This window comes from Chiloscyllium punctatum, chromosome 22 (assembly GCF_047496795.1).
Source record: "Chiloscyllium punctatum isolate Juve2018m chromosome 22, sChiPun1.3, whole genome shotgun sequence".
In the NCBI taxonomy this organism is placed as follows: Eukaryota; Metazoa; Chordata; class Chondrichthyes; order Orectolobiformes; family Hemiscylliidae; genus Chiloscyllium; species Chiloscyllium punctatum.
In genome coordinates this window covers 8734886-8806974 of record NC_092760.1, presented here as the reverse complement: position 1 = coordinate 8806974, position 72089 = coordinate 8734886, and the positions used below count along the sequence as shown (strand labels likewise).

Sequence of the window (72089 nt, the reverse complement as noted above, 5' to 3'; positions counted from 1 at the left end):
AAGAATGCGGAATACAGGGTTAATGGTAGGGTTCTTAGTCAGGTGGAGGAACAGAGGGATCTTGGGGTCTATGTACATAGATCTTTGAAAGTTGTCACTCAGGTGGATAGACTTTGTAAGAAGGCCTATGGAGTATTATCGTTTATTAGCAGAGGGATTGAATTCAAGAGTCGTGAAGTGATGTTGCAGCTGGACAGGACTTTGGTTAGGCCACAGTTGGAATACTGTGTGCAGTTCTGGTCGCCTCACTTTAGGAAAGATGTGGAAGCTTTGGAGAGGGTACAGAGGAGATTTACCAGGATTTTGCCTGGAATGGAGAATAGGTCGTATGAGAAGAGGTTGAGAGTTCTCGGCCTTTTCTCGTTGGAACAGCGAAGGATGAGGGGTGACTTGATAGAGGTTTATAAGATGATCAGAGGAATAGATAGAGTAGACAGTCAGAAACTTTTTCCCCGGGTACAACAGAGTGTTACAAGGGGACATAAATTTAAGGTGAAGGGTGGAAGGTATAGGGGAGATGTCAGGGGTGGGTTCTTTACCCAGAGAGTGGTGGGGGCATGGAATGCGCTGCCCGTGGGAGTGGTAGAGTCAGAATCATTGGCGACCTTTAAGCGGCATTTGGATGGGTACATGGATGGGTGCTTAATCTAGGTTAGAAGTTCGGCACAACATCGTGGGCCGAAGGGCCTGTTCTGTGCTGTATTGTTCTATGTTCTATGTTCTATCTGTTTGAGAGAGGAATAACCACAGGAGACTTCGAAACCACCTTCAAACCTTTCCCAACAGACAGTTATCGATCTGAATGATCTTGCTGTGTAATCACTTCGCTAAATCTATTTGTCATCGCACTCAATATCGCTTGCAGGCCGTCAGTAACATTCATCCTACAAAGAAGGAGGTTTCATTAGCACATTATAAACTAAATTAAATGATCAGATTTATTATGATGCATGCAAAAAAATTCAACATAAATATTAAAAAGAAACCAAACACCTAACCGAACAAATGAAAAAAAAACAACTCCACCTCAAATAATCCAACATTCAGCTTTCACTGTCTGGATACAAAAATCCTCTCCCGAGCCGTCCCTATGCAGGCCTCTCTACAAGCTCCGTATATAAGCAATCAGTCCTTCTTCATGTATGTTTTTAAGTTAATATTTTTTCTTCAAAACTCACCCACCACTGACCGCAGGCTCACCAGTATATACTTCCCTGGCTTTTCCTTACCAACTTCTTAAATAATGGCACCATGTTAGGAAGGGACCTTTCCCCTTTCTCCTTCCTTTCTCCTCCTCTCCATCTCCATTTCTGGTGACAGGGTCAACATGGGCATCTACTTCATACTGACTGACTCCCACAATTACCTGGTCTGCACCTCCTCCAAAATGCCTTCCCTTATTCCCAAATCCTCTGCCTCCACCACATCTGCTCCCAGGAGGACCAATTCCACCATCGAACATCCCAGATGGCCTCCTTCTTCAAGGACTGCAGATTCCCCTCCTCCATGGTCGATGATACCCTCCAGTGCATCTCCTCCACTTCCCGCACCTCCGCCCTTGAAGCCCACCTCTCCAATCGCAACAAGAACACCCCGGTCCTCACCTCCAACTCCACCGCCCATCGGCTAAAGCAAGTCACCCACTGCCATTTCTGCCCCCTACAAACAGACCCCACTACCAGAGATATATTTCCCTCCCCACCCCTATCAGTGTTCTGCAGAGACCATTCCCTCTGCAAATCCATTGTTAGGGCCACACCACCCACCAAGCCACTCCCCACTCCTGGCACCTTCCCCTGCCATCGCAAGAGGTGCAAACCTGTCCCCACACCACCCCCTCACTTCCATCCAAGGCCCCAAAGGATCCTTGCACATCTGGCAGAGATTTACCTGTGTTTCCACACACACCATCTGCTCTGTCCGTTGCTCTCGGTGTGGTCTCCTCTACATTGGGGACACAGGACACCTATTTGCGGAATGTTGCAGAGAGCATTTTTAGATTAGATTACTGACAGTGTGGAAGCAGGCCCTTCGGCCCAACAAGTCCACACCAACCCTCCAAAGTGTAACCCACCCAGAGCCCATTTCTTCAAAGACTCTGTCTTCAGTTTCCTTCTGGGACACAGTCACTAAACACCCCCTCCACTCTGTGGCCGAACACTTTAACTCTCCCTCCCATTCTGCCAAGGACATTCAAGTCCTGGGCCTCCTCCACTGCCAAACTCTAACCACCTGATGCCTGGAGGAAGAATGCCTCATCATCTGCCTTGGGACCCTCCAACCACACGGGATCAATGTAGATTTCACCAGTTTCCTCATTTCCCTTCCCCCACCTGATCTCAGATCCAACCATCCAACTCAGCACAGTCCTCTTGAACTGCCCTACCTGTCCATCTCCTTTCCCACCTGTCTGCTTCACCCTCCTTTCTGACCTATCATCATCACCCCCACCTCCATCTACCTATTACATTCCCAGCTACCATCCCCCCAGGCCCAGCCCCCTCTCATTTATCTCTCAGCCCCCTTGGGCCCCCCCCCCCCATTTCCTGATGAAAAGCTTATGCTTGAAACATCGACTCTCCTGCTCCTCGGATGTTGCCTGACTGGCTGTGCTTTTCCAGCACTACAATTGTCGACTCTGATCTCCAGCATCTACAATCCACACTTTCTCCAAGAGCATGACTCTGCCCAGCAGCATGTCCAAATGTATACATCATCACCACCATTGACAAGTGGAAGGGGGAAGGAGAGCACTGTCTCTCTGTCACTGACCCAGGGGAGAGCAGACTGACACCACTGTACCTGTGTCACTGACCCAGGGGAGAGCAGACTGACCCCACTGTGTCTCTGTCACTGACCCAGGGGAGAGCAGACTGACCCCACTGTGTCTGTGTCACTGACCCAGGGGAGAGCAGACTGACCCCACTGTGTCTGTGTCACTGACCCAGGGGAGAGCAGACTGACCCCACTGTGTCTCTGTCACTGACCCGGGGGAGAGCAGACTGACCCCACTGTGTCTCTGTCACTGACCCAGGGGAGAGCAGACTGACCCCACAGTGTCTCTGTCACTGACCCAGGGGAGAGCAGACTGACCCCACTGTGTCTCTGTCACTGACCCGGGGGAGAGCAGACTGATCCCACTGTGTCTGTGTCACTGACCCAGGGGAGAGCAGACTGACCCCACTGTGTCTCTGTCACTGACCCAGGGGAGAGCAGACTGACCGCACTGTGTCTGTGTCACTGACCCAGGGGAGAGCAGACTGACCCCACAGTGTCTCTGTCACTGACCCAGGGGAGAGCAGACTGACCCCACTGTGTGTCTGTCACTGACCCAGGGGAGAGCAGACTGACCCCACAGTGTCTCTGTCACTGACCCAGGAGAGAGCAGACTGACCCCACTGTGTCTCTGTCACTGACCCAGGGGAGAGCAGACTGACCCCACTGTGTCTGTGTCACTGATCCAGGGGGGAGCAGACTGACCCCACTGTGTCTCTGTCACTGACCCAGGGGAGAGCAGATTGATCCGACTGTGTCTCTGTCACTGAACCAGGGGAGAGCAGACTGACCCCACTGTGTCTCTGTCACTGACCCAGGGGAGAGCAGACTGACCCCAGGGTGTGTCTGTCACTGGATTTGGTACGTGGGTGAATCTACTTGAAAAGGAGCAAAATTTGACCTTGTCTTGGGAAATAAGGGAGGGCTGGGGAGCACTTTGGGGTCAAAGATCATAACTCTTTGTTTTAAAATTGTGATGGAAAAGGATAGATTGGATCTAAAAGTTAATGTTCTCAATTGGATAAGGCCCATTTTGATGACATGAGGCAATATTTTTCAAAAGTTGGTTATGGCAGATGTTCACAGGTAAAGGGATGGTTGGAAAATGGGAAGTCTTTGAAAGTGAGATACTGAGAGTTCAGGGACAGTATGTTCCTGTTTGGATGAAGGGCAAGGATTGAAAGTGTAGGGAGTGCTGGGTGATCAGGAATAATAGGATGCTTCCCTATCTATCTAACCGTCTCCAGGACCTGCACTTCTCTAGGTTTCTGTGACATCACTCTGTCTCAAACACCACCCTATCATTGTAACCACTTCCAGACACTACAACCCCTTCCCTATCTCTGTAATCTACTCCACCACCTCCACCCCTCCCTCTCTCTGTATCCTCCAGCCCCTTCACCACAAACTATCTCTGTCATGTCCAGTGCACATGTAGGAGACACGTCAAGTGCAGAAAGATTGCTTGTCAGTGACAGACTCTTTGTTTCATGCGAATGTCTCAGGATCTGAGAGGAAGGGTCCATCACACCAACAGCCAGAGGACATTTCCCTGTGTCTTCCCACTGAAACTGGGCTGGAACAGAATTTCTGTAAATCCAATGAATTGGTTGCTTGACTCCAGGTCCATTTGCTGAAACAGGATCCTTTAAAACTGAGAGTAACTGGCAATGTGAGAGTTAATGATGAGAAAACAGATTCATTCAGAATCTGAGAGTAAATGTGCATCCTGTAAACAGTGAAGGGGGACATGACAGAGTACCTCACTTTCTTATCTCTGTCACCATTTTCTTTTGTTTTGTTTGTTTTTAGATGACAGTCAGTGAGGATCATTTACACCTCAATCTTTTGTTTCCTCTCTTCTCCCATTCTCCCACCTCACCCCCACCCATGGTTCCTTGCACCATTTTGGTCAATATTGTTACTCTGTCATTTCAGCCTCTCCTGCCCTCCAGCCCATCACAGCCTTTCCCTTCTGCTCTTCTTCCCACCTTCCAGCTGAGACACAAGTAACAATGCAGGTAGTTCCCTCTCACACACACTCACATTATCACTGACAGAGATACAGAGACACAGAGGGTCATCACTCCCACAGGCTCAGACAGAGACACTGTTCAGTCCCACTCTGATCCCACCCTCCAGTGACATCTTAATTCGAACACTCAAACAGAACAAGAACGAAAGAAATGATTTATATTTCTCTCCAAACTGGTCTGTAAATAAATCCCAGTTCCAATAATACATTATGGAGATTTATAATTTGAAAAGATGTATACTCCAGATACTGTGAACATTAAATAAACACAGAGACTGCTGGAAATACTCAGTCACTTTCTCTGATGAAAAGTCATTGGCCAGAAACGTTCATTCTGTTTCTCTCTCTCTACAAATGCTGTCTGACATATAAAGTATTTGCAGCATTTTCTGTTTTACATCATGTTCAGAAGGCACGCAAGTTATTCGATTCAAATGGATACTCCCATTAGAGGTCAGGTTCTTTATAATTGATATATCACATCGAAAATTATTTGTACACTGCAATTACAAACACAAATAGAGATAATCGTTAAATATATAAACAGAATCCATTAGACTTGTAAAGAATAACAGAGACCTGAATGCAGAGTGAACCTCACTCTCATTTACAAGACTCAGAAAAAGATTCTACACATCACACTTACAGATTGTAATGTCCAAAGACCCACTGTCAACTCCATACACTTTAACTTGTCGACCAGTCTATCCTTTTCCACAGCTATTTTAAAACTAATCAAATAGCAGTTAGTGCTCCCCCATTAATACCTCCATCACTTGTCCTGCCTTATTTCCTGAGAGAAGGTTGGGTATTGCCCCTTCTCATGGAGGGTCGCCTTCATATTAATTGAGAAAGTTTTCCTGAATATACCGAGTAAATTCTCCAACCCATTCCCAGTCTACATTTGGAAGGTTAAAATCCCCTTTTCTTGTAACCCTATCATTCTTACAGCCTTTAGCTCCCTTCATATTCTCTCCTCAATTTCCTGCTGAGTCTTGGAGGGGTGGGGGGGTGGGGGGGGGGGGGGTAGGGGGAGTGGAGTGGGGCGAGTGCATAATCCCAACAACATGATCACACCCTTCATTTTTCTCACTTCCATCCATACAACTTCACTGGATGATCCATCAGGAATATCCTCTCTGAGTACTGCCATGACGTTTTCCCTTATCAAAAACACCACTCCCCTCCTCTCTTGCCTCTCCTTCTCTCCTTCCTATAAACACACCTTCAGTGCAGGTTTGCATTTGAACACAGACCTTGTGGTTCAGAGGTAGGGGCACTGCCACTGCACCACAAAAGCCCCGCAAATCAGAATTAAACCACAGAGAACATTCATAACACCTGACATAATAAGAGACACCAATGTTCGAGTGTCTGTATAATGGCGACCACTGGACCAAAACATAACATCTTCGATCACAAGGTGCAGGGAACAACTCTCACCCAGATTTACAAAGTTTCAATAGGTTAAATCCCTTATCAGGAATACTAACATGGCAAGAATCATTTTGAATAATTTATTGATAATTCCGGATGTTTTCAGCGTTGAGGTAATCTGTGTTTTCATGCTGCAGTCAATCTCTCTCCATCAAACACTGATGTCCCACGTTTCCCAGCCCTTTAACCGATACCATGGAGGATCACCTGGGGATTGTGAGGTGCCACCACTCTTCACATTAGTGTTTCATTCAAATGTGAACAAACAGATCAGGACAACGCACATTAAGGGTTCACATAAATATACATGTATTTGTGAAATTAAGTTTTAAAGACTGGACAATTCTGATCACATTAATTAATGAAATGAGAACTTTCATTCCACAAGCAATATTGTTTTCCAATCAAACACTCCCATCTCTAAATCTCATTGTGCTCCAAAGGTATCCTTCTCTCGAGAATGCCCACTCAATAACTCGTTCCCTCAGTGAGCTGGATAGCTGGTTTACAATGGAGTGGCACACCAACTGCATTGGCCCTATTCCCACATTAGCTGATGTTACCATGAAGGACTCTTCTTCTTACCCTGGCCTGAGCTATGGAGACCCTGAGGTTACACTCAGCACCAGTTGCCCCTTTCCGATGAGGGAGTGGTGTGTGATCATGTCCTTGGAGAAAAAGAGATGATACCAGAGGGTGGTGTGAGTATGACTGGGCTTAATGTTAAAGCTGTGTTTGACTGAGTGTGACATCAAGGAGCCTGAGCAAATCTGGAGCCAATGGAAATTGAGGAAAACTCTCTGCTGGTTGGAGTTGGACCTGGCACAAAGGAAGAAGTTTGTGATTGTTGGTGGTCAGTCATCACAATGAAAGAACATTTCTGTTGGAGTTCCTCAGGAGAATGTCCTCGGCCCAACAGTCTTCAATAGTTTATAAATGTGCATCCCTCCATCTTAAGGATGTTAGTTAATGTTTGAACAATGTTCAACAGCATGTGTGACTACTCAGATACTGAAGCAGCCCTTGGCAAGTGCAGTAAAACCTGGATAATATCCAGGACTAGGAAGAAAAGTGACAAAGAACATTCGTGCCACATAAATGCCAGACAATGATCATCTCCAACAACAGAGAATCAAACCATCATCCTTTGATATTCAATGGGGTTACCGTTGCTGAATCCTCTCCTGTCAACACCTTGGGGTTACCATTGACCAGAAACTGAATTGTACCAGTGATATAAATACAGTGACAACAGAGCAGGTCAGAGTCTCGGAATACTGCAGTGAATGACTCACCTCCTGATCCCCCACAGACTGTCCACCATCTACAATACACCAGTCAGGATTGTGATGGAATACTCCCCACAGGCCTGGATGGGGGCAGCTCCAACAGTATTCCAGAAGCTTGGCACCAGCCGGGATAAAAGACCCCACTTGATTGCCACGACATCCACAAACATCCATGTTATTTTCCCCACTGACCCGCAGGAGCAGCAATGTGCACCAGTGACAAGGTGCCCTGCAGAAATTCACAGAAGCTCCTTAGACAGCACTTTCCAAACCCACAACACATTCTCAACAACCACTAGGGATGAGCAATAATTGCCGACCCAACCAGCGATGCCCAGGAATGGATTAGAATTCATTTAAAATGTTACCCAATCACAACCAACAGTGGGCACTGGGTTTTATGTTTTGTGAGTGTAAGCTGGTTGGGTCCAGGCTGTAACCTGTTTGTTATGAAGACCTGAAGAGAAATGCTGTCTGGAACAATCTGTCAGTCTTTCAGAGACATGGCCGACATACATAGCATCACACAGACACTGACATTCATATACCAGATTACTCACACGGGAGAGAGGTGGAAGCAATTTAATATGTATTTGTATCTGGACTGAAGAATATTTGGAAACACAATTAAAAATATTGTCATGAAAACAATTTGGTAAGGAAGCTATTTCCAAATTGAATATTTTCAAAGTGTTTGACCTTTATAATAGTTTGATCTGGGTGTGATAACCGGGCACGTTTGTGCACTTTGTCTTCAACAGATTTGAGTCTGAAAATTAAACCAAACAAATGGGTGGCCCTGTGATTATTGGGCAATTAAAGTGGACACGGTTAGTATTGAAGAACAATCATTAGACACAAAACAATTTCTCTTCACAGATGCTGCTGAGCTTTTCCAGCAAGTTTTGCTTTTGTTTCTGATTTAAAGCATCTGCAGGTTTTTTTGGATATGGTCAAAAGATTTATGACCTTGAATAATTAGACTTTGCTGTTGAAGGTCAGGACAATCTTGAAATCAGTGACATTCTGACTTGAGTCACACACAAAGATGTCGGCTGGGATTATGCCGGATATCAATGTAAATGCACAGTTCTGTTTGGACCCTGAAGTTGTGGAGCTGACATACACTGGATATGGTTGATGAGGGATTCAATGTAAGACCCCATGTGCTGCAGTATTCCATCACCTTTGGAACACCTTCATTAAGGATCTGGGGCAGAATTACAGAGGCTTTATTGGTCAGTACATTGAGTGTAGGAGTGTGGCTGTACATGACATTGGTTAGGCCACTTTGGGAATACTATATTCAATTCTGGTCTCCCTGCTATAGGAAAGATTTTGTTAAACTTGAAACGCTGCGGATGAAATGTATAAAAATGTCACTGGGGCTCCAGGGTTTGGGCTATTGGAGCCTGAGAAGTGACCTGTTGCTGAACAAAGAGACCTTGGAGTGCAGGTTCATAGCTCTCTGAAAGTGGAGTCGCAGGTAGATAGGATAGTGAGGAAAGCTTTCCTTTATTGGTCAGAGTATTGAGTACATGAGTTGGGAGGTCAATTTGCAGCTGTATAGGACATCGGGGAGGCCACTGTTGGAATACTGTGTGCAATTCTGGTCTCCTTCCTATCGGAAAGATGTTGTGAAACTTGAAAGGATTCAGAAAAAATCTACAAGGATATTGCCAGCTTTGGAAGATTGGAGCTACAGGGAAAGGCTGAACAGGCTGGGGCTGTTTTCCCTGGAGCATTGGAGGCTGAGGGGTGAGCTTCGAGAGATTTATAAAATCATGAAAGGCATGGAAGAGGTAAATAGACAAAGTATTTTCCCTGAGGTGGGGGAGTCCAGAACTAGAAGTTAAAGGTTTAGGGTGAGAGGGGAAAGATATAAAAGAGACCGAAGGGGCAACTTTTTCATGCAGAGCTGGAGTGAGCTGCCAGGGAAAATGGTGGAGGCTGGTGCAATTACAACATTGAGGAGGCATTTGGATAGGTGTATGAATAGGAAGGGTTTGGAGGGATATGGGCTGGGTGCTGGCAGGTGGGACTAGATTGGGTTGGGATGTCTGCTACACATCTTTATGACTCTCTGACTCGATGACCTCAGAGAGGTTTGCTCAATCATGAACAGCGTGGATAGGGTGAATAGCCAAGGTCTTTTCTATGGGGAAGAGGAGTTCATACTGGTGCACACAGGGTTAAGGTGAGATGGGAAAATTTAAGGTGGACCTAAAGGGCAACTTTTCTCAAATAGAAGTCAGTGCGTGCATGGAATGAGCTGCAAGAGGAAGTGGTGGAAGCTGGTACAATGACAGCATTTGAAAGGCATCCGGATGATTATATGAATTGGAAGGGTTCAGAGGGATTGGGGCCATGTGCTGGCAAATGGGACTAGATCTGTTCAGGGTGAATGGGTTTAACGGAGTGGTCTGTGTCCATGCTATGACAATTTAACTCTCAGTCATCAGCATAGAGAAAACGGTGAGACATGGTTGTTGGTAGATCATTTGTCTGAATGTTGAAAAGTGTTTAGATCAACCCTGTGTCCAACCCTTGGACAGTCTGCCCCATGCACTTCCTACCTTTCATAGAGTCATAGCGTCATAGAGATGTACAGCATGGAAAATGACCATTGGTTCAACCCTTCCATGTTGGCCAGATACCCAAAATTATTCTAATCCCATTCGCCAGCACTTGCCCCACATCCCTCTGAACTCTTCCTATTAATATACCCATCCAAATGCCGTTTATATGTTGTAAATGTACCAGTCTCCACCACTTCCTCTGACACCACTTCCTCTGATTCCATACACACATCAATCTCTGCAAGAAAAAAACTGCCCTAAACTCCTTTTTAAGTCTTTCCCTTCTCACCTTATACCCACAACTTCTAGTCTTGGAAATAGATATTTCCCCTATCCATGCCCCTCATGATTTTATAAATCTCTGCAAGGTCACCCCTCAACCTCCGACACTCCAGGGAAAATAGCCCCAGCCTATTCAGCCTCTTCCTACAGCTCAAAACCTTCAATCCAACAACATCATTGTAAAGCTTTTCTGAAGCCTTCCAAGTTTTATAACCTTCATCCTACAGCAGGAATTGAATGCAGGATTTCACTAGTGACCTAACCAATGTCCTTGACAGCGACAACATGATCTCCCAACTCCTATATTCAATGCACTGATTATAAAATCAAGCAACCCCAGCATTGCAAAGTAGAGAGAGTGGGAACCGGCAGTGTGAGGGAGAGAGAGAGTGGGAGCAGGCAGTGTGAGGGAGAGAGAGTGGGAGCGGGCAGTGTGAGGGAGAGAGAGAGGGGAGCAGGCAGTGTGAGGGAGAGAGAGTGGGAGCAGGTAGTGTGAGGGAGAGAGAGAGTGGGAGCAGGCAGTGTGAGGTAGAGAGAGTGGGAGCGGGCATTGTGAGGGAGAGAGAGTGGGTGCGGGCATTGGGAGGGAGAGAGAGTGGGAGCAGGCAGTGTGAGGGAGAGGCAGAGTGCGAGCTGGCAGTGTGAGGGAGAGACAGAGTGGGAGCGGGCAGTGTGATGGAGAGAGAATGGGAGCGAGCAGTGAGTGGGAGAGAGAGAGTGGGAGTGGGCAGCTTGAGGTAGAGAGAGTGGGAGCGGGCAGTGTGTGTGAGAGAGAGAGAGAGAGTGGGAGCTGGCAGTGTGAGGGAGAGAGAGTGGGAGTGGGCAGTGTGAGGGAGAGAGAGAGTGGGAGCCGGCAGTGTGAGGGAGAGAGAGAGTCGGAGCGGGCAGTGTGAGGGAGAGAGAGAGTCGGAGCGGGCAGTGTGAGGGAGAGAGAGAGTTGGGGGGGCAGTGTGAAGGAGAGAGAGTGGGAGCCAGCAGTGTGAGGGAGAGAGAGTGGGAGCGGGCAGTGTGAGGGGGAGAGAGAGTGGGAGCGGGCAGTGTGAGGGAGAGAGAGTGGGAGTGGGTAGTGTGAGGGAGAGATAGAGTGGGAGAAGGCAGTGTGAGGGAGAGAGAGTGGGAGTTGGCAGTGTGTGAGAGAGAGAGTGTGGGAGCAGGCAGTGTGATGGAGAGAGAGTGGGAGCGAGCAGTGTGTGGGAGAGAGAGAGTGGGAATGGCCAGCTTGAGGGAAAGAGAGTGGGATCGGGCAGTGTGAGGGAGAGAGAGAGTGGGATCGGGCAGTGTGAGGGAGAGAGAGAGTCGGAGCGGGCAGTGTGAGGGAGAGAGAGAGTTGGGGGGGGGGCAGTGTGAAGGAGAGAGAGAGTGGGAGCGGACAGTGTGAGGGAGAGAGAGAATGTGAGATGGCAGTGTGAAGGAGAGAGAGAGTGGGAGCCGGTAGTGTGAGGGAAAGAGAGTGGGAGCGGACAGTGTGTGTGAGAGAGAGAGAGAGAGTGGGAGCTGGCAGTGTGAGGGAGAGAGAGTGGGAGTGGGCAGTGTGAGGGAGAGAGAGAGTGGGAGCCGGCAGTGTGAGGGAGAGAGAGAGTCGGAGCGGGCAGTGTGAGGGAGAGAGAGAGTCGGAGCGGGCAGTGTGAGGGAGAGAGAGAGTTGGGGGGGCAGTGTGAAGGAGAGAGAGTGGGAGCCGGCAGTGTGAGGGAGAGAGAGTGGGAGCGGGCAGTGTGAGGGGGAGAGAGAGTGGGAGCGGGCAGTGTGAGGGAGAGAGAGTGGGAGCGGGCAGTGTGAGGGAGAGATAGAGTGGGAGAAGGCAGTGTGATGGAGAGAGAGAGTGGGAGCCGGCAGTGTGAGGGAGAGAGAGTGGGAGTTGGCAGTGTGTGTGAGAGAGAGTGTGGGAGCAGGCAGTGTGATGGAGAGAGAGTGGGAGCGAGCAGTGTGTGGGAGAGAGAGAGTGGGAATGGCCAGCTTGTGGGAAAGAGAGTGGGATCGGGCAGTGTGAGGGAGAGAGAGAGTGGGATCGGGCAGTGTGAGGGAGAGAGAGAGTTGGGGGGGGGGCAGTGTGAAGGAGAGAGAGAGTGGGAGCGGACAGTGTGAGGGAGAGAGAGAATGTGAGCTGGCAGTGTGAAGGAGAGAGAGAGTGGGAGCCGGTAGTGTGAGGGAAAGAGAGTGGGAGCGGACAGTGTGAGGGAGAGAGAGTGGGAGCTGGCAGTGTGAGGGGGAGATTGAGCAAGTTATCCAAGATTGTGGAACAGGCACATTCGGCCTGTCTGCTCCAGGCTGGCCATATTCCTTTCCCTCTCTCTCCTTGTAGTATGTATTTTCCTTCATTTATGGAGTTCTGTCGGGAGGCAGCAGTGGTGATGCATTGTGGGAAGTGTGCCAGCGGCCGTGGGTCCTGAGTGCTGTCGGATGGCCATCTGGGGTGTGACCATAAGACATAGAACCTAGGAGTGGAAGTAAGGCCATTCGGCCCATCGAGTCGTGGATGTGGCTGTGGGCCCGAGACTAACATGGTCAGAGCAAGCCCGAAGTAGCAATGAGGGAGATACATAAATGATGAAAAGAGGTGGACCCAGCACCAATCAACGTGTCACACCACTGGTCACAGGTCTCACAGGTTTCCATCACCACCCTCTGTCTCCTACCTTCTGTATCCAAATGGCTAGTATTCTACCTGCATTCCACGTGACCTCATGTTTCTAAACAATTGACCATGCAGAACTTTGTTTTACTCGGAGAAAGTGAGGACTGCAGATGCTGGAGATCAGGGCTGAAAAATGTCTTGCTGGAAAAGCGCAGCAGGTCAGGCAGCATCAAAGAAGCAGGAGAATCGGCGTTTCAGGCATAAGCCCTTTTTCAGGAATGAGAACTTTGTTTTATGCCTTACTGAAGTATATATAAATCACATTCACCACCCTGCCTTCATCAATCCTCTTCATTACATCCTTAAACATCTCAATGCAGTTAATGAGACATGATTTCCCACCATGTTGACAAACTCTAATCTGTCCTTGACTTTCCAAATTTATGTAAATCCCCAGGATCCCTCAGGATCTCCCCTCAACATATTGCCCACCGATGTCAGGCTCACCGATCTGTAGTTCCCTGGCTTCTCCTTCCTACATTTCTTAAACAATGACACCACGTTCACCAACCTCCAGTCTTCTGGCACCTTATCAGTGACTATTGATGATATAAATATCTCAGCAAGGGGCCCAACAATCCTTTCCCGAGCTTCTCACAGAGCTCTTGGGTACACATGGACAGGTCCTGGTATATATATAAACTTTTATGTGTTTAAAGATGTCCAGCACCTCTTCTTCTGTTATATGGGCATTTTGAAGATGTCCTTATTACAGATATTTACTTCCCCAAGTTCTCCAGCTTCCATATCCTTCTTCACAATAAACACTGATGCAAGATGCTCATTTAGTGTCTCCCACATCTGCTGCAGTTCCACAGGTGAGCTTGTTGATCCACAGGTGGGTTTGTTGATCCACAGGTGGGTTTGTTGATCCACAGGTGGGTTTGTGGATCCACAGGTGGGTTTGTTAATCCACAGGTGAGCTTGTTGATCCACAGGTGGGTTTGTTGATCCACAGGTGGGTATGTTGATCCACAGGTGGGTTTGTTGATCCACAGGTGGGTTTGTGGATCCACAGGTGGGTTTGTTGATCCACAGGTGGGTTTGTTGATCCACAGGTGGGTTTGTGGATCCACAGGTGGGTTTGTTGATCCACAGGTGGGTTTGTGGATCCACAGGTGGGTTTGTTGATCCACAGGTGGGTTTGTTGATCCACAGGTGGGTTTGTGGATCCACAGTTCGGTTTGTGGATCCACAGGTGGGTTTGTTGATCCACAGGTGGGTTTGTTGATCCACAGGTGAGCTTGTTGATCCACAGGTGGGTTTGTGGATCCACAGTTCGGTTTGTTGATCCACAGGTGGGTTTGTTGATCCACAGGTGGGTTTGTTGATCTACAGTTGGGTTTGTTGACCCACAGGTTGGTTTGTTGATCCACAGGTGGGTTTGTTTATCCACAGGTGGGTTTGTGGATCCACAGGTGGGTTTGTTGATCCACAGGTGGGCTTGTTGATCCACAGGTGGGTTTGTTGATTCACAGGTGGGTTTGTTGATCCACAGGTGGGTTTGTTGATCCATAGGTGGGTTTGTTGATCCACAGGTGGGTTTGTTGATCCATAGGTGGGTTTGTTGATCCACAGGTGGGTTTGTTGATCCACAGGTGGGCTTGTTGATCCACAGGTGGGTTTGTTGATCCACAGGTGGGCTTGTTGATCCACAGGTGGGCTTGTTGATCCACAGGTGGGTTTGTTGATCCACAGGTGGGCTTGTTGATCCACAGGTGGGTTTGTTGATCCACAGGTGGGTTTGTGGATCCACAGGTGGGCTTGTTGATCCACAGGTGAGCTTGTTGATCCACAGGTGGGTTTGTTGATCTACAGGTGGGTTTGTTGACCCACAGGTTGGTTTGTTGATCCACAGGTGGGCTTGTTGATCCACAGGTGGGTTTGTTGATCCACAGGTGGGATTGTGGATCCACAGGTGGGTTTGTTGATCCACAGGTGGGCTTGTTGATCCACAGGTGGGTTTGTTGATCCACAGGTGGGTTTGTGGATCCACAGGTGGGTTTGTTGATCCACAGGTGGGTTTGTTGATCCACAGGTGGGCTTGTTGATCCACAGGTGGGTTTGTTGATCCACAGGTGGGTTTGTTGATCCATAGGTGGGCGTGTTGATCTACAGGTGGGTTTGTTGATCCACAGGTGGGTTTGTTGATCCACAGGTGGGATTGTTGATCCACAGGTGGGTTTGTTGATCCACAGGTGGGTATGTTGATCCACAGGTGGGCTTGTTGATCCACAGGTGGGTTTGTTGATTCACAGGTGGGTTTGTTGATCCACAGGTGGGTTTGTTGATCCACAGGTGGGTATGTTGATCCACAGGTGGGCTTGTTGATCTTTCAGGGGGCCCTATTCTCTGTATAATTATCCTTTTGTAATTAATGTCTTTTTAAAATACTTTTGGATTCTCCTTAGCCCTATTTGCCAAAGCTTTCTCATGTCCCATTTTCACCTTCCTGATTTCCCTCTTATGTATACTTCTCCTGCCTTTATACTCTTCTTGAGATTCTCCCAATCCCTGCTGTCTATACCTGACATATGCTTCCTTCTTATTCTTGAACAAAACCTCATTTTCTCTAGTCATCTATCATTCCCTACACCTACCAGCCTTGCCCTTCACTCTAACAGGAACGTACTGTCTCTGGACTCTCATTATCTCATTTTTGAAGGCTTCCAATTTTCCAGCCGTTCTTTACCTGTGAATACCCACCTCCAATCAATTTTTGAAAGTTCTTGCCTAATATCATCAAAATTGGCCTTCTTCTAAATTTAGAACTTTAACTTTTAGGTCCGGTCTGTCTTTTTCCATCACTGTTTTAAATCTAATAGGATTAGGGTCACTGGCCTAGGGTTAGGGAATCCGTTTACTCACCCCTCTGCTTTTAATAAGTACATCGATAATTTCTGATTTGGTTAAATCATATAAGCCTGATATTCTTTCTCATACTCTCTACCCTAAAAGGACTCACACCCTCATCCCCCTCCTACTCCAACCCTCGGGGATTGACTTTTTAAGTTCCTGCCTAAATTCCTATTTTCTCTCCCCAGAACCTCGTCCTTTTCCCATCCTGTATCATGGGTTCCAATGTGTACAGCAACATCCTGCTGGTCCCTTTCCCCTTTGGGAATATTCTGCACCCTCTCTGAGATAGTTCTGAATTGTCTGGAGTGAGGGGATATTTGAATAATTATCCTGGACCCAGTTTGGAAGCTCTCTGGACAGATTTCAGATCCCATCATTGACTCACTCTTTATTGGAGGGACAGTGAGGTGCAGCAGCACTATATTTGAATTCAGGCCTTTCCAAAGCCGTTTTCAATGTATTTGGTCGGGCAGTGTGTTGGGAAGGTGACCCAGCTGGTTCCTGCAGTTATTGAATTGAGCAATAATCAGCTGGTTGGATGTGTGCTCTGGTTATTGAAGCAAACGAAAACTAAATTATCTTCAACTGTGAAAAACAATTTAGTTCCGTTTGATTTTAAAATTGAAAGAAATCAAGAGGTGTTAACTCTTTCTTGTATAATACTTAAAACTGCCCTGCAGTATATTCCTCACAGACTAATCGAGCAACAATCGAACATAGCCATACTCACAGAATCCCACTTTACAGACAATGTCCCAGACAACACAGTGACCATCTCAGGGCAGGTCCTGTCCCACTGGCAGGACAGAGCCAGCAGAGGGAACAGCTCCGTGGTATACAGTCAAGAGGGCTGTGCTCTGGAAGTGCTCAGCATTGATGCCAGACCCCATGAAGCCTCATGACATCAGGTTAAACATGGACACGGAAACATTCTGTGTGTCTTAAAAAGTATAGAGGTAAATAAGTCTCTGGGTCCTGATGGGATCAATCCCAGAATATTGAGGGAGACAAGAGAACAAATTGCTGCAGCATTGACAGACATCTCTGTATTCTCTCTGGCTACAGGTGAGGTCCCAGAGGACTGGAGACTAGCTGATGTTGTCCCATTATTTAAGAAGGGTAGCAGGGATAACCCTGGGAATTGCAGACCTGTGAGCCTTATGTCAGTGTTAGGGAAATGATTGGAAAAGATTCACACGGACAAGATCTATTTGCATTAAGAAGAAAATGGATTTATTAGTGACAGACAGCATGGTTTTGTCCGGGAGAGGTCGTGCCTTCCTAACTTGACCACGTTTTTTTAAGGAGATGATGAAGAAGATTGATGAGGGAAAACCAGTTGATGTTGTCTACATGGACTTCAGTAAAACCTTTGACAAGGTCCCTCATGGCAGACTGGTACAAAAGGTGAAGTCACATGGTATCGGGGGTGAGCTGGCAAGATGGATTTTCCTATTTAGAACTGACTCAGTCATAGGAGACAGAGGGGTGTGATGGAGGAAGCTTTTCAGAATGGAGGGCTGTGACTAGTGGTGTTCATAGGGATCAGAGCTGGGACCTCTACTGTTCATGGTCTTTATAAATAATTTGGAGGAAAACGTGATGAGTCTAATCAGTACGTTTATGGATGATACAAAGATTGGGACGATACAAAGATTGGTGGAGTTGCGGATAATGAGGAGGATTGTCAGACGATACAACAGAACATAGATCAGTTGGAGGCATGGGCAGAAAAATGGCAGATGGAGTTTAATCTCAACAAATGTGAGGTGATGCATTTTGAAAGGTCAAATACAGCTGGCAATTATATAGTGAATGGCAGAACCCTTCAGAGCATTAACATGCAGAGGGATCTGGGTGTACACATCAACAGATCACGAAAGGTGGCAGTGTCACAGTGTCATAGAGTCGTAGAGATATGCAGCATGGAAACAGACCCTTTCATCCAACTCGTCCATGCCATCCCAAAACAATCTAGTCCCACCTGCCAGCACCTGGCCCATATCCCTCCAAACCCTTCCTATTCATATACCCATCCAGATGCCTTTTCAATGTTGCAATTGTACTGGCCACCACCACTTCCCCTGGCAGCTCATTCCATTTATGTAAAATCCTCTGAATGAAAAAGTTGCCCCTAGGTCTCTTTTATATCTTTCCCCTCTCACCCTAAACCTATGCCCTCTAGTTCTGTACTCCCACACCCAGGGAAAAGACTTTGTTTATTTATCCTATCCATGCCCCTCATGATTTTATAAACCTTCATAAGATCACCCCTCAGCCTTCGACGCTCCAGGGAAAGAAGTCCCAGCCTATTCAACCTCTCCATATAGCTCAAATTCTCCAACCCTGGCAAAATCCCTTCAAATCTTTACTTAACCCTTTCAAGTTTCACAACATCTTTCCAATAGGAAGGAGACTGGAATTGCACACAAAATTCCAGCAGTGCCTTAACCAATGTCCTGTACTGCCACAACATGACCTCCCAACTCCTATACTTAATACTCTGACCAATAAAGGAAAGCATAACAAATGCCTTCTTCACTATCCTATCTACTTGAGATTATGCTTTCATAGAACTATGAACCTGCACTCCAAGGTCTCTTTGTTCAGCCACACTCCCTAAGACCTTACCATGAATCTGTATGTCCGGCTAAGATTTGTTTTCCCAAAATGCAGCACTTCATATTTATTTAAGTTAAACTCCATCTGCCATTCCTCAGGCCATTAGCCTATCTGATCAAGATCCCATTGTAATCTTCACTGTCCACTACACCTTCAATTTTGGTGTCTTCAGCAAACTTACTAACTATACCTCTTATGCTCACATCCAAATCATTTATATAAATGTTGAAAAGTAGTGAACCCAGCACCGATCCTTGTGGCACTCCACTGGTCACAGGCCTCCAGTCTGAAAAACAACCCTCCTCCACCATCCTCTGTCTTCTACCTGTGAGCCAGTTCTATATCCAAATGGCTAGTTCTCCCTGCGTTCCATGAGATCTAACCTTGCTCACCAATCTCTCATGGGGAACCTTGTCGAACACCTTACTGAAGTCCATATAGATCACATCTATCGCTCTGCCCTCATCAATCCTCTGTTACTTCTTCAAAAATGTCAATCAAGTTTGTAAGACATGATTTCCCATGCACAAAGACATATTGACTATCCTTAATCAGTCCTTGCCTTTCCAAATACATGTACATCCTGTCCCTCAGGATTCCCTCCAACAACTTGCCCACCACCGACATCAGGCTCACTGGTCTATAGTTCCCTGGCTTGTCCTCACTACCCTTCTTAAACAGTGGCACCACGTTAGCCAACCTCCAGTCTTCCAGCATCTCACCTGTGACTATCGCTGATACAAATATCTCAGTAAGAGGCCCAGCAATCACTTCCCACAGATTTCTTGGGTATACCTGATCAGGTCCCGGGGATTTATCAACTTTTATGCATTTCAAGACATCCAGCACTTCCTCCTCTGTAATTTTTCAAGATATCACCATTTATTTCCCTACATTCTATATCTTCCATGTCCTTTTCCATGGTAAATACCGATGCAAAATACTCGTTTAGTATCTGCCCCATCTCCTGCAGCTCCGCACAATGGCCACCTTGCTGATCATTGAGGGGCCCTATTCTCTCCCCAGTTACCCTTTTGTCCTTCATGTATTTGTAAAAACCCTTTGGATTCTCCTTAACTATATTTGTCAAAGCTATATCATGTTCCCTTTTTGCCCTCCTGATTTATCTCTTACGTATACTCTTTTAAGGATTCACTCGATCTAACCTGTCTATACCTGACATGTGCTTCCCCTTTTTCTGGTGGATAAGGGAGTAAAAAGGCCTATGGCATGCTTGCCTTCATTGGAATGGGCATTGAGTAGTCCAAAGATGTGTGGGTTAGGTGAATTGGCCAAGGTAGATTGCCCATAGCGTTCAGGGTTGTGTAAGGTAGGCGCATTATTCAGGGGAAATGTGGAATAATAGGGGAGAGGAATGGGTCTGCGTGGGATATCTTCAGAGGGTCGGTGTGGACTTGTTGGGCCAAATGGCCTGTTTCCACACTGTAGGGATTCTATGATTTCTATGATAGGCAAGTTATGCTTCAGCTTTGTAGAACTTTAGTTTGGCTGCACTTGGAATATTGTGTCTAGTTCTGATCACCACACTACTAGAAGGACGTTGATACTTTAGACAGGGTACAGAAAAGGTTTGCCAGGATGTTGCCTTAGTATGAGTGGTTTTAGCGATGAAGAAAGTTTGGATAGACTGGATTTGTTTACATTGGAATGTAGAAGTTTATAAGATTGTGAATGGCATTGGATGAAGTGGAAATATGAGGCTTTTTCACAGGTTGGGGGGGTCAATTATAAGGGGCACAGGCTCAAACCACAAGGAGGGAAGTTTAAAAGAGATGTGCAAGGCCCGTTTTTCACACAAAGGGTGGTGAGTGCCTGGAATGTACAGCCAGAGGAGGTGGTGGAAGCAGACACATTAGTAGCATTCAAGGAATACCTGGACAAATACACAAATAGGAAGGGAATAGAGGGATACGGATCCTGGAAATGAAGACGGTTTTAGTATGGAAGGGTAACATGTGTCAGCGCAGGCTTGGAGGGCCGAAGGGCCTATTCTTGTGCTGCATTGTTCTTTGTTCTTCTCTGTTCAGTGAGCTCTTCCTTCGTTTAAAACACTGTAACAGGGATGCTATGAAACAACTCCAGGTCACTGAGATACAGACCCACCTTGGAGGATACAGTCCCAGATGTGGCTTTCCCAGACTAGTGCACTTGGAAGTTTGAAAATTGAGTTTTACTTTTAAAAAGACACCTCCGCTGGATACTATTGAGACAGAAATATCAGTGCAATCACATTTTCAGAATTCCAGTGGCTTTCCAGTCAGATCACTACTTCGAATCCCTCGATTAGATTCCAGTCTGTTTATTCTAGAGGTTTATTCTAGATATAAACCTCTTGGAACGTGCCAAAAAGAAATCACTGGAGAACCACAGCAGGTCTGGCAGCATGTGTGGAGGGATAGGAGAGTTAATGTTTCTAATCCAGGTTAATTGGAGTTTTGAAACAAGGATCCCTTCCTCCCAGGAACTGAGACTTCTCTGAACTGCTTCCAATGCAAGTGTATCATTTTCATAAAGGAAACCAAAACTGAGCGCAATACTTGATGTGTGGTCTAAACAGTGACTGTGCAGTTGTAACAAGACCTCCCCTCCTTTTATACACTACTCCCTCCCTGAGGGGTAACATTTTCATGCAGAGGGGGGGGTGTGTGTATGGAATGGGTTGTCAGAGAAAGTGGTCCAGGCAGGTACAATTACAACATTTCGATGACATTTGGGGAGATCACCACACCGATTTAAAGGGATAAATAAATATTGAACTGTTTCCAGAACACTGAAAGTAAATGTAATCTTGAACAACTCCATTTCAGTCCTTGTCCAGAATTGCATGTATGACAATCTATTTTACTGAGTTTGCCAGTGCCAAGGATGTGTTTATGGGATGTTACACTATTGGAGCAGTTGCTGTTTATGAGATAAATAACCCACTATTCTGTTAAGTTTTCCAATAGTTATTCCAACTCTTCTTTCTTAAGTCTGTAATTTGATTTTGATTTTATTGTCACGTGTACTCAGTACAAAGGTGCAGGAATACAGTGAGAAGTGTATAATGTCACCACACAATGCACCATCTTAGGGACAAATACTTTGGCACAGAATCTTAAGAAGAAGCTATTAGATTAGATTAGATTAGATTACTTACCATATGGAAACAGGCCCTTCGGCCCAACAAGTCCACACCGACCCGCAGAAGCGTATACCACCCAGACCCATACTCCTACATTTACCCCTTCACCTAACACGACGGGCAATTTAGCATGGCCAATTCACCTAACCTGCACATTTTTGGATTGTGGGAGGAAACCGGAGCACCCGGAGGAAACCCACGCAGACACGGGGAGAATGTGCAAACTCCACACAGAGACTCGCCTTAGGAGGGAATTGAACCCAGGTCTCTGGCGCTGTGAGGCAGCAGTGCTAACCACTGTGCCACCGTGCCGCCCACAAGTATGAAGAAAGAACAATGTTAAAAATTCAACACTTTTCATTTTTAAAGTAAATACACTTTAACATAAAACACACGAAGTAAGTTTAAAAGTTACACGTTGCAGACATTCTTACTTTTAAGTGGAAAATAAAGGAATAAAGATGCAGGTTCAAACATTACAGTCTTTCTTAAGTGCTTAATCTCAGTTGGACCGCACTTCAAAGAATCACCTTGAGATCAGAGGTCCGTGCTCAGGCAACAGCTGGCCAAGAGATTGCACATGCTGGGCCGAGAGATCATCAGACTGGACAGAGAGATCACCACACTGAACCGAGAGATCACCACACTGGACCGAGAGATCACGACACCGGACTGAGAGATCATCAGCCTGGGCTGAGAGATCATCAGGCTGGGCCAAGAGATCACCAGACCGGGCTGGGAGATCACCACACCGGGCTGGGAGATCATCACACCGGGCTGGGAGATCACCACACCGGGCTGGGAGATCATCATACTGGACCGAGAGATCACCACACCAGGCTGGGAGATCATCACACTAGACCGAGAGATCACCACACCGGGCTGAGAGATCCCCATGCCTGGCTGAGAGATCATCACGCTGAGCCAAGATATCACCACACTGAGCTGAGAGATCCCCACGCCGGGCTGAGAGATCATCACGCTGAGCCAAGAGATCACCACACCGAGCTGAGCGATCACCACGCCGGGCTGAGAGATCATCACGCTGAGCCAAGAGATCACCACACCGAGCTGAGAGATCACCACACCGGCTGAGAGATCATCACACTGAGCCGAGAGATCACCACACCGGGCTGAGAGATCCCCATGCCGGGCTGAGAGATCATCACGCTGAGCCAAGAGATCACCACACCGATCTGAGAGATCACCACGCCGGGCTGATAGATCATCACGCTGAGCCAACAGATCACCACACCGAGCTGAGAGATCCCCATGCCAGGCTGAGAGATCATCACGCTGAGCCAAGAGATCACCACACCGAGCTGAGAGATCACCATGCAAGGCTGAGAGATCATCACGCTGAGCCAAGAGATCACAACACCGAGCTGAGAGATCACCACACCGAGCTGAGAGATCATCACGCTAAGCCGAGAGATCACCACACCGGGCTGAGAGATCCCCATGCCGGGCTGAGAGATCATCACGCTGAGCCAAGAGATCACCACACTGAGCTGAGAGATTACCACGCCGGGATGAGAGATCATCACGCTGAGCCAAGAGATCACCACACCGAGCTGAGAGATCACCACACCGGGCTGAGAGATCCCTTCACCGTGCTGAGAGATCATCACGCTGGCGTGAGAGATCCCCATGCCGGGCCGTGAGATCATCACGCTGAGCCGAGACATCACCACATCGGGCTGAGAGATCGCCATACCGGGCTGAGAGATCATCACGCTGAGCCAAGAGATCACCACACCGAACTGAGAGATCACCACGCCGGGCTAAGAGATCCCCACGCCGGGCTGAGAGATCATCACGCTGGCGTGAGAGATCCCCATGCCGGGCCGACAGATCATCACGCTGAGCCGAGACATCACCACACTGGGCTGAGAGATCCCCATGCCGGGCTGAGAAATCATCACGCTGAGCCTAGAGATCACCACACCGGGCTGAGAGATCACCACGCCGGGCTGAGAGATCATCACGCTGAGCCAAGAGATCACCACACCAAGCTGAGAGATCACCACACCGGGCTGAGAGATCATCACACTGAGCCGAGAGATCACCACACCGAGCTGAGAGATCCCCACACCGGGCTGAGAGATCATCACACTGAGCCGAGAGATCACCGCACCGAGCTGAGAGATCACCACACCGGGCTGAGAGATCCCCACACCGGGCTGAGAGATCACCACACTGAGCCGAGAGATCACCACACCGAGCTGAGAGATCCCCACACCGGGCTGAGAGATCATCACACTGAGCCGAGAGATCACCACACTGAGCTGAGAGATCACCACACCGGGCTGAGAGATCATCACACTGAGCCGAGAGATCACCACACCGAGCTGAGAGATCCCCACACCGGGCTGAGAGATCATCTCACTGAGCCGAGAGATCACCACACCGAGCTGAGAGATCACCACACCGGGCTGAGAGATCATCACGCTGAGCCAAGAGATCACAACACCGAGCTGAGAGATCGCCACACCGAGCTGAGAGATCATCACGCTAAGCCGAGAGATCACCACACCGGGCTGAGAGATCCCCATGCCGGGCTGAGAGATCATCACGGTGGGTTGAGAGATCGCCACACCGAGCTGAGAGATCCGCATGCCGGGCTGAGAGATCATCACGCTGAGACGAGAGATCACCACACTGGGCTGAGAGATCCACATGCCGAGCTGAGAGATCATCACGCTGAGCCAACAGATCACCACACCGAACTGAGAGATCACCACGCCGGGCTGAGAGATCACCACACCAGGCTGAGAGATCACCACACCGAGCTGAGAGAACATCACTCCGGCTGAGAGATCATCACGCTGAGTCGAGAGATCACCACACCGAGCTGAGAGATCACCACACCAGGCTGAGAGATAATCACGCTGGCGTGAGAGATCGCCACACCGGGCTGAGAGATCATCACGCTGAGCCGAGAGATCACCACACCGAGCTGAGAGATCCCCATGCCGGGCTGAGAGATCATCACGCTGAGCCAAGAGATCACCACACTGAGCTGAGAGATCACCACGCCGGGATGAGAGATCATCACGCTGAGCCAAGAGATCACCACACCGAGCTGAGAGATCCCCATGCCGGGCTGAGAGATCATCACGCTGAACCAAGAGATCACCACACTGAGCTGAGAGATCACCATGCCGGGATGAGAGATCATCACGCTGAGCCGAGAGATCACCACACCGAGCTGAGAGATCACCACACCGGGCTGAGAGATTCCTTCACCGTGCTGAGAGATCATCACGCTGGCGTGAGAGATCCCCATGCCGGGCCGAGAGATCATCACGCTGAGCCGAGACATCACCACATCGGGCTGAGAGATCGCCATACCGGGCTGAGAGATCATCACGCTGAGCCAAGAGATCACCACACCGAACTGAGAGATCACCACACCGGGCTAAGAGATCCCCACGCCAGGCTGAGAGATCATCACGCTGGCGTGAGAGATCCCCATGCCGGGCCGACAGATCATCACGCTGAGCCGAGACATCACCACACCGGGCTGAGAGATCCCCATGCCGGGCTGAGAAATCATCACGCTGAGCCAAGAGATCACCACACCGAGCTGAGAGATCACCACGCCGGGCTGAGAGATCATCACGCTGAGCCAAGAGATCACCACACCAAGCTGAGAGATCACCACACCGGGCTGAGAGATCATCACACTGAGCCGAGAGATCACCACACCGAGCTGAGAGATCCCCACACCGGGCTGAGAGATCATCACACTGAGCCGAGAGATCACCGCACCGAGCTGAGAGATCACCACACCGGGCTGAGAGATCCCCACACCGGGCGGAGAGATCATCACACTGAGCCAAGAGATCACCACACTGGGCTGAGAGATCCACATGCCGAGCTGAGAGATCATCACGCTGAGCCAAGAGATCACCACACCGAGCTGAGAGATCACCACGCCGGGCTGAGAGATCACCACACCAGGCTGAGAGATCACCACACCAGGCTGAGAGATCACCACACCGAGCTGAGAGATCACCACGCCGGCTGAGAGATCATCACGCTGAGCCGAGAGATCACCACACCGAGCTGAGAGATCACCACACCAGGCTGAGAGATCCCCACACCGGGCTGAGAAATCATCACGCTGGCGTGAGAGATCCCGATGCCGGGCCGAGAGATCATCACGCTGAGCCAAGAGATCACCACACCGAACTGAGAGATCACCACACCGGGCTGAGAGATCCCCACACCGGGCTGAGAGATCATCACGCTGGCGTGAGAGATCCCTATGCCGGGCCGAGAGATCATCACGCTGAGCCGAGACATCACCACACCGGGCTGAGAGATCCCCATGCCGGGCTGAGAAATCATCACGCTGAGCCAAGAGATCACCACGCCGGGCTGAGAGATCATCACGCTGAGCCCAGAGATCACAACACCGAGCTGAGAGATCGCCACACCGGGCTGAGAGATCATCACGCTGAGCCGAGAGATCACCACACCGAGCTGAGAGATGCCCATGCCGGGCTGAGAGATCATCACGGTGAGTTGAGAGGTCGCCACACCGAGCTGAGAGATCATCACGCTGAGCCAAGAGATCACCACACCGAGCTGAGAGATCACCACACCGAGCTGAGAGATCACCACACCAGGCTGAGAGATCACCACACCAAGCTGAGAGAACATCACTCCGGCTGAGAGATCATCACGCTGAGTCGAGAGATCACCACACCGAGCTGAGAGATCACCACACCAGGCTGAGAGATAATCACGCTGGCGTGAGAGATCACCACACCGGGCTGAGAGATCATCACGCTGAGCCGAGAGATCACCACACCGAGCTGAGAGATCCCCATGCCGGGCTGAGAGATCATCACGCTGAGCCAAGAGATCACCACACTGAGCTGAGAGATCACCACGCCGGGATGAGAGATCATCACGCTGAGCCAAGAGATCACCACACCGAGCTGAGAGATCCCCATGCCGGGCTGAGAGATCATCACGCTGAGCCAAGAGATCACCACACTGAGCTGAGAGATCACCACGCCGGGATGAGAGATCATCACGCTGAGCCGAGAGATCACCACACCGATCTGAGAGATCACCACACCGGGCTGAGAGATCCCTTCACCGTGCTGAGAGATCATCGCGCTGGCGTGAGAGATCCCCATGCCGGGCCGAGAGATCATCACGCTGAGCCGAGACATCACCACATCGGGCTGAGAGATCGCCATACCGGGCTGAGAGATCATCACGCTGAGCCAAGAGATCACCACACCGAACTGAGAGATCACCACACCGGGCTAAGAGATCCCCACGCCGGGCTGAGAGATCATCACGCTGGCGTGAGAGATCCCCATGCCGGGCCGACAGATCATCACGCTGAGCCGAGACATCACCACACCGGGCTGAGAGATCCCCATGCCGGGCTGAGAAATCATCACGCTGAGCCAAGAGATCACCACACCGAGCTGAGAGATCACCACGCCGGCCTGAGAGATCATCACGCTGAGCCAAGAGATCACCACACCAAGCTGAGAGATCACCACACCGGGCTGAGAGATCATCACACTGAGCCGAGAGATCACCACACCGAGCTGAGAGATCCCCACACCGGGCTGAGAGATCATCACACTGAGCCGAGAGATCACCGCACCGAGCTGAGAGATCACCACACCGGGCTGAGAGATCCCCACACCGGGCGGAGAGATCATCACACTGAGCCAAGAGATCACCACACTGGGCTGAGAGATCCACATGCCGAGCTGAGAGATCATCACGCTGAGCCAAGAGATCACACCACCGAGCTGAGAGATCACCACGCCGGGCTGAGAGATCACCACACCAGGCTGAGAGATCACCACACCAGGCTGAGAGATCACCACACCGAGCTGAGAGATCCACATGCTGGGCTGAGAGATCCCTTCACCGGGCTGAGAGATCATCACGCTGGCGTGAGAGATCCCCATGCCGGGCCGAGAGATCATCACGCTGAGCCGAGACATCACCACATCGGGCTGAGAGATCGGCACACCGGGCTGAGAGATCATCACGCTGAGCCAAGAGATCAGCACACCGAACTGAGAGATCACCACACCGGGCTGAGAGATCCCTTCACCGGGCTGAGAGATCATCACGCTGGCGTGAGAGATCCCCATGCTGGGCCGAGAGATCATCACGCTGAGCCGAGACATCACCACATCGGGCTGAGAGATTGCCACACCGGGCTGAGAGATCATCACGCTGAGCCAAGAGATCACCACACCGAACTGAGAGATCACCACACCGGGCTGAGAGATCCCCACACCGGGCTGAGAGATCATCACGCTGGCGTGAGAGATCCCTATGCCGGGCCGAGAGATCATCACGCTGAGCCGAGACATCACCACACCGGGCTGAGAGATCCCCATGCTGGGCTGAGAAATCATCACGCTGAGCCAAGAGATCACCACACCGAACTGAGAGATCACCACACCGGGCTAAGAGATCCCCACGCTGGGCTGAGAGATCATCACACTGGCGTGAGAGATCCCCATGCCGGGCTGACAGATCATCACGCTGAGCCGAGACATCACCACACCGGGCTGAGAGATCCCCATGCCGGGCTGAGAAATCATCACGCTGAGCCAAGAGATCACCACACCGAGCTGAGAGATCACCACGCCGGCCTGAGAGATCATCACGCTGAGCCAAGAGATCACCACACCAAGCTGAGAGATCACCACACCGGGCTGAGAGATCATCACACTGAGCCGAGAGATCACCACACCGAGCTGAGAGATCCCCACACCGGGCTGAGAGATCATCACACTGAGCCGAGAGATCACCGCACCGAGCTGAGAGATCACCACACCGGGCTGAGAGATCCCCACACCGGTCGGAGAGATCATCACACTGAGCCAAGAGATCAACACACTGGGCTGAGAGATCCACATGCCGAGCTGAGAGATCATCACGCTGAGCCAAGAGATCACACCACCGAGCTGAGAGATCACCACGCCGGGCTGAGAGATCACCACACCAGGCTGAGAGATCACCACACCAGGCTGAGAGATCACCACACCGAGCTGAGAGATCACCACTCCGGCTGAGAGATCATCACGCTGAGCCGAGAGATCACCACACCGAGCTGAGAGATCACCACACCAGGCTGAGAGATCCCCACACCGGGCTGAGAGATCATCACGCTGGCGTGAGAGATCGCCACACCGGGCTGAGAGATCATCACGCTGAGCCGAGAGATCACCACACCGAGCTGAGAGATCCCCATGCTGGGCTGAGAGATCCCTTCACCGGGCTGAGAGATCATCACGCTGGCGTGAGAGATCCCCATGCCGGGCTGAGAGATCATCACGCTGAGCCGAGACATCACCACATCGGGCTGAGAGATCGCCACACCGGGCTGAGAGATCATCACGCTGAGCCAAGAGATCACCACACCGAACTGAGAGATCACCACACCGGCCTGAGAGATCCCTTCACCGGGCTGAGAGATCATCACGCTGGCGTGAGAGATCCCCATGCTGGGCCGAGAGATCATCACGCTAGGCGAGACATCACCACATCGGGCTGAGAGATCGCCACACCGGGCTGAGAGATCATCACGCTGAGCCAAGAGATCACCACACCGAACTGAGAGATCACCACACCGGGCTGAGAGATCCCCACACCGGGCTGAGAGATCATCACGCTGGCATGAGAGATCCCTATGCCGGGCCGAGAGATCATCACGCTGAGCCGAGACATCACCACACCGGGCTGAGAGATCCCCATGCCGGGCTGAGAAATCATCACGCTGAGCCAAGAGATCACCACACCGAGCTGAGAGATCACCACGCCGGCCTGAGAGATCATCACGCTGAGCCAAGAGATCACCACACCAAGCTGAGAGATCACCACACCGGGCTGAGAGATCATCACACTGAGCCAAGAGATCACAACACCGAGCTGAGAGATCGCCACACCGGGCTGAGAGATCATCACGCTGAGCCGAGAGATCACCGCACCGAGCTGAGAGATGCCCATGCCGGGCTGAGAGATCATCACGGTGAGTTGAGAGGTCGCCACACCGAGCTGAGAGATCATCACGCTGAGCCAAGAGATCACCACACCGAGCTGAGAGATCACCACACCGAGCTGAGAGATCACCACACCGGCTGAGAGATCATCACGCTGAGCCGAGAGATCACCACACCGAGCTGAGAGATCACCACACCGGGCTGAGAGATCACCACACCGGCTGAGAGATCATCACGCTGAGCCGAGAGATCACCACACCGAGCTGAGAGATCACCACACCGGGCTGAGAGATCATCACGCTGAGCCGAGAGATCACCACACCGGGCTGAGAGATCACCACACCGACTGAGAGATCCCCACACCGGGCTGAGAGATCATCACGCTGGCGTGAGAGATCGCCACACCGGGCTGAGAGATCATCACGCTGAGCCGAGAGATCACCACACCGAGCTGAGAGATTCCCATGCCGGACTGAGAGATCATCACGCTGAGCCAAGAGATCACCACACCGAGCTGAGAGATCACCACACCGGGCTGAGAGATCATCACGCTGAGCCAAGAGATCACCACACCGGGCTGAGAGATCACCACACCGGGCTGAGAGATCATCACACTGAGCCGAGAGATCACCACACCGGCCTGAGAGATCCACATGCCGGGCGGAGAGATCATCACGCTGAGCCAAGAGATTCCCACACCGGGCTGAGATATCATCACACTGGTGTGAGACATCCCCATGCCGGGCTGAGAGATCATCACGCTGAGCCAAGAGATCACCACACCGGGCTGAGAGATCACCACACCGGGCTGAGAGATCCCCACACCGGGCTGAGAGATCCCCATGCCGGGCTGAGAGATCATCACGCAGAGCCAAGAGATCACCACACCGAGCTGAGTGATCGCCACACCGGGCTGAGAGATCTTCTTCGAGGAGGTGACCAAGCATGTGGAAGAGGGTAGAGCAGTGGATGTAGTGTACATGGATTTTAGTAAGGCATTTGATAAGGTTCCCCATGGTAGGCTTATGCGGAAAGTCAGGAGGCATGGGATAGAGGGAAATTTGGCCAATTGGATAGAAAACTGGCTAACCGGTCGAAGTCAGAGAGTGGTGGTAGACGGTAAATATTCAGCATGGAGTCCAGTTACAAGTGGAGTTCCGCAGGGATCAGTTCTGGGTCCTCTGCTGTTTGTAATTTTTATAAATGACTTAGATGAGGGAGTCGAAGGGTGGGTCAGTAAATTTGCAGATGATACAAAGATAGGTGGAGTCATGGACAGTAAGGAGGGCTGTTGTCGGCTGCAGAGGGATTTAGATATGATGCAGAGCTGGGCCGAGGAGTGGCAGATGGAGTTCAACCCTGCCAAGTGTGAGGTTGTCCATTTTGGAAGAACAAATAAGAATGCGGAATACAGGGTTAATGGTAGGGTTCTTGGTCAGGTGGAGGAACAGAGGGATCTTGGGGTCTATGTACATAGATCTTTGAAGGTTGCCACTCAGGTGGATAGAGTTTGTAAGAAGGCCTATGGAGTATTATCGTTCATTAGCAGAGGGATTGAATTCAAGAGTCGTGAAGTGATGTTGCAGCTGTACAGGACTTTGGTTAGGCCACATTTGGAGTACTGTGTGCAGTTCTGGTTGCCTCACTTTAGGAAAGATGTGGAAGCTTTGGAAAGGGTGCAGAGAAGATTTACCAGATGTTGCCTGGAATGGAGAGTAGGTCGTACGAGGATAGGTTGAGAGTTCTCGGCCTTTTCTCGTTGGAACGGCGAAGGATGAGGGGTGACTTGATAGAGGTTTATAAGATGATCAGAGGAATAGATAGAGTAGACAGTCAGAAACTTTTTCCCCGGGTACAACAGAGTGTTACAAGGCGACATAAATTTAAGGTGAAGGGTGGAAGGTATAGGGGAGATGTCAGGGGTGGGTTCTTTACCCAGAGAGTGGTGGGGGCATGGAATGCGCTGCCCGTGGGAGTGGTAGAGTCAGATTCATTGGCGACCTTTAAGCGGCATTTGGATAGGTACATGGATGGGTGCTTAATCTAGGATAGAAGTTCGGCACAACATCGTGGGCCGAAGGGCCTGTTCTGTGCTGTATTGTTCTATGTTCTATTTATGTTCTATCATCACGCTGAGCTGAGAGATCACCACACCGGGCTGAGAGATCCCCATTCCGGGCTGAGAGATCATCACGCTGAGCCAAGTGATCACCACACCGAGCTGAGAGATCCCCACGCCGGGCTGAGAGATCACCACACCAGGCTGAGAGATCACCACACCGGGCTGGGAGATCATCACGCTGAGCCAAGAGATCACCACACCGAGCTGAGAGATCACCACACCGGGCTGAGAGATCATCACACCGGGCTGAGAGATCATCACACTGGCGTGAGAGATCCCCATGCCGGGCTGAGAGATCATCACGCTGAGCCGAGAGATCACCACACCGGCCTGAGAGATCCACATGCCGGGCTGAGAGATCATCACGCTGAGCCAAGAGATCACCACACCGGGCTGAGAGATCACCACACTGGTGTGAGAGATCCCCATGCCGGGCTGAGGGATCATCACGCTGAGCCGAGAGATCACCACACCGGCCTGAGAGATCCACATGCCGGGCTGAGAGATCATCACGCTGAGCCAAGAGATCACCACACCGGGCTGAGAGATCACCACACCGGGCTGAGAGATCATCACGTTGAGCCAAGAGATCACCACACCGGGCTGAGAGATCACCACACCGGGCTGAGAGATCATCATGCTGAGCCAAGAGATCACCACACTGGGCTGAGAGATTATCACGCTGAGCCGAGAGATCACACCAGGCTGAGAGATCCCCATGCCGGGCTGAGAGATCACCACGCTGGGGTGAGAGATCGCCACACTAGGCTGGGAGATCACCATACCAGGCTGAGAGATCACCATCCCCCCAGCTGAGAGATCACCATACCCCCAGCTGATAGTTGACCGTGCCGGGCTGAGAGATCATCACGCTGGGCTGAGAGATTACCATGGTGTGCTGCGAGATCCCCACACCCGGCCGAGAGATCCCCACACCCGGCCAAGAGATCACCACAACCGGCTGAGAGATCATCACGTCAGGCAGAGAGATCAACACACCTGGCCAAGAGACTGCACATGCTCAGCCATTGAGAGAGTGGCACCTTGGGCCACTGAGAGATTGCTCAGCTGGGCCGAGAGACTGTCAGGCTGGGTTTGTGCACAGTCTGAGGCCAGGAGTCCCATGGCCAGGAAGAAAGAAGAGAGAAGAAAGATCTAAAATGGAAAAGCGAAGAAGGAAAAGAGAAAAATGAAAAGGAAAGGTATGTGCGTGTGGACCGGGCTGCCGGGGAAGGTGGTGGAGGCTGGTACAATTGCAACATTTCAGGGGCATCTGGATGGGTATTTGAGTGGGAGAGGCTTGGAGGGGTGTGGGCCAGATGCTGGTGAATGGGACTTGATTGATTTCATCTAATACAATTATTCTCTCATTTAGTTTGAAAATCCCCTTTTCAAATGAAGGAATATTCACAGGACTCCCATCTGCAGGATATGAGACAATGCTGAAGCAAACCAATATTCTGTTCCTCCTTCATTGAGCTTGAATAGTATGTACTACTTCGATATTTAAGTAATTCTCCTCTTTTGAACAAGGCTGAACTAATCCCACTAATTATCCCTCTAGTCTGCAACGGCACATTGCAATGCTGCAGTTGGGAAGTTGTAACACAGGGGTTGACATTCTTAAGAGACCATAAAGTGCATTAGGCCTGTATTCTATAGGCCAAGAATTCATGGGAAAGCTACATAAAAATAAATTTTCAGGGAGGTTGTGCAAAAGTTTATCAAGTGTAAAGTAGTGATGTAGGAGTCATTTTGGGAAAGCAAATATTAGCAGGAATTATACACTTAATGGTAAGGTCCAAGGGAGTGTTGCTGAACAAAGAGACCTTGGAGTGCAGGGTCTTATACCTTGAACGTAGAGTTGCAGGTAGAATATGATAGTGAAGAAGGCATTTGGTATGCATTCCTTTATTCATCATAGTATTGAACACAGGAGTTAGTTACAGCTGTACAGGACATTGGTTAGGCCACTTTTGGAATATTGTGTGCAATTCTGCTCTCATTCCTTTTAAAAGGATGTTGTGAGACTTGAAAGAGTTCAGAAAAGATTCACAAGAATGTTGCCAGGGTTGGAGGATTTGAGCTGTAGGGAGGGGTTGAACAGGCTGGGGCTGTTCTCCCTGGAGCGTCGGAGGCTGTGAGGTGACTGTATAGAGGTTTATAGAGTCATGAGGGGCATGGATAGGATAAATAGACAAATGGGGTGGGGAAGTCCAGAATTAGAGGGCATAGGTTTAGGGTAAGAAGGCAAAGGTATAAAAGAGACGTGAGGGGCAACTTTTTCACACAGAAGGTGGTTCATGTATGGAATGAGCTGCCAGAGGATGTGGTGGAGGCTGGTACAATTGCAACATTGAAAAAGCATCTGAATGGGTATAACAATAGGAAAGGTTTGGAGGAAGATGGGCCGGGTGCTGGCCGGTGGGGCTAGATTGGGTTGGGATATCTGGATGAGTTGGACCGAAGGGTCTGTTTCTGTGCTGTACATCTCTATGACCCGATGACTCTAAATGGACGGAGTGGACAAGCTCAATCTCAGGTGTCCTACTCCACCTCCATCTTGGAATTGCCGCTATTTTAAAATCACTATTTTAACTGCAGTGTAAGAATAAAGTGCGTTTTGCTTCAAGCTTATCAATGTGTCCAAATGAATTGCCTCTGGAACACAATGACTTACACTTGCCTTTAGAAAATACGAAATAACTATTCTTTCGCGAGTTATTCTTCTCCTTTTTACTTAAAGAACCTCTTTGGACGCATCCTAACCTTCTCAGCCAAGGCCATCCCATGCCCCCTTTTGGCTTTCCTGATTTCTTCTTCAGTAAAACCCTGCATTCCCTGTATATATCCAGGGATTCCCTTGGTCCCAGTTGCCGGTACCTCAGCCATACCTCATTCGTTTTCTGGTCAAAGCCTCTATATCTTTTGTCATTCAGGGTTCCCTATTCCTGTCAACCTTGCCTTTCACCTTCATAGGAACATATAGACCTTGAACTCCAGTGAGCTCACTTTTAAAGGCCTCCCACTTGCTGGAGGTCCCTTTACCTGCAAACAAACTACTCCAATCAACCCCTGCAAGCTCCTGTCTAATTTCATCAAAATTCACCTTGCTCCAATTTAGAACTTGAACCTGTGGACCAGTTCCTCTCCATAACTACTTTAAAATTAATAGGACTGGTCCCAAAGTGCACCCCCACTATCACCTCCATCACCCTATTTCCCATGAGTAGGTCGGGTTTTGTCCCTTCCTGAGTATGATCCTCTATATATTGCTTGAAGAAACTTTTATGAATGCTTTTAACAAATTCATTTGCTCGCTTGAACCTATTCCACTCTTTCATAAGTTTATGGCTGATAAGTCTATGTTTTGAGTTCCCATCTTCCCAGTGTAACTTTAGATTCTTGTTATGCAAGGGAATAAATCTACCTGTGACTTAAAAATATCCATTATCCTCACCTCTCCCACTTTCTCGGACAGACAATTCCAAAGTTACACACCCAAACAAAGAATTCTCTTCATCTCCGTCCAAAAAGTGTGACCCCTCACTAATTTTATAAACATGGTCCCTAATTCTGAACTCACCCACAAGAAGAAACATCCATTCCACATTCACTGTATCAAAATCACTAAGAGGATCTCTCCAGTTTGATCAGATCACTCTTAACTCGTCTAAACTCCAGCAGAAACAAACCCAGTCTGAGCACCTATCCCGATTGCACAAGCCACTCATTCAAAGTACTCATCGAGTAAACCTCCTCTGAACTGTCCTTAAAGCATTTACATCCTCTTTCAAAATAAGGGACTGTTGAAATGAATTATACGTTCAGAGTTAAATAGAATTATTATACCGTAGTAATAGAAAAACAGCGGGTTTCAATTAATGAACCTTGTACCAAGTGAACCTTATGCATCCTAGAGGTTAGTGTCAGTAAGAATCTGAAAACAGCAGTTAGTGCCATCAAGTCATTCCAAATAGGCCTTGGGGCCAAGAGAGGTTTAGAGGCAGGGAGGTGATGGTCACTGACAAGGGATGGGGCAAAACATTGACAGACTAAATGATCTCTGACTAAGTGAAGTCTAATGAATCTTGGGAAATTCAAAGAATTTGCATTAATGCATCTACAACCGAATTAACAACCTCTTTTAAGACTCTGGGATGAAGACAGAAGGTGATGAGACCTATTATCAGTTTGCTGAGTCCAGCCTCCTTAGTGACTGTAATTACATTGTGTTCATCCCTCCCTCCTACTTCCTGACTTACAGTTGGGTTGACACGGAGGAGCACATGCAGTATTCTCTAGGGAGATACTTGCTCACGCATGGGTGAATGCGATTGGTTGAAGTGTTTCAATCATGCATCTTCTTTCCATGTCTACTCAGTTTCACTGGATGTTGAGATTTGGAGGGATAGAGTGGGGGTGGGAGGGAAAGTCTGAGGGTGAGAGAGAGATTGTGACCTGGAGAAGAGAGAGATTGATGTCCAGTCTGATGGTGGTTGGGGCTGGTGGAGGTGGTGCGGAGAATGGTGGTGATGTTCAGATTCAGAGAGGAGGGGAGAGGGTGAGGGAGATTGGGATGATGATCCAGACAATCTGGGACTGTACATGTGCTCAGTTCTGAGTCAGCATGCAGACACAGTTGGCCTGAAGTTTAAATGTCAGCAAAACAGTGTCTTACCACGATTACTGAAATGCTTTTTGTATCTTCTATAGTGAAGATAGAAGCAAAGTACTAATTCATTTAATTCGCCATTTCCTTAACATCTATGGATGAAGGATTTATGCCAGAAACATCGATTCTCCTGCTCCTTGGATGCTGTCTGACCTGATGTGCTTTTCCAGCTCTGCACTTTTTGCCCCCTATCATCTCCCAATAACTCAATATTCTCACTCCCTAGAGGAGTGACACTCACATTGCGTACATGTTTTGTTTTTAAATACTCATGGAAACTCTTGCTTTGTTGTTTTTAAGATTTTGAGTTGGGTTCTGAGATTCCAATTTCGTCCTTCTAATTAACCTTTTTCTCTGCCATAATTTATTTTCTAATCAATCATCTGACCTGCCACCCATCTTTGCAATATCCTCAAGTTGGACGGTTTCTTCAACTTTTCAGTCAACCACAGAAAGCAAGTCCTCCCTTTAAAGTCTCTTGCTTCAGTCAGAATCTACTTCTTCTGAATATTCTGAGGTATCCTCTTAAATCTCTGCCATCACTGTCTCTACTGATCTCTCTCTGAGCCAGTTATGCCATTCACTTCAGCTGGCTTAGTTTACATGCCCGCAGAGTGGACCTTGTTTAAGTTTGAAATACTTACCTCAGAGTCAATCTTCTTCCATTCAAATTGGATGGAAAATTGAATCATATTGTGATGGCTGCTACGTAGGAGTGCCTTTACACTGAGATTGTTTCATAAATCCTGTCACATTACACAGTATCAATAAGATGATAATAACATAACCTTCTGTCTGGTTGCTCCAGAACACGCAGCTCTAAGATGCTTTCTCGAAGGTCATCAATAACCTCTCATCCACGTTACTGCTGCCAACCTGATTTACACAGTCTTTGTGTAGATTCAAGTCAGCAGTGATGATTGCCATCTCACTATCACAAGCAGCCAATATCTCTTCATGTCTACCATCAGGGGCCTGGACCATCTCTGACACCTCCCTCCCCTTCCTGGTCCTCTTCATCTCCATTAGTGACGACCGACTTGACACTGACATTTTTTACAAACACACCGACCCCCACAGCTACTGGGATTACACCTCTTCCCACCCTATCTCTTGCAAAAATGCCATCCCGTATTCCCAAATTTTTTCCGCCTCCTCCGTATCTGCTCCCAGGAGGACCGGTTCCACCATAGAACACACCAGATGGCCTCCTTCTTTAGAGACCGCAATTTCCCTTACCACATGGTTAAAGATGCCCTCCAACGCATCTTGTCCACATCCCGCACCTCCGCCCTCAGACCCCACCCCACCAACCGTAAGAAGGACAGAACGCCCCTGGTGCTCACCTTCCACCCTACAAACCTTCGCATAAACCAAATCATCTGCCGACATTTCCGCCACCTCCAAAAAGACCCCACCACCAGGGATATGTTTCCCTCCCCACCCCTTTCCGCCTTCCGCAAAGACCGTTCCCTCCGTGTCTACCTGGTCAGGTCAACACCCCCCTATGACCCACCCTCCCATTCTGACCCTTTCCCCTGCCACCGCAGGAACTGTAAAACCTGTGCCCACACCTCCTCCCTCACCTCTATCCAAGGCCCTAAAGGAGCCTTCCACATCCATCAAAGTTTCACCTGCACATCCACCAATATCATTTATTGTATCCGTTGCTCCCGATGTGGTCTCCTCTATATTGGGGAGACTGGGCGCCTCCTAGCAGAGCGCTTTAGGGAACATCTCCAAGACACCCACACCAATCAACCAAACTGCCCTGTGGCCCAACATTTCAACTCTCCCTCCCACTCTGCTGAGGACATGGAGGTCCTGCGCCTCCTTCACCGCCGATCCCTCACCACCAGACGCCTGGAGGAAGAACGCCTCATCTTCCTCCTCGGAACACTTCAACCCCAGGGCATCAATGTGGACTTCAACAGCTTCCTCATTTCCCCTTCCCCCACCTCATCCTAGTTTCAAACTTCCAGTTCAGCCCTGTCCCCTTGACTTGTCCAGACTTGTCCGAACTGCCTAGCTCCGTTTCCACCTATCCACTCCACCCTCCCCTCCCTGACCTATCACCTTCATCTCCTCCCCCACTCACCCATTGTACTCTATGCTACTCTCTCCCCACCCCCACCCTCCTCTAGCTTATCTCTCCACACTTCAGGCTCACTGCCTTTATTTCTGATGAAGGGCTCTTGCCCGAAACGTCGATTTCGCTGCTTGTTGGATGCTGCCTGAACTGCTGTGCTCTTCCAGCACCACTAATCCAGAATTTGGTTTCCAGCATCTGCAGTTATTGTTTTTAACATCAGGGGGCCTATCGATCAGCCCCTTGATTGGCTGCTATCCCCTAACTGTCCTCATGCTGTATTTATTTACATCAATGTGTGCTATGGATTTGTTTAAGTTGACACAAAAGCTGCCCACGTTCAGATACAGAGCTATTATTTTGATTTGTTTAAATACAAACATATTGGACAGGTTCATACGAACAGAAACCATTTATATTTGTATCATGGGAAAACGGTCTGTCTTTATGTTGCCCATCAAAAGAAGCCAAAGCCTTTTCAACAGGGCAAATGAGAGGGATTTAAATTGCATGCCCATTTCCAAAACACAAACTTTCATGTCTGGAAACTGAGCTGTCTGAGTTGATGTTACTCAGCAAATGAAGATTAAAATATCTGCTCCAAAATGGGGGTGGCAGAGCTGCTTATTGAAGCCAGTGGAGAGAAAGTAGAGTTAACATTTCAAGTCCAATTCTGCAAAAGGGTCAAAATGTTAACTCCACGGGTCTGGCAGCATCGGTAGAGAGATTGCAGAGAGAAATATCCAGCAATTTCTATTTGTGTTTCAGATTTCCAACATCCACAGTTCTTTCTTTTATATTATTGAAAATAGTGACTGTCCATTTGATTATCTCCTGTTTACAATATCTAATTTATCCAGACTGCGTCTTAATCCAAACTTTTAGCACCAAATACCAATGAGCATTCAATGGGCATTCAATACTGTCTCACATGCCACCTGACTTACTGTCTGTTTGGCCTGTTGCATTAGCCCTTGAGTAAGTCAGTTACGCAGCACAGGGACAAAGAGAGTCAGTATTTCACAAGTTTACAGGTGGACAACAGACTTATTAACTGTTTGTCTCTGTCTCGTAGTAATTAGCTATTTGAACATTTTATATTGGACAAATGCTGAGCATTCAGGTCCTTGATAATCAAATAAAATGGAAGGAACTGCAGATACTGTAAATCAGAAACAAAAACAGAAATTGTTGGAAAAGCTCAGCAGGTCTGGCAGCATTTGTGCAGAGAAATCAGAGTTAACGTTTTGAATCCAGTGACCAGAAACCAAACTTTGGTCTCAAGAATTCTGGTTGGAAATCCATCGAATGTGACAATTCTGTCCCCGACCCAGAGTTCCGATCTCTGAAACTCTCCAGAGCAACTTGATGGAATGTGACTGTGACAGATTCATCGCACATAATCATGGAATTCTGTCGCTCAGCTGGTACAGAGCTGCAATCTTCACAGAAGATCTTTGCCAAATCTATGTGTTTCCTGAGTCACATCCTTCCTTCACATTTCAGAGGATGGCTTTGATAAATAAATGAAGATTGGATAATGCAGATTGCTGAGCTGGTACAAGGATGAGCTGGTCATTCTGCCTTGAGTGTATCCGGATCGTTGGGAAAAGGGGCAGTATAATCAGGCCTGACTCTATTGTGTCAATGCATTTCAATGGGGGTAATTGTGTCTGTTTGGGGGCAAAAGCTGGATGGTTGAGGTTGAATTGCAGAGTCCAGTTGGTGGGAGTAATTAGAATGTGTGGGTGGTGATGTTTTCTGGTCAGTTCTGGTTTGGAGGATGGTTCTAACAGTCAAGGTGTTTGACAGGTCAGATGAGGGGAGGGTAGGGGGTGGGGCTGAAATCGGATGATCCATGATGTATGTTTGTAATTTCAGCTGACAGGGTTCGGAGGGTCTGGAGGTTTGTGCGGCTGGATCTGGAGGTTAGCTTACTCACTCGGTCACTGAGTATTCAGAAGGTAATGTGTGGGTTTGGATAGTAATCACATGGACAAAGGAACAGAATGATAGATGGGAAAGGGGACTCAGTGTGTGTGATGATGCTATCAGGAGTTTAGTTACCCAAGAGGTGGTTGAAGCCTAGATTTAGCAAACAGCTACCAGGAAACTAACGAGGAGTTTGCAATGTCTGTGACTGAAACTCAGTGCAGAAGGCAGAGGATTGCTTTGAAATGTCTAAATAAACCAAGGTAAGATATCACAGGCTGGGGAGCTGGTACATAGGTAGGCTGGGAGTTAAGCCTTGGGTGTTCTTGATGGTCAGGGAGAAGGGTCGGCAGAGGGTCATGGGAATTTGAAATGTGCAAGTCATATCATCAGGATTTCCATATGTATCTTACTTACATATCTAATCTTTAGTGATCCAGGGACCATGATAGTTCCAAAATATCCCATATCACTTCCATCTGTGTTTCAAATATCAGCACAGAGAAAATATTCACTGTTCTGTGTCCTCAGCAAGATTTTATTGCTCACTGAACAAAGTATTTATTGTTGAAATAAAACCAATTCTAGAAACAGGTGCATTGTTCATTGCAGTTTATTATGTTCAGAGGGAAGGGCAGACTAAACTCAATGATGAAACATTCTTGCAATCAATTTATTTTGTTTGTTTGCCTTGTTCTGAGCCAATGGAAATGCATTATTTTCAATTGTTGCTTGATTTGGCTTGGTAGCTGGGCTTTAATTGCAAAACCCTCATCTTAATTCCCAAAATTTACACAGGCTTTAACTGCTTAAACTGTAGCCATTTGAGTAGGATCTGGCCCTTGTACAAAACTTGAACATGAACATCAGTCCTGAGCTTCCAGAACAGAACTAGGGGGAGGTTCTGTCATTCAGAGGAGGCCTTAAATTGTCATGAAAACTGAACATTGAACTCAAAATGTTAACTCTGTCTGTCTGTCTGTCTCTCTTTCCACAGACGCTGCAAACTTGCAGCATTCTCTCAGCACTTACTCTTTTTCCTTGTTTTAAATTGTCTCCCACCTGCACTCTCAAATGTCTTTATTGTTTAATGTATCAGCCATGGATTACTTGTGAACAGTGTACCCTAAGACACAGATATGAACGGCTTTACCTTCAGATCTGACTAAAGGCAAAAACTGTGCATGTTGGAAATCAAAACAAACATCGAAAATGCTGGAGAAACTCAGCAGGTCTGACAGCATCTGTGGAATGAGAAACAGAGTTCTGAGGAACAGTCACACTAGACTCAGTGTTAACGGTGTTTCTCATGCCACAGATGTTACTAGAGCCTCTGAATTTCTCAGGCATGTTTTGAATTTGGTTCTTTCAGATCTCCAGTTCCATCTGCAGTTCTTTGTTTTCCTTTCTATTTGCAATATATTATAAAATATTTCAAAACACAAAATAAAGCCCCATTTCCTATGCAAAAACTGCAGTCATTCCAAAAACAAAAAAGACTCAGCAGGTCTGGCAGCATCTGTGGAGAGAAATCAGGAGTTAATGTTTTGGATCCAGTGATCCTTGCTCAGAACAAAATCTGTCAATGATTTTTCTTACAAACAAGCACAATATAACAAATAACCATTAATATTCCAGGAGGCACATTCCACCATTAAGTCAAGGTTCCAGAAAGACATACCTAGATAATTATTGAGTGCTTTCAAATAATTAGGACAAAACACATTTGTCATTAGTTCAAAATCCCATACATTTTACACACACACATATATTTTACATCGGGTCTTTTGCAGCATCTCCCAATTGAGGCGACCTGCAAATACATCCAAGCTGTCACTGATGCCTCTTTCTCCAGATTAGACTTGTTTATATCATTCACCCATAACAAGGAGAGCCAAGCAACCCGGGCAGTGGGATTCTCTGCCATCACTACCTTCCCCCAGCTGTAGGGTGCCATAGCCTGTACCCATGTTGCTTTCAGACTCCCCTATCACCAATCTGCAGAGCTGGAGAGTGGAAAGGTTTTGTCACTTCAACAATGTTTAACTTATATGGAACCATCGATGCCAGAGTTTGGAGGATTGTTTCAGACCGTCTTGGAGCTGCCGTGATGTTGATGTAGAAGACAAGTCCTGAGATCCTGCCTCCTTCCAAAGGCCTTGGGCCACAGAAGAAGAGTTGCAGGGAATTAAATGAAAAATTCTCTAAATTTGGTTCATAACATGTTTTTCTTTTCTTGTTATTCTTTCCTGGGATGTGGCTTTTTTGGTAAGGCTGCCATTTGTTTTCCGTCCATTATTACCTTTGAACTGAGTGTCTTACTTGACTATTTCAGATGTCAGTTAAGAGCCACCGTAATTGCCATGGATCTGGAATTTCACTAATAAACCTGTAATCTGAGAATCAACAGTGATTATATGGTCATCATAGACTAGTTTTTAAATCCAGATTTTATTGAATTCATATTTCACCATCAACTGTGGTAGTATTCGACACCATGATTTCCAAAACAGTGGGTTAGTGCTCAGGATGACCACATGACAATAATGCCATAAGAAACAGGAACAGGAGTAGGCCCTTAAGCTCTTGATCCTGCTCCACCATTCAATAGGATCGTGACTGATCCAACATTCCTCACTTTCACCTTCCTGTGCTTTCCCTGGAAGCCTTGATTCCCTGACTGATCAAGAATCTATCCATCTCAGCCTTAAATATACACAAGGACTCTGCCCCCACAAAGGGCCACTGTGACAAGGACTTCCAAAGACACAAAGAGAAGAAATTCTTCCTTGTTTCAGTCTTAAACTGACACCCCTTGATTCTGAGACCATGCTTTCTGGTCCTAGCCTCCCCCATGACGAGAAATCTCCTCCCAGCATTTTCCCTCTAAAACCCGTTAAGAATCCCATATTTTTCAGTTAGATCATTCTTCTAAGTTCCAGTGAGTAGAGTCCCAACCTGTTTAGCATTTGCTATTTAGACAATCCCTGCTCTCTGGGGATTAGCCTAGCAGACCTTCTCTCAACTGCTTCCAATGAAATTTCCCCAAACAAAGGGACCAAACCTGCCCACATTACTCGAGACTGATAGAAGTTTATTAAAGAATGATGGGTATGGATAGAGTTAATGCTAGTTGTGTTTTCCCAAGGGTGGGCATTTCAAGACGAGGGGGCACATTTTTAAAGTGAGAGGAAAGAGATTTTAAAAGATGAGGAACTTTCTTTATGCATGTGGAATGAACTTCCTGAGAAAAGGGAGGATGTGGGTACAATTATAAGGTTTAAAAGACATTTGGATAAGTACATGAGTGGGAAAGGGTTGGAGGGCTATGGGCCAGGAGCAGGCAGGTGGAACTAGTTTAATTTCGGATAATGTTTGGCAAAGCTTTGTTGGACCGGAGAGTCTGTTTCCGTGTTGTATGGCTCTGTGGTCTCACCAGTAAGTAATCCCTACTCTTACACTCCAATCTCCTTGAAATGAGGGTCTATGAATGTTATCAAGGTGCTAGTGCGTCCCTGAGGCAACGGCAAAATTAAAATACAACACTGCCCATGCTTCCACCAGGGCCATAGTTGAACAATCATAACTCAACCACTTCAAGATGAGTTGGAAGCTCCAGTGGGGCATTGCAGTATCGATCAGAAATGGGGCACTATGCCTTTCTCAAGTGCAGTCGACAAACAGGGTGTGGACTGTAGGCGGAGGAAATAGGGGATCAGCAGTAATCTTCTGAGAGTGAAGATGAAGATAAAGACAAGGACATTGAACAGGGTGAACATACATGAGCGCAGGCATACCTACATTATAGAGTAATGCACTGTCAAAGACAAGCAAACAGAAAGAATCGAATTGCAACACAAGTCTAGGATGAATAAACTGGGTTTAGACTTCCTCAGGTATAATTGTTTTTGGTTATATGGTAGCAACCATGGTTCGGGCAAAATATATGTGGACCAAGTTATTTTTGTAATTATCCAACCCATTCCTGTTGTTGAGTAAATGTTTTCTTAATCATATTAATGTATGCTTGGTGAAGGTAAAGTCCACATAGTCTGAGTAGACCATGGGTTGTTCTCATGACAGAGAGATGTGTACACTCAGTTTGTACTGTTTAGTATCTACACATCATAGACCCTTCAAACTGTTGAGGAGAGAGCAGCAGTCAGTGAGAAAGGGACACTAACATAGCTTGCTGCGAAACTTCGGTAGTTTTATAGCCTGCAGTCAAAATATGTAATTCAGTGTAATGTCAACTCTCACAATAATAAGTTAAGAGCATTCCTGAAGCATTTTATAAGAATGATCCCAGGAATGAAAGGTTTGTCACATGAGGAGTGGCTGAGGACTCTGGGTCTGGACTCAATGGAGTTCAGAAGATTGAGGGAGATCTGATTGAAACTTACAGAATACTGAGACCCCGTGGTAGACTGGATATGGAAAGGTGTTTCCACGAGTAGGAGAGACTAGAACCAGAGGACATAGCCTCAGAATGAAAAGGTGAGGCTTTAAAGCTGAGAGAAGCTATAAACCGGTAAGCCTGACATTGGTGGCGGGCAAGTTGTTAGAGGGAATCCTGACGGACAGGACTTACATGTATTTGGAAAGGCAAGGACTGATTAGGAATAGTCAACATGACTTTGTGTGTGGGAATTCATGTCTCACTAACTTGACTGAGTTTGTTCAGAGAAGTAACAAAGAGGATTGATGAGGGCAGAGCAGTAGACGCAATCTATGTGGACTTCAGTAAGGCGTTCGACAAGGATCCCCATGGTAGACTGGTTAGCAAGGTTAGATCTCATGGAGTACAAGCAGAACTAGCCATTTGGATACTGAACTGACTTTGAGGTAAAAGACAGAGGGCGGTGGCGGAGAGTTGCTTTTCAGACTCGAGGCCTGCGACAGTGGTGTGCCACAAGGATCGGTGCTGGATCCACTGCTTTTCATCATTTATATAATGATTTGGATGTGAACATAGGGGATACAGTTCGTAAGTTTGCAGATGACACCAAAACTAGAGGTGTAGTGGATGGCAAAGAAGGTTACCTCAAAGTATAACAGGACCTTGATGAGATGGGCCAATGGGCTGAGGAGTGGTGTGTGTATGGAATGAGCTGCCAGAGGAAGTGGTGGAGGCTGTTACAATTACAGCATTTAAAGGGCATCAGGATTGGTATTTGATGAGGAAAGGTGCAGAGGGATATGGGCCAAGTGCAGGCAATTGAGTCAAGATTAGGTTAGGAGAACTGGTCGGCATGGACAAGTTGGATCGATGGGACTGTTTCTGTGTTGTACATCTCTATAACCCCCTCCACCCAGTTCACTCCTCCCTATCTCTGTAACCTCATCCAGCCCTGACACCTTCCCTATTTCCAGAACCTCCTCCACCCCCTACACCCCACCCTATCCTGAAACCTCCTCCAGTCCCAATAACCCTGTCTTAGCTGTAACATCAATGCTCATTATCACTCCATGATGTCAGCCCTCCTGCGATTCCAGCCTCTTGACCATCCCCTGATTCCATCACTCCACCAGCCTTCAGCTGCTTGGGCCCTCCATGTTATCATCTCATAAGACTTTGAGCAATTTGCATTTCCCTTCTCTGATGAAGCCTGTCCATTTTTTCCAGGAAACAATGTTATACCTGTTGTGGATTTACTCGATTAATTCAGGAAGGGTCCCTCAACAGCACTTTGTAAACCCAACATCAATATCACCTTGAAGACAAGGCCAGCAATATGACGCAACACTACTCCTTCTGCAGTTACTCTCCACTTCACCCTTAATCCCAACTTTGAAAATAATCATCCTTCCTTCAGTTTTTCTGGGACAGAATCCTGGAACTCTCTCCCATGTGACTTTGCATTTGTAGTCAGGATTCTTAAAACACAAGGACAGTGGAGTTAAAGAGGAGAGTTCGTTATCATTTATGCCGGAGAGATTAGGGGGATGGGTAACAAGGCTGTCCCAGCCAGTGATGCCCACTTCATGTGAATCCACAAACAAGTATGTCATTGTGATGTTGCCATGGGAATGCACATTACATTCCTGTTCTGAGGGATACACAGGAACAGTAGGAAATGAGACTTGGTTGAATCAGTCAAAGAGCCAAGATGTTTCACATCAGTGTTCCAGCGAGATGTGGACAGTTACAAGGGGAGTCAGGGTGAAACAATACCTGCTGGAGTGTGATGACCTTCATTGTTCAGCTCTCTGAATATTGGAGTTGGGATGGTGTGCTGAGGTTGGACAGGAAGTTGGTAAGACCAGTTCTGGAAGACTGTGTCCTGTTCTGCTCAAGCTGCTGTAGGAAGGATATTATTAAAATGGAGACGGTTCAGAAAAGATTGACCAGGATGATGCCAGGAGTGCAGGGTTTGAGATATAAAAATAGACTGGAGAGGCTGGGGACATTTTACAAAGAACATTACAGCACAGGAACAGGCCCTTCAACCCTCCAAGCCTGCACTGACACATTTTGCCTTCCATATTAAAACTGTCTTCACTTACAGGATCCGTATTCCCCTGTTTCCTTCCTATTCATGCCTGCTGCTGGATGCTTCTTGAAAACTCCAATTGTGTCTGCTTCCATTGTCTATTCTGGCAGTGTGTTCCATGAACTCACCACCCTTTCCATGATAAACATGCCTCACATATCTCTTTTAAACACCCCCCTGACCCCTGCACCTTGAACCTGTGTCCCCAAGTAACTGATTCTTCCACCCTGAGAAAAGGCCTCATACTTTCCACCCTATCCATGCCATTCACAATCTTATAAACTTCTATAAGGTCACCCCTCAACCTCCTGCATTCCAGTGAACACAAACCCAGTCTATCCAATCTTTCTTCACAGGTAAAATCCCCCATTCCAGGCAATGTCCTGGTAAACATTTTTTGTCCCCTCTCTGAAGGATCCACATCAGAACTGTATGTGTTTTTCACTGCAGCATAGGAAATTGAGGGGTGACCTTGCTGAGGTTTATAAAATCATGACAGTGATTGATAAGGTGAATGACAAGGGTCTTTTCCCTAGTGTGGGGGCGTTCAGACTCAGGGCCATGTTTGTAAGGTCAGAGGAAAAAGATTTAAAAATTGAGGAGCGACTCTTTTTTCCCTAGAGTGGTTTGTGATGGAATGAACTTCCAGATGAAGTAATGTATGTGGGCACAGTTACAATGTTTAAAAGATGCCATCTCTTGATGCCAGTCGTTTTTTTTTCTCTATTCTGTGCTACTGAATGCCCAAATTTCTGTGACATGCATTTCTGGAGGACTAACATGGCAAGGGAGTACACGTTAAATAGGAGGACCCTGGCAAGCACAGAAGATTAGACGGATCCTGGTTTGTGTGTTCCAGCCATCCGTGAAGGCAGCAGGATAGGCAGGTAAGGGAATTAAGAAGGATCAAAGCCACTGAATACATGAGCAGGGAGGTGTCATGTTGGAGCTTTACAGGATTTTGGTGAGACCACAGCTGGAATACTGTGTGCAGTTCTGGTCACCGCATGATAGGAAGGATGTGATTGTACTGGAGGGGGTGCAAAGGAGAACCACCAGGATGTTGCATTAGATTGAGCATTGCTTAACCTGCAGGAGTGTGTGTGTGTGTGTGTGTGTGTGTGTGTGTGTGTGTGGCTATGGTAACCCACCTAGCCTGCACATCCCCAGACATTATGGGCAATTCAGCATGGCCAATCCACCAAACCTGAACATTTTTGAAATCAGAGCACCCGAAGGGTACCCAAGCAGACAACATGCAAAACTCCACACAGCCACCCAAGGCTGGAATCAAACTCTGGTTCCTGGCACTGTGCTCCAGCAATGCTAACCTCTGAGCCACTCTCGGCCAGGGGATTTTTTTTTGGATCCATATCAACTTGCTGTGCTCAGATTCACAGCTTTATTATGAACGGTCAAATCACCATAACTCCAATTTCGCATCAGAGAGAGAGAGATAGAGAGAGAGAGATGACGGGTGGTGAAGTTTGATTTAATTTGACTTACTATTGTCACTTTTTCTTCAAATAAATTCATGGGATGGTGGCACCATTGGCCAGGCCAGTGTTTATTGGCCATCCCGAATAGCCCAGAGGGCAGTTAAGAGTCACAGTACAAACAGGTCCTTCCCGTCTCCTGGTCCTCTCTTCATCCAAGGGTTACCCCTCCCACAGGTTCCTTCCTGAAAGAGCATCTCAGCCCAGGCTGGGTGTGGGTTATTGGACTTGGCTGGCTCTGTGTTCTCTCTGGTTGTAGGTTCTCCGATCCAGACTGTACACCATCGCGATCCTCTCGTTTACTCCATCCGGGCGACACCAGTCCAGGAACGGCCGGAGAGAAGCAGAGACCGGGGAAGGAAACGCCTGTAGCCAGGCAGGCAATCGGGAGCGAGGGGAGCCCGGACTCCGAGAGAGAAACAACGGAACATTGGCTGGGTGTCATCCAGAGGAGGGTGGGAGGAGTTACTGAGAGAGACAGAGAGAGGGAGAGGAGTTACCGAGAGAGGGAGAGAGGAGTTACTGAGGGACAGAGAGGGAGGAGTTACTGTGTGTGTGTGAGAGAGAGGAGTTACCGAGAGAGGGAGGAGGGGAGTTACTGAGGGACAGAGAAAGAGAGAGAGGAGTTAATGTGTGTGTGTGAGAGAGAGGAGTTACAGAGAGAGAGGAAAGAGATAGAGGAGTTACAGAGGGAGAGAGGAGATACAGAGGGAGCGAGAGGAGTTACTGAGGGAGAGGGATGAGTTAGTGGAGGAGAGGGATTACAAAGCGAGAGGAGTTATAGAGGGAAAGGGATTACAAAGGGCTAACGGAGAGAGGGAGAGGTGTTAAAGTGGGAGAGGAATTCCAGAGGGAGAGCAGTTCCAGGGAGAGAGGGAGTGAAAGTCGGAGTCATTCGTTGAATGTTGGGGAAAAGGAAAGACAAGAGTCTAACAAGGAGAGGGGACTGGCTGGTGCGACCTCTCCAGCAAATTGCAGTCACTCCTTCCCCACAGCCTTGTGGAGGCAGTGCTGCCCAGCACAGAGAGCATCCATTCTGCATTTGCCTATCGCCTGAAGGCTAGGGACACTGCCCTCTGGAAAGTGCCATGCCCAAGCTGAGCCAGCGTTATGCCCACTGGTCGTGCCTCAGATCAGCGCTGTGTGTGCTCAGTGTGGTCTTGTTGTGCCAATGGCTGCTGCTCCAGAGAGGAGGGGGCCGGCTGACCCTCAGGCTGGTGAAACCAGGCGCCAGTCCAATGCAGGAACCCCTCCTCCTGGTCGAGGAGAACTCCACCTGCTGGCAGATCATCCAGGGGGACAGGCAGGAGGTGGAAAGAGCCCTCCTCAACTCCATTACTGTCTCCCTCAAGCACCAAGCCATCACGGAGGGAGATTATCTGAACATGACCCGAAATTGCAGATCGTTTGTGAGGGCCCGCAAGTATATCACTGTCCCCCTGAGCCCTGAGGAGGAAGACTTCCCCTTGGCTTACTCCATGGTCATCCACCAGAGCATTGAGATGTTCGAGAGGCTTCTACGGAGCATTTACACCCCACAGAATGTCTACTGTATCCACGGGGACCGCAAATCCCCGAGTCAATTTCATGCGGCCGTTCGGGCCATCGCGTCGTGTATCCACAATGTCTTTGTCGCAGCCAAGCTGGAGTGGGTCACCTAATCTGGCTGGAGCAGAGTTCAGGCAGATCTCAACTGCATGAAGGAGCTGCTGGAGAGCTCTGTCCCCTGGAGGTACTTCATCAACGTGTGTGGCCAAGACTTCCCCCTGAAGACCAACCGGGAGATAGTCCGCAGCCTCAGAGCTCTGAACGGCTTCAACGTGATTGAGTCAGATCCTGCACCAGGGTTCAAAAAGGTAACCGCCTTCCTGTCTGCTGGGCCTCTCTCCATCCAAGTGTTTTCCATCCTCCCTCCCTCTCTCTCCCCCCTCCAGTTCTTCACTCCTGCCTGTTACAAAGGGGTTACGGAAGGGTAACCCCTTTGTAACCCCTCTCCCTCTATAACCCCTCTCCCTTTTGAAATCCCTCTCCTCCACTAACTTATCCCTCTCCGTCAGTAATTCCTCTCTCTCCCTCTGTAACAAAAGAGAGACAGGGTTGTTAGAACAGTTCAATTGCATGGAGGGAGGTTCAGAATGTACAAAGGAATATAGGAGGAGTTGGAGAGTTGAGCTGCAAACAGAATAGAAGGGCAATTGACGTTTCAGGTCGGAAACTTGCATCAGAACCCGGGGCGAGGAAGGGGCTGCAGAATGGGGGTGTGGGGCTGGGGAAAGGTAGGTGGGATGGCGATTGGTGGATGCAGGGAGAAGGTGGCTGTGATTGGACAGTGGGTAGGGTGGAGCAGATGGGTGGAAGCGAACATGGTCAGGTGAAAGGGATGGGGTAGAAAGAGGAGGCTGAGCCTGGGATAAGGAGGGATATAGACTGATTACAAGAGTATACAGGAATGTAGGTAGGTTAAGAGTGTAGGAGAAAGTGAGGACTACAGATACTGGAGATCAGAGTCAAGAGTGTGGCACTGGAAAAGCACAGCGGGTCAGGCAGCATCTGAAGAATCAATGTTTCGGACATAAGCCCTTCATCAGGAATGAGGTTTGTGGACCAGGGGGCCGAGAGATAAGTGGGATGGGTGTGGGGCTGGGGGTGGAAGGTAGCTGGGAATGTGATAGATGAAGGTATCGGTGGGGTGGGGGGTGGGGTGGGGTGGGGGGTGAGTGGTTGTGGAAGGTCAAGTGGACAGGTGGGAAGGAAGATGGACCAGTCAGGAGGGTGGTGCTAAGTTGGAGGCTTGGGACTGTGATAAGGTGGGGTGGGGAAATGATGAAACTAGTGAAATCAACATTGCAACCAGACGGATCAGGGTTCCAAGGTGGGATATCCAGGCATCAGGACCTGCATTCCCTTGGTGGGAGGGGGAGTTAGTGTTCCGCCACGGGGTGGTGGGGTTGGTTGGTGTTGGTGTCCCAGAGATGTTCTCTGAAACAATCCGCATGTAAGAGTTCTGTCTCCCCGATGTAGAGGACACCACATTGGGTGCAATGATGCAGTAGATGACATTGGTGGAGGTACAAGTATATTTGTCAGATGTGGAAGGATCCTTTGGAGCCTTGGACGGAGGTGAGGGGGGGGGAGGTGTGGGTGCAGGTTTTGCACTTTTCAGAGGCCAGGGAAGGTGGGTTGTTGAGGGGTGTGGATCTGACAAGGCAGTTGCAGAGGGAATAGTCTCTGAAATGCAGATGGACTGCAGAGGGAAATATGTCCCTAATGGTGCAGTCTGTTTGTAAGTGGCAGAAGTGGTGGAGGATAATGCAATGTATCCGGATGTTGGTGGGGTAGAAGGTGAGGACCAAGGGGTTCTGTCCCTATTGCGTTGGGAGGGGTGTGGTTCAAGGGTGAAGGTACAGAAAATGGAGCAGATGCACTGGAGGGCATTGTCAACCATGTGGGAGAGGAAATTGTAGTTTTTGGAGGTAGGACACCATATGGGATGTTCTGTGGTGGAATTGGTCCTCCTGGGAACAGATGCAGCAGAGGCAGAGAAATTGGGAATAAGGGATAGTGTTTTTACAGGGGTAGGGTGGGAGGAGGTGTATTCCAGGTAGCTGTGGGAGTTGATGTGTTCGTCGTAGATGTCAGCGGTTAGTCGGTTGCCAGAGATGGAGATGGAGAGGTCCAGGAAGGGGAAGGAGGTGGCTCAGTGGTAAGCACTGCTGCCTCACAGCACCAGGGTCCCAGGTTCGATTCCAGCCTTGGATGACTGTCTGTGTGGAGTTTGCACATTCTCCCCGTGTCTGCGTGGGTTTCCTCCGAGTGCTCCGGTTTCCTCCCACAGTCCAAAGATGTGCAGGTCAGGTGAATTGGCCATGCTAAATTGCCCATAGTGTTAGGTACAATAGTCAGAGGGAAATAGGTCTGGGTGGGTTACTCTTCGGAGGGTCAGTGTAGACTTGTTGGGCCGAAGGGCCTGTTTCTACACTGTAGGTAATCTAATCTAAAGGTGTCCGAGATTGTCCGGGTGAATTTGAGGTCAGGTTGGAAGGTGATGGTAGAATTAGAATTAATGAACTTTTCAACCACCTCATGCAAATACGAGGTAGTGCCAATCCAGTCATCAATGTAGTGGAGGAAAAGGTGGGGAATGGTGCTGATGGATGAAGAGGCAGGCATAGTTGGGGCCTATGTGGGTGCTGAAGAGATAAGAGTGAACAAAAAAGAATGTAAGTTTGGTTCAGAGCATGTAAAGGATTATTCTTAGGTTGATAGTGAAATAGTCTCACAAACTTGATTGAGTTTTTTGAAGTAATAAAGAGGATTGATGAGGGCAGAGCGGTAAATGTGATCTACATGGATTTCAGTGAGGTATTCAACAAGGTTCCCCATGGGAGACTGATTAGCAAGGTTGGATCTCATGGAATATAGGGAGAACTAGCCTTTTGGATACAGAACTGGCTCAAAAGGTAGAAGACAGAGGGTGGTGATGGAGGATTGTTTTTCAGACTGGAGACCTGTGACCAGTGGAGTGCCATAAGAATCGGTGCTGGGCCCTCTACTTTTTGTCATTTACATAAATGATTTGGATGCGAGCGTAAGAGGTACAGTTAGTAAGTTTGCAGTTGACACCAAAATTGAAGGTGTAGTGGACAGCAAAGAGGGTTACCTCAGATTACAACAGGATCTGGACCAGATGGGCCAATGGGCTGAGAAGTGGCAGATGGAGTTTAATTCAGATAAATGCGAGGTGCTGCATTTTGGGAAAGCAAATCTTAGCAGGACGTATACACTTAATGGTAAGGTCCTTGGGAGTGTTGCTGAACAGAGACCTTGGAGTGCAGGTTCATAGCTCCTTGAAAGCAGAGTCACAGGTAGATAGGTTAGTGAAGGCAATGTTTGGTATACGCTCCTTTATTGATCAGAATATGGAGTACAGGAGTTGGGAGGTCATGTTGCGGCTGTACAGGACATTGGTAAGGTCACTGTTGTAATATTGCGTGCAATTCTGGTCTCTTTCCTATTGGAAAGATGTTGTGAAACTTGAAAGGATTCCAAAATGATTTACAAGGATATTGCCAGGGTTGGAGGATTTGAGCTATAGGGAGAGGTGGAACAGGCTGAGGTGGTTTTCCCTGGAATGTTGGAGGCTGAGGGGTAACCTTATAGACGTTTACAAAATTATGAGGGGCATGGATAGGATAAATAGACAAAGTCTTTTCCCTGGGGTCGGGGAGTACAGAACTAGAGGGCATAGGTTTCGGGTGAGAGGGAAAAGATATAAAAGAGACCTGAGGGGCAACATTTTCATGGAGAGTGTGGTACGCGTTTGGAATGAGCTGCCAGAGGATGTGGTGGAGGCTGGTACAATTGCAACATTTAAGAGGCATTTGGATGGGTATATGAAGAGGAAGGGTTTGGAGGGATATGGGCCGGGTGCTGGCAGGTGGAACTGGATTGGGTCAGGATATCTGGTCAGACCGAAGGATCTGTTTCCATGCTGTACATCTCTATGACTGTTAGTGGGTACTGCAGATGCTGGAGATTACAGTCAAGGTTAGAACAGTGTTGGAAGAGCATAGCAGGTCAGGCAGCATCCGAGGAGCAGGAAACCCCGACGTCAAGAATAACTTCCCAGAGACCATTGTCCAGTCACCAACTCACCCTTTTGTTTACACATGGAGTCCTTGACACGGATGCAGCTTCCTCAGAGCCAGCTCAGAGTGAACAGAACATCTGATCGTCTTGTTTTTTTTTCAGAAGCAGCCTCAGGAGTAGCAGTCGAAGTCGTCCCCAGGTGTAGGTAGGCCCAGGCAGCAGCAGCAGGGGTGCAGGCAAGGTCCAGGCTTCAGTAGGAGGAGCAGGCCCAGACTGTAGCAGCAGTGGTGGTAGTAGCTGCCTGGGCAGCTGAGCACAGCTTCAAATTAACAGAAATAAGCAGAAAGAAACCCCAGAAAACAAATCACAACAAACTATGAAAAAAAATTAAAAATAAACTCCTCCTCAGTAGGAAGACACCAACAGCAGCACATAAGACACACTGAGGCTGTTTTGAAGTCAGTCTCCTCAAGAGGATTGAAGAGTCCTTCATATGCTGATCCAGCTCCCCTCGAGCCAGCTCTCAGTGAGCAGATCCCTTGACATGCCTGTTTATTTTTCTTCCACTTCCACCCGACAGCAGTCATACTTATTTTTCCCTCGTACCCATGTCAAGTGTGTAGGTGTTTTTCACTGCATCTGACAAGTGTGTGAATCTTAATTTATGTGGGAAATAGAACTCACTCACTTCAATAATTTCAGTCCAAGACAAGATCTGCAGCAGCAGTATCATCTGATATACTCTTGCAAGAGTGATGTCTACAAGGTAGGCACACAGTACAAAACCTTGATACAATTCATTTCCCTTTCCCTCCTCCCACTACTCTAAACCCAGTGCCCATTCCTCTTGTTTATCTCTTGCCTTATCTGGCCTTGTGCGTAACAGTACAGGTTTTGCTTGGCCATTTCACCACATCCCTCTGTAGTCTACTGTTAGCGTATATCTTCCTTCAGTGCCATCTGCTTCCTTGCTTGCTAAAGCAACATTTCCTCTCATTCTTCGTCCACACTGAGCCTTATGACCTCTTGATTGTGGTTTTTGTTTTTGCAGAAGCGGGAAACAGATGCTTATAACTGTTTGTACAAGTATATCCAGCTTAACCTACACTCCCCTTCCCCTTTCATGATTCAGCTTTGTGATTTTCGCAGACAACATTAATAATTGCTCCTCACAATTTATATTCCATCACCAGGAAGAAAGGAAACAGACAGTCCTGTTTATTTCTATTTTATTAAACAATTCACAGTTTATACAAACAATTACATTTATAGCTGTATACAGAGAAACAGCAATTTTACAAGGGAGGGGAATGACAAAGCCAAGCCCCAAACCCTGACATTCAACCGGTTTTCAGGGAAATGAAGACAAACCTCAAACCCCAGTTTCAATCATTACAAACAGTAACAATGACATTCATACATATAAGACAGTCCACTTGTGTAAGAAACAGTGCATACAATACAGACCCCCAAAAAACCAGCAAGTCTTCCCACCCCACCCACCCCAATCCCTCCCACCTTCCGGCCGCTCTAAGGCAGCCCGCCCCTATATACCTTCCGGCTCTCGATCTGCCATGACACACCTTTCGACCACCTCTAGGACAGCCTGCCCCGTTACCCGCCCGGGGCGGCAGTGCTGAGGACTGCTTTTGGCTCTCTGTCTGCCCCTACTTACCATTGGGCTCTCATCACCCCAATGCACCGTCCGGCCAGTGGACTACCCCGACACACCTTCCATCACCTCTAGGACAGCCCGTCCCCTTCCCTGGGACGACAGCGTGCAGGGTAGCCCACAAGCCTTCCGGATCTCAGCCTGTCCCTATGCGCCTTCTGGCTCTTGGCTGCTCTGAGACATCTTCCGACCACCTGTAGGACAGCCAATCCAGATTACCCCTTCTCAGGACGACTGCGCTCAGAATGGCCTCCCCATCTACTGGCTCTCGGGGCAACTGGCATCAGGGTGGCCTACCCACCCTCTGGTTCTCGGGGTGACAGCTTTCAGGACGACCCATGAACGTCCCAGCTCACAGTAAGGCCTGCCAGACCCAGGGACACACAAGACAGTGCAGGTGATAAGCCCAACAAGAAACACAATAGAGTTAATTGTGAAAAAACGGAGTCCTTTCTGGTACACAGAGACTAAATATAGAGTCTTCAAAAAAATAGAGTTCTCAGGAACAGAGTCCACTCCAGTTTACAACATGTGTTGTCAGAAATAGAGTCCACTGCTAAAAACAGAGTCTACAACCAAGGGCAGAGTCCACTCCCAAAGGCAGCAAATGCACAACCCACAGCACACAGGTGTTCAGTCTCCATGGAGTCCTGGCACATTCTTGGAGAGCCAGGCCCAATCACAGGAACACAGTACATTGTAAAGGTGGTTAACTCACAGGGGTTTTGGTCCACTCCTGAAGGGAAGGTCTTCTCCCAAACTCCAGGATACAGCAAGTGCTCACCTTCCAGCACGCACACATGTGTTCAATCTTCAGAAGCCCAGGCTCAGGGCTGGGCCTCCCCATAGGAACAGGTCCTCTGGTAAAATGTATGTCTTCCACAAGGGTTCAGTCCAAACAATGAGGACACATACAAAAAACAAAGAAAACTGGAGTACAAGGACTAAGCCCTACTACAAAATTAACATTATCCTTTTCTCAAAAGTGAAGAAAAGAGTAACACACAGACTATAACCAGTCAGTGAAACAACAGTCCCCTAATGAGAACTGAGTTACACCTGAAACACAGTCTGTGCATCAGGAGTTTAACAGTCAGTCCTCCCTAAAGGAATGCCAGTTAACAAACTGGCTAAATAATTCAGCCAGTTCAGGAATCTGGTTTCCCCCATACAAAAACCAAGCAGAAACCAACAGTAACACACTGACTGTGACCCAGCCAGCACAGAGTCAGTCCCCGAAATCAAGAAGACCTCTGAATCTCCTGTTTATAAATTTTATTAAACAGTTACAAAACAATTTACAAAAACAGTTAACATTTACAACTGTATACAAGAGATAGAAATTTTACAAGGGAGAGGAGCATTCCCCTATTTATTTTATTAAACAAGTACAAAAAAGAGGTTACAGCACAACAGTTAACATTTACAGCTGCATACATCAGCAAATTTACAAGGGAGAGGAGCAGCAAAGCTAGGCCCCAAACCTTACCGTTCAACCAGTTTACATGGAATTGAGGACAAACCACAAATCCCAGTTTCAAATATGAAAAGACAGCAACAATGACATTTATGCATAAGACAATCCTGTTACGTTAAAAAGTGCAGATAATACAGACCCAGCAAGCCCCCATCCCTCCCAACTTCCGACCACTCTCAGGCAGCCTGCCCCTACACACCTTCCGGCTCTCGGTCCACCCTGACACACCTTTCGACCACCTCTAGGACTGCCCGCCCCAGTACCCACCTGGGGTGACAGCGCTGAGGACGGCTACCCACCTTCTAGCTCTTGGTCTGCCCCTACGTACCATTGGGCTCTCACCCACCCCGATGGGCCATCTGGCCAGTGGGCTATCCTGGCACACCTTTCGGCCACCTCTAGGACAGCCCCCCCCCTTCCCTTGGACGACAGCGTGCAGGGCAGCCCACAAGCCTTCTGGATCTCAGCCCGCCCCTACGCGCTTTCTGGCTCTCGGCTGCTCTGACACAGCTTTCGACCACCTCTAGGACAGCCCGTCCCGATTACCCCTTTTCGGGACAATAGTGCTCAGAACGGTCTACCCACCATCTAGCTCTCGGGGAGACTGTCATCAGGGTGGCCTACCCACCCTCCGGCTTTCGGGACAGCCTACCAACCTTCAGGTTTGCAGGATGGCCTACCCACCCTCCGGCTCTCAGGGTGACAGCTTTCAGGACGGCCCACGAGCCTCCCAGCTCACAATAAGACCTGCCAGACCCAGGGACATGCAAGACAGTGCAGGTGATAAGTCCAACAAACCATATGATAGTTAATTACCAACAAACAGAGTCCTTTCTCGTCCAGGTCCATTAGCACAGACATTTTTCTTCAAAATGTAGAGTCCGTTTCCAGGCCAGAGGGGTGGAGAGAGTGCCATACAAGGCCTTGATGAGACCACATCAGAATTAGACTGTACATTTTTCTCTCATTTAAAACATAAAATAATTACATTGACAGCAAGTTTCACCTGCCTTTTTCCCGGGGATGAAGGGTTTATCTTATGAAGGAAGGTTGAACAAATTGGCTTTTACACATTTAAGTTTGGAAATCTGAGAGATCGTTTTGAAATGTATAAGTTTCTCTGAGGGGACATGATAATGTGGTTGATGGGACATTGCTTTCTCTTGTAGGTTTGACAAGATGTTCTGTAGAATAAGATATCGTCAGAGTCCTACAGCACCAAAACATACCCTTTCGTCCAACTCATCCATGCCAACCAGGTATCCTAATTGGAACTAGTCCCCTTATCCTGTATTTGGTCCATATCCCTCTAAACCTGTCCTATTTATGTCGTCTGTTAAATCTTGTGGTTGTACCCACTACAACAATTCTTTTTGGCAACTTGCTCCGTATTTGCACCACCCTCAGGTCTCACCTTAAACCTATGCCCTCTGGGTTTGGACTCCCCCATCCTGGGGCTATTCACTTTTATTGATTTCCCCCACAATTTTATAAACTTCTATATAGTCACCCTTCACCCTCCAATACTCCAGTGAGAAAAGTCCTAGCCTATCTAGCCTCTCCTTATAACTGCAGTCCTGGCAACATCTTTGTAAATCTATTCTGCATCCTTTGCAGTTTAACAACACCTTCTAACAGCAGGGCGATCACAAATTTATCCAATACTCCAAAAGTGGCCTCACCAATGCCTTGCAGAATTATTTTCCCCTGAGAGGGCTGTTGCACTGGGTAAATCTCTTCTGTACGAAGTTGTGAAGGCTGAGTTGATGAAGTTATGAAAGGGTGAGCAAGGTGACCTTTTTTTTAAAAAAAGATAAGGACCTGGGGCAAACGATAGAAATGTGGAATTGAAACTGCAACCAGAAGAGCAGTGATCTTCTTGAATGGTGGAGCAGACTTGAAGGGATGAATGGCTGACTTATGCTATGATATTGGTGGAGACAGGTTATGCCTTAGTTCAAATAAAGAGTAAGGAGTTTTCTGACCACTCAGCTAAGGGCTTTGGTGTCCCTCCTGATAACATGAACCTTGAAGTTAATCTTCTTCTGCGCCAGTCACAGAATTAAAGAATTCTTGCGGAAGGATGTCATTCAGTCCATCGTGTCTGTAATTATTCCACATTTAGTACCAATCTCCTGCATTTCCACATTCAGCTCTGGCAACATCTTGTAAATCTTTTCTGAACCTTTTCAAGTTTCACAACATCCTTCCTATAGCAGGGAGACCAGAATTGCATGCTGTATTCCAGAAATTGCCAAACCAATGTCCTGTTCAGCCACAGCATGACCTCCCAACTCCTACACACAACGCACTGACCAATAATGGCAAGTGTAGCAATCGACTTCTTCACTACCCTGTCTATCTGCGTCTCCTTTTTCAAGAAACTATGAATCTGCATTCCACGATCCCTTGTTTCATCATCACTCCCTAGACTTTACCATGAAGTGTATTATTCCTGCCCTGATTTGCCTTTCCAAAATGGAGCACCTCACATTTAATTGACATTAAACTCCATCTGGCACTCCTCGGCCTATTATCCCATCTGATCAAGATCCCGTTGTACTCTGAGGTTGACTTGAAATATTACTCTGGATGTAGGTTTGCTCGTTAAGCTGGAAGGTTCATTTTGAGATGTTTTGTCACCATACTAGGCAATATCTTCAGCGAACCTTCCAACTCAGCGAGCAAACCTACATCTAGAACCTCAACCTGAACTACAAACCTTCTCAAACCTTGCTAATATATTACTGTCATGTATAATCGAGTTACAGTAAAAAATGTTGTCTTATGTGCTTTACAGTCAGATATTGATCGGTTAAGTTGGCAAAAATGTTGGCAAATGGAGTGCAATGTGGGAAAATGTGAAGTTGTTCATTTGGAAGGGAAATCAAAAGAATAGAATATTATTTAAATGGAGAAAGCTTCAGAAAGCTGCAACACAAAGGGACTCAGGGGAACTAGTGAATGAAACGTGGAAAGCTTGCACACGAGGGCAGCAGGTAATTGGGAAGACTAATGGAATGTTGGACAAAAACAGAAATTTCTGGAGAGACTCAGCAGGTCGGGTAGCATTCATGGAGAGAAAACAGAGTCAATGTTTCGAGTCTGGTGACCTTTCTTTAGAACTGAAGTGGAATGTTTGCCCTTATTTGAAGGGGGGTTGGAGTATAAAAGTCAGGAAGTCTTACTGCAACTGTGCAACGTGCTTGTGAGAGCACATCTGGAAGACTGTGAGCACTTCTGGTCACCTTATTTCAGAAAACATGTTGTTTCATTGGAGGAAGTTAAGAGAATGTTCAGTGGGATGGCCCCATTATGGAGGGATTATCTTAAAAAACAAAAGGCTAAACAGGATTCTACTCACTGGAGTTTAGAAGAATGAGAGGTGACCCCATTGAAATGGACAGGATTAAGGGGCTTGACTGGGTAAATGTTGAAAGGATGGTTCTCCTCATGGGAGAGTCCAGGTCCGGGGGGGGAGGGTATTGTCTCAGAATAAAGGGGCACCAGTTTAAGATTGAGATGAGGTGGAATTTCCTCTCTGAGAAGGTTGTGAATCTTTGGAATTCCTAGCCACAGAGAGCTGTCCTTGTATATATTTAAGGCTCAGATTCTTGCTCAGTTGAGGAATTAAGCGTTACTGGGATACGGCAAGAACATGGACTTGAGGAATGTTGAATCAGCCATGATCCTAGTGAAGCTGGCTTGAGGGACCAAATGGCCGACTCCTATCCTGCCTTGTTAATGGTCTTACATTTACTGATGAAACTGTTCAAAGATGTTATCGCACAACTCTGGAGCAGAAGCGACTTGAACCTGGGTCTCCGAGGCTCACACTGCATGGATCCTAGTTTACTTTGTATCATGCATTTGACATTCATGCTGGTAGTTATGGCTGCAATTCGCACCAACCTGCCTTAGATCAAATTAATGAAGCGAAGTCAGTGCAGGTTTTCAAAAGGTAAGTCTCCAACCTCGCATCATGCATTGATGAAGTAGCTGAGAATTTGAATGCAGAGAATATTGTCTGAACTGGATTCAATGAAGTGTTTCACTAGGCACTAGATAAAAATGGCTGGACAACAAAATTGACAACACAAGCCCTGATTCATGGATCTTGTTTTGGACGAGAGGTTGGTAGGTTGGTAGGTGGGAATGATCCACACAGCTGGGACATAAACATCAAGACCCGGAGCAGGAGAAGATGATTTGGCCCTCAATGAGGCCCACCATACTATATGATCATGGCTAATACTCTATCTCAATGCCATACTACCGCTTTCTCCCCATGCCTTTGATGCTTTTGAAAACTAAATATTTGTTAATCGCATTCTTGGATATATTCAATGACTCAAACTCCACAGCTTTCTGTGGTACAGAATTCCATAACTTCACTATCCTGTAAGTTAAATGTTTCCGTATCTCAGCCTTAAATAGACGACTGCTTTTATTCAATATGTCAGTGATATCAATCTTGGAGTATGTGGCAGAATGCCCATATTCGGGGCAATGATAAACCTGGAGGATTGGCAAATGGTGAGGATGATGTGAATTGTCCAGAGTCACCACAATGAACAGACAGCATCCAGTCAGAGGTGAATACAGAAGAGTGTAAGGTGATATGTTTTGGGAGAAGGATGTGGAGAGGTAATAGAAATGTAATGGCACAATCGTAAAGAGTGCGCAGGATTAGAGGGATCTGGCGATAAACATTCATCAACATTAGAAGATGGGGGAGGCCATAAGAGGGTAGAAAAGCAGAAGGCTTCATAAATAGAGGCATTGATGCCAATAAATGGTTGAGTTATGCTGCATGTCGAATTGGTTTAGCCCCAGTTGGATTGTTGTGGTCATTTCCGGTGACTATAAAACGATGTGAGGGCCCTCAGGACAGGGAGGAGATTTCGCAGAATGGTGCCAGGGTTTAAGTTGGATGGCACAGTTGGAAAGGTCAACGATGCTCCCATTGGAACAAAGGAGATTGGGGTGAGGTTTATTCAATGGGTACAGGATGAGCACTCGGTAATGAAGACAAGGAAATATACTTCACTGTTCACCGATTGTCCAAGTGCAATGGAATTCAGATGTAAGTTTTTGGGTTAGAGGCATGGTGGGGAGATCTGAGGAATTGAAACGTAAATGAAGCCTAAACTACATTTGTATGAGATGATGGCAAGTTCCGATGTAAGTTGGAAAAAAAAATCTGCTCCCATACATACAAGGAACAAGAGTAGGCCATTGGCCCTTTTGATCCTGTTCCACCATCCACATTCCTGCATACCATCTATCCTCCCCTTGGTAACCAAGGATCCATATCTCCCATGCATGATGCCACAAGGACCGAGGATAAAAGATATCTTTTGACACAATGTAAATAAAGTGTCTTGTGTCTTGCGAAAGGGGTGGCACGGTGGCTCAGTGGTTAGCACTGTTGCCTCACAGCGCCAAAGACCTGGGTTCAATTCCAGCCTTGGGCGACTGTCTGTGTGGAGTTTGCACATTCTCCCCATGTCTGCTTGGGTTTCCTCCAGGTGCTCTGGTTTCCTGCCACAATCCACAAAGATGTGCAGGCCAGGTAGATTTGTCGTGTTAAATTGCCCGTAGTGTTCGGGTACATTAGTCAAGGGTAAATATTGGGTAGGATAATGGGTGTGGATGGGTTGCTCTTCAGAGGATTGGTGTGGACTTGTTGGGCCAAATGGCCTGTTTCCATACTGTAGAGAATCTAATGTGTGGTGTCCTTCACTCTGAGGGAGGAGCTTTGGATTCAAGTCCTACTCCAGGAGCTGATGGCCATAGGAAGGTGTCTTCATTGCTTTTGTGAGACACTCAAAGGTATGGGCCAAGTGCTGCAAAATGGGATGAGAATAGTTCGAAGCTGGTCTTTTTGACCAGTGCAGACACGATGGGCTGAAGGGCAACTTATTATTTTGGTGCTCTAAACCTCAATAACCAGAGAGTATGGAGTTACAGCATCATACAGTATGGAACAGACCCTTCAGTTCAACCTGTCTGCGCTGACCAGTCATCCCAATCTGACCTAGTCCTATTTGCCAGCCTTCGGCACATATCTCTCTAACCTATTCCTATTCATGTCCACATCTAGATGCCTTTTAAATATTGTCATTGTACCAGCCGCATCCACCACCTCTTGGTAGCTCATTCCAAGTACACATCACCCACTGCATGAAAAAGTAACCCCTCAGGTCTTTCCCCTCTCAACTTAAACCTATGCTTCTAGTTTTGGACTCCCCCACCCTTGGGAAAAGACCTTTGGCTATACAGCCGACCTGGAAGGAATCAAAATGGGGCAAGAACAGAAAAGGAGGTCAGCTAAACAATTCTGAGCAGCAACAGAGAAGTGCAGCCAAGCACGTATGTAAGCGAGCTAGCTTACTGAAACTGGCTCCCGTTAAGTGAGAAGGCAGGAAGACCGAAACAACACTCAACAGGTGTTGTAGAAGTTTAAGGTCAATGATCTAATGCTAAACATCACGTACCTAGATCAGGATCTGATTGATCAGTTGTGTTGCTAAGGCTTGGAATCAAAATGTAATTCGTGAAAAGGGAATGCTGATTTGTCTGTAAAAGTGTGTTTGCAGCTTCCTGTTTCAGACTCTCCAGACAAGGGTGGGCTTTAACCCGGCTGGTTGAGTCTTCTTGCATGTATGTGATAAAGGAAGCTGTGTGAAGTGCACTATCATCTGGCTGATCATTTCAACATCGATCCATGCTTCTCCTGATTTTATGAACATCTGTAAGGATACCCCTCAGCATCTGACCCTCCAGGGAAAATAGCCCCAGCCTATTCAACCTCTTACTGTAGCTCAAACACTCCAATCTTGGCAACATCCTGGTAAATCTTTTCTGCACCCTCTCAAGTTTAACAACATCCTTTCTTTCGAAGGGTGACCAGAATTGTATGCAGTATTTTAAAAGTGGCCTCACCAATGTCCTCTACAGACAATAGATCACACTTGGTAATGGCAAAGGCATATCAGAGATAGTCAAAGATATTCCTACTTATGGACAATAGGTGCAGGAGTAGGCCATTCAGCCTATCGAGCCAGTATCACCATTCATTATGATCATGGCTCATCATCCACAATCAGTATCCTGTTCCTGCCTTATCCCAATAACCCTTGATTCCACTATCTTTCAGAGCTCTATCCATCTCTGTTACAGCTGCAACATTACATCCCAACTCCTATACTCAATGCCCTGACCAATGAAGGGAAAGGTATCAAACACCTACTTCACAACCCTGTCTATCTGCAATGCAACTTTCAAAGATCTATATCCCTGCACACCATGTCCTTCTCTCTAAGGCAAAAGCTCTGTGTTCAAGTCCCATTCCAGGAGTTGATGACCACAGGAAAGTGTCTCCATTGCACTGGTGAGGCATGAAAGGCAATGTTCCCAGTGCTGGAAAATGAGACTGGAGTAGCAAGGAGCCTGTTTTGCCAGCGCAGACACGATGGGCTGAAGGATCTATTTTTCGGGTGCTCTCAATCTTTATGACCAGAGGGCACAGTTTGAAGTGTATTTTTGGAGCCAGATCCACTGGGAGAGTTTGAGGATGAGTTTTATGTTTGCTCAGCGAATGAGCATTGGGAGATGGTTTGGGAGGCAGGGATATGGGGAAATTGGCAGGTGACTGGCACTAGGCAATAGGAGTGAGAAAGGCCTGAGGGGCTGAATGGCCTTGTTCTCCACTGTAAGGTGAGTAACTGAGAGAAGGAGTGTGCATGGATCTTGCTGGAGCTGGGGGCGAGGAGAGTGCAGAGGAGTTGGGGAGGGAAAAAGCCATAGGTGAAGTTGAAAAGCTATCATTTCTGCTTTCTCATCTCTCTCACTCCCTCTTGCGCTTGCCTTTTAGAAACGTTGGCAATACCACCACGATACCCTCGACCAAGTCGTCTTGACCGCGCAACTCAAAGACTAGCCGAACATCAGCCCCTCCATCTTCGTGGGCAGCGCCTACTTCATGGCCTCCAGAGAGTTTGTCGGCCATGTGTTTGACAGTGCCGAGATCCAGGCCTTCCTCAAGTGGTCGGAGGATACCTACAGCCCGGACGAGCATGTGTGGGCTACCCTGCACAGAATGCCCAATGTTCCAGGCTCCATCCCCTACACCCAAGCAGCCACCAGGACACTTGGCCGGGCAGTAAAGTGGTCCTTTGAGGCTGGTGACATTGCGAGGGGTGCCCTATACCCTCCCTGCACGGGAAGGTATCGCCACTTGGTTTGTGTATATGGGGTAGGAGATCTACATTGGGTGGTCCGTCAGAGATGTTTCTTTGCAAATAGGTTTGACCTCAACATGGACAACACGGCAGTACAGTGCATGGAGGAATATCTCCGAAACAGGACACTTGGTAAAACTGGGGCTGGGTTAGAGGTTGGGACAGAGTAAACCTCGGTGATGGTGGTAGGGGTGGTGGGTGAGACATCGGAAACACTGAGAGACTGGGCACTGTGAAACTGTATACTATAACACTGGCTGCTGTGGAGGCCAGGCACAGTGAGACTGCATACTGTAACATGGCCACTGTAACACGAGACAGTGTGAGGCTGGGCACTATAGTGTTGGGCACTGTGGAGATTGGATACCTTAATACTATCCACTGTAACACTCGGCACTGTGAAACTTAGCACTGTAACATTAGTCACTGTAAGAGTCAAAATGTGTGGTGCTGGAAAAGCACGGCAGGTTAGGCAGCATCCGAGGAGCAGGAGAACCGATATTTCAGGTATAAGCCCTTCATCACAAATGTGGAGGAGTAAGGGGGTTGAGAGATAAATAGAGTGAGGGTGGGGCTTTTGGGGAAGGTAGCTGGGAAGGTGCTCAGTAAATCCAGCTGGGGGGGTAATTGTGATTGATCGGTGGGGAAGGTCGAACATATAGTTAGGAAGGAAGATGGACAGGTCAAGAGGGGAGAGCCGACTTGGAGGGTTGGATCTGGGATGAGGTGGGGGGAGAGGAGAGATTTGGAAACTAGTGATGTCAATGTTGATGCCATGTGGTTGAGGGTCCCAAGGCAGAAGATGAGGTGTTCTTCCTCCAGTCGTCAGATAACTTAGATTTGGTGGTGCAGGAAGTGTCATTGTGGCGTGGGAGGGGGAGTTGAAGTGGTTGGCCACAGGTCGATGGGGTTACTTGTGCCCAGTCTCACAGGGACACATCCACCAATAATCTCAACACTGCACGTGTGGACACTGCATTACTGGAACACTGCACGAGTGGGCATTGCATTACTGGAGCACTGCACAAGTGGGCACTGCATTACTGAAACACTGCATTACTGGAACACTGCACAAGTGGGCATGCACAGCTGGACACTGCAAGACCAGTGTTGTGACCATCACTATTTTTTTATTTTTCTCATTTTGGTTTGGAACTGAGTCCAAATTGAGAATTGAACTTTGAACAGTGGCTAGTTCTTCTTTAAAAAAAAACTGGAGAGCCAAAAGACTGATGTTTGCTGTTAGAATCTGGCCAGGAAAGATAATGCAGGTGAATTACTGCTCTCTGAACACAGCAGACACTTCAGCACCGAGATGTAGTTCTGCTCAGGGACTGACAGCTGGATGGATATTGAATGGGTCAATCAGTAAGAGGAATGCTGTCAGGCAGGTAATCACAGAGAATGGTGAGAAAGAAAGCAAAAACCATGAGTGACCTCGCTCTGACTGGATTTTGGGCTTGGAGGAAGTGCTTCTTTGGAAGTTGCTGGACTGGTCTGATCTTCTTTTTGGTTTGACTTTGTCTAGTTATTTCCCCAGTTGTGAACTTGTTAAAAGATCTGAGATGAGAATGTGAGTCGTCGGGAATGAGTATTAGTCTCCACAGTTCTGCAGAATTTGTTCGCATTGACTGGTGACTTTAAATTCAAACATGGTGTACAGTTCTTGTGCCTGTAATACAACCCAGCATAAAGGATTTCATGATGGCCTACTATTTATCATTGAAACTGTTATCAACTGGCAATTTAAAATTTTAAACAAGTTTATCTCTTAATTGTCTGCTGGTGTGCGAATTGGGGGGGGGGGGGGGGGGAGGGGGGTGCATGGGTTTATGATCATCTGTGTTCTGCATAGTGACATAAACAGAAATTAACAATCTATTAAGTTATAAACTTGACATCCAAGATCTGTTATTTGTAAATTCTGGTAAGGAACAATTGAACGATTTTGTAGGTCATTGAATGGTTGAATGTCACTGTGTTGCAAATCCAGTGATCGGGAGGTTGGTTTTGGTTCAGCTTCATTTTTCTGTATCACTCCAGACACCATACCTCCAGGCACAATAACTCTGGACACTATCACTCTGGTTACAACACTGTCACTCTGGACACTATCACTAGATACTTTGAGATCAGACTGTGACATTGGACAGTGTAATGCTGGACATTGCGATGTCAGATGTTTTAACTATAGACACTAACACTGGAAATAGTGACACTGGATATCATTTGGATGCAGATAAAAAAGGAAAACAGTCAAAAAGAAAACAAATGAGATAGAATCTACTTGTAGAAATGGGAACTAAATGGGACTGAGTGAGAATGATTATGGCTGTTTAATGAACAGAAATCAGAACACTGTAATGATGTCCACATCTAATTGAGGGTCTCGGGGTGGATTGTATAAAGAATACCAATTCCTTCGCCTCCGCCTCATCTGCTCCCAGGAGGACCAGTTCCACTACCGAACAGCCCAAATGGCCTCCTTCTTCAAAGACCTCAATTTCCCCTCCGATGTGGTCGACGATGCTCTACACCGCATCTCCTCCACTTCCCGCACCTCCACCCTTGAACCCTGTCCCTCCAATCGCCACCAAGACAGAACCCCACTGGTCCTCACCTTCCACCCCACCAACCTCCGGATACATCGTCATTTCCGCCACCTCCAAACAGACCCCACCACCAGGGATATATTTCCCTCCCACCTCTATCAGCGTTCTGGAGAGATCACTCCCTCCACAACTCCCTCGTCAGGTCCACACCCCCCACCAACCCAACCTCCACTCCCAGCACCTTCCCCTGCAACTGCAAGAAGTGCAAAACTTGCGCCCATATCTGCCCCCTCACTTCCCTCCAAGACCTCAATGGATCCTTCCATATCCATTGCAAATTCACCTGCACCTCCACACACATCATTTACTGTATCCGCTGCACCCGATGTGGTCTCCTCAACATTGGGGAGATAGGCCGCCTACTTGCGGAACGTTGCAGAGAACACCTCTGGGACACCCGCACCAACCAACCCAACCACCCCGTGACTGAACACTTTAAATCCCCCTCCCACTCCGCGAAGGACATGCAGGTCCTTGTCCTCCTCCATCACCAGACCTTGGCCACACGACGCCTGGGAGGAAGAGCGCCTCATCTTCCGCCTAGGAATCCTCCAACCACATGGGATGAATGTAGATTTCTCCAGCTTCCTCATTTCCCTCCCCGCACCTTATCTCAGTCCCAACCCCCGGATTCAGCACCGCCCTCTTGACCTGCAATCTTCTTCCCGACCTCTCCGCACCCACCCCCTCTCCGGCCTATCATCCTCACCCTCACCTCCTTCCACCTATCGTATTCCCAGCACCCTTCCACCAAATTCCCCCCCACCTTTTATCTCAGCCCGCTTGGCACACTAGCCTCATTCCTGAAGAAGGGCTTATGCCCGAAACGTCGAATCTCCTTCTCCTTTGATGCTGCCTGACCTGCTGCGCTTTTCCAGCAACACATTTTTAAATTCAGTTTTGCAACCCATTTAGGAAATTCTATCTGTGAATGAGCACTCTGGTTTAGAACCAAAAGCTGATGCGGACCACAACAACTGCTCGAACTCACATTAGGTAATACTTTCTTAAAACACATACAAAGAAAAACAGGAACAAATTCAGATCCTTATCCTCAGAATTCTCAAATGACAGAATCACATCGAACAGAAGAGGCTCTTTGGACCATCATGTTTATCCCACCAAAATGACACTAAATCTACAACAGTCCCACTTTCCAGTACTTGGCCCATAGCCTTGAATGTTATGACATTTCAAGTGCTCTTCCAAGTACTTTTCTGAGGTTTCCGATTTCAATTTCAGGTCCCTCACCAACCTCTAGGGGGGAAGAATTTTGCTGATGTGCCCTTTAAACCTCCTGCCTTTCAGCTTAAAATTACACCACCCTGTTATAGGCCCTTGGACTAAGGGGAACAACTGCTTTCTATTCACCCTCTCTATGGTCTTCATAGATACTCCGATCTCTGTTAGTGAAGCAACCCGAGCTTATCCAGCCTCCCTCTTCACAGCTAAATTGCTACAGCCTAAGCAACATTCTGCTGAACCTCCTTTGCACTCCCTCCAATGCAAACACATCCTTCCCATGCTGCGGTGAGTAGAACTACACACAATGATCCAACTATGGCTTAAACAAAGTCCAACAGCACTTCCCTGCTCTTATAACCTATGTCTTGACGAGTAAAGGCACATATCCTGTACACCTTCTTAACTACCCTATTAGTCAGTCCTGCCACCTTCAGAGATGTGCTAACAAGCACCTTCAGATCTTTTGGTTGCTTTATGCAGCCTGGGTGTCCTCCCATTCACTGAGTACTGCCTTGCTTTGCAACTTCTGGCAAAATGTATCACGTCAGGGTTTATCAGGATTAAATTTTATCTGTCGTTGATCTGCCTATTTGACCAATCTACCTATTTTTGTTTGTAGCCTAAGAATATTTTCCTCACTGCCAACCACCCAGTCAATATTTGTGTCATCACAAACTTACTTAGTATCCCCAACCACCCCCACTCCCACCCCCCAACGACATACACATTCACCCACATACATGAACACACACATGCAGACATACACACACTCACTCACATACACCACACACACACACACATACACACTCTTTCTTATCATTTACGAATATCACAAACAATAAAAGATCCAAAATTGATCCCACTGGATACCAGTCTCCAATTACACTAACAGTCTTCTTTCAGCTTTGCCTCTGCTTCCTCTGACTGAGTCAATTTGCTAATTTATTCTGAATTCCATATGTTTTTACATTAGTTGTCAATCTCCTATGTGTGGCTTTGGGACAGTTCAGTGACACAGTGCTTAGTACTGCTGCCTCACAGCACCAGGGCCCTGGGTTCGATTCCAGACTTGGGTGACTGTCTGTGTGGAGTTTACACATTCTCCCTGTGTCTGTGCGGGTTTCCTCTGGGTGCTTGTTTTACGCCCACAGTCCGAAGGTGTGCAGGTTAGGTGAATTGGCCATGCGAAATTGCCCATAGAGATAGGTGCATTAGGCAGGGGTAAAGGTAGGGGAATGGGTTCGGATGGATTAACCTTTGGAGGGTGAGTGTGGACTTGTTGGCCTGCATGGCCTGTTTCTATACTGTAGGGAATTGAATATAATCTTGTCAAAGGCTTTGCTAAAATCCATATAAATTACAACAATTGCCCTACTCTCATTCAAAGACCTGGTCACTTCCTCAAAAACTTTCACCACACTTGTGATGCATTTTGTCCCTCTGACAAAACCACGCTAACAAAAAAGAACAAAGAAAATTACAGCACAGGAACAGGCCTTTCAGCCCTCCATGCCTCTGCTGATCCGGATCCTCAATTAAAATCTGTCGCCTATTTTCCAATGATCTGTATCCCTCTGTCCCCTGGCCATTCATGTAGCTGTCTAGATACATCTTATGCAACGCTATCATATCCATCTCTACCTCCTCCCTGTGTAAAGAACTTTCCACGCATATTTCACTTAACCCTTTCCCATCTCACCTTGAACTTGTGACGCCTAGTAATTAAGTCCCCCACCCTGGTAAAAAAAAGCTTGTTGCTATCCACCCTGTCTACACCTCTCATGGTTTTGTTGACCTCAGTCAGGATCCCCCCCTCAAACTCCATCTTTTTAATGAAAATAATCTTATTCTACTCAACCTCTCTTAATAGCTAGCACCCTCCATACCAGGCAACATCCTGGTGAATCTCCTCTGCACCCTCTCCAAAGCATCCACATCCTTCTGGTAATGTAGCAACCAAAACTGTCTGCTGTATTCCAAATGTGGCCAAACCAAAGTCCTATACAACTGTAACATGACCTGACAAATCTTGTACTTGATACCCCGTCCGACGTAAGAAAGCATGTTATATGCCTTCTTGACCACTCTATTGACCTGCATTGCCACCTTCAGGGAAATATGAGCCTGAACACGCAGATCTCTCCATATGTCAATTTCCCCAGGGCTTAAGTCCAAAGATGTACAGATTGGGTGAATTTACCTTGCTAGATTATTCATCGTGTTCGGGGATATGTAAGCAAGGTGCATTAGATAGGGGAAGTCTGGACTAATTGATGTAGGGGACTGGGTTGGTGTGGACTTGTTGGGCCAAATGGCCTGTTTCTACACTGTTGGGATTCTAATTTACTGTATAGTTTGCTTGAGAACTGGGTCTTCCAAAATGCATCACCTCGCATTTGCCTAGACTGAACTCCATCTGCCATTTCTCTGCCCAACTCTCCAATCTATCCATACTCTGCTGCATTCTCGGACAGTCCCCTTCACTAAGTGCTACTCCACCACTGGTCACAGTTCTTCATTTTGAGAAACTCCGTTCTACTATTACTCACAGTCTCCTGTTGTCCAGCCAATTCTCTAGTCATCTAGCTCGTCCAGCCTGGATCCCATGCAACTTCACTTTCTCCATCAGCCTGCCTTGGGGAACCTTATCAAACGCCTTATTGAATTCCACGTAAATGACATCTACAGCCCTTGTCTCATCAATCAACTTTGTCACTTCCTCAAATAATTCTATTAAGTTGGTATTATCTCAGAGAACAGATAAGGGAGATCTAGTGGACGT

The 72089-nt window shown here is 47.7% G+C and overlaps 1 pseudogene; it reads left to right on the top strand.

The window, feature by feature from the left end:
- The first annotated feature begins 49554 nt into the window (after positions 1 to 49554).
- On the top strand, positions 49555 to 65620 carry LOC140493863 (beta-1,3-galactosyl-O-glycosyl-glycoprotein beta-1,6-N-acetylglucosaminyltransferase 3-like; annotated as a pseudogene).
- The last annotated feature ends 6469 nt before the right edge of the window (positions 65621 to 72089 follow it).